This window comes from Bos mutus, chromosome 9 (assembly GCF_027580195.1).
Source record: "Bos mutus isolate GX-2022 chromosome 9, NWIPB_WYAK_1.1, whole genome shotgun sequence".
Classification (NCBI taxonomy): domain Eukaryota; kingdom Metazoa; phylum Chordata; class Mammalia; order Artiodactyla; family Bovidae; genus Bos; species Bos mutus.
Genome location: NC_091625.1, coordinates 47,339,405 through 47,411,493, shown reverse-complemented (window position 1 = coordinate 47,411,493; position 72,089 = coordinate 47,339,405). Strand labels below are relative to the sequence as shown.

At 37.2% G+C, this 72,089-nt stretch overlaps 1 pseudogene; it reads left to right on the top strand.

Annotated features, from left to right (window-relative positions):
• Nucleotides 1–25,941: 25,941 nt before the first annotated feature.
• On the top strand, nt 25,942–58,282 carry LOC102273009 (UDP-GalNAc:beta-1,3-N-acetylgalactosaminyltransferase 2 pseudogene; annotated as a pseudogene).
• The last annotated feature ends 13,807 nt before the right edge of the window (nt 58,283–72,089 follow it).

The following is a 72,089-nucleotide window of genomic DNA, read 5'->3' as shown; positions in this document are numbered from 1 at the left end:
GGAAGGCTTGTAATTTTTTATTTGATATCTTTTTCTTAAAATAGGGTCTCAATATTTATTGGCATATATATATATATATTTTTTTTTTTTTTTTTTCTGTTCAATTGTCATTGCACAGCCTAGCTGGAACAGCTGTCTCTGCATGGTGGTGTCCTGTGTTACACTGAGATCTTTCTCCAGCTTGGAGATCATGAAGTGTCCCACTCCTCATCCATTCCTACCTTCTTATTGTTGGTCACAAGTTATTTCATAATTGGAGGTTGTGTTCTGTGTAAGAAAATGGGGCTTTTGTTAAAGATTTAAAGCAAAGAAGAAAAATTATCTTAGTTTTAGAGATGACATGATATGTATCAAAAATCTTAATTAACATATAATTATTAGAACTAATATATAAACTTAGCTATATTTTAGGTTGAGGGATACATTTAAAACTATAAATTTATATGTACTCTCACAAATAATTGAAAGTAAAGTTACTATATTATGATACCATTTCACCCAGAAATAGAAATGAGTTTAACAGGATATTCACAGTTTTTACATTGAAAGTTGCAATATATTGCTGAGAAAAGCTGGGCAAAATCTAAATAACTAAATGGAAGGATATATCATAATCACAAATCAGAAGGCTCAATATTATTAAGATGTCAGTTTTCCTGAAATTGGTTCAGAGATTCATTGTATTCTGAATCAAAATTTCAGATGGGCTTTTATAAGGAACTGCTATACTAAGCCTAAAGTTTATGTGGAATGCAAAGGAAATGGAAGAGATAAACAGCGTTTTACAAGGAACAAAGTTGGATGCATTTACTGCCTGATTTCAAGATTTACCATAGAGCTATAGTCAACAAGACAATGTAGTATTGGCATGAGGGATTTCAAATAAATCAACAAGACAGATTAGAGATACCGTAAATAGACCAGTGTTTACATGGTTATTTGATTTTTATCAGAAGTGCTGAAGCAATGCACATATAAAATGACTAGGATCACATTTTTATTTGAATTTCTCCTATTTGGAAAAATATTTAAAATTTGATAGTATCAATTATTACAAGCATATGATGAAATAATTTCTGTAATACCCTGATGGCAGAGTGAATTAGTATAGGCAATTTGGAGAACAACTGGTATTATTGACAAAAAAAAAAAGTAGAACTCTCTGGCAAGATAGACTCTAAGCAGGGGACAGTGATTTCTTCTTAAGGTGAGGAAGTGAAAAGGTGCTTTTCATTTGTGAGGAAAATGTTCCACGGAGGCTTGCTTTATCTGTTCTATATAAGAGTAAAGGAGAAAGTATGCATATATTAGACTGTTTAAAACGTATGTATAGTATAGATAGGCTGGAAGTAAATGTTGAGTTATTTATTCTATTGAAATATGTGTATATATTGACTTTTGGTAGGTGTTTTTTTTTTTTTTTTTATTCTGTGTATTAATTATTACACCATCTGCAAGACCTGCAATTGATGCAGTCAGTCCTCAAAAAGAATGCATTCCATCAAGTTCCTGACTTCTTGTTCCCATCCCATTCCTCAGATGCAGGAGCTTTGCCCAAGCCTCGACTCTCAATACTTGGTTCTCAGGTCTCTCTCTCCATGTAAGCCTTCTCATCCTATTACCAAAATGGGCTTACCTTAATCCTCTTGCTATCAGACATTCAATAACCTAGAATATCCCTGCATGAGTTTCTCTCTGCAGAAGGCTTGCTCTAGAGCCAGCAGTTATTCAAACACATGCAGCTTCTCCTTTTTGTTTATTCTACACAGCAACACCTAAAGAGTGGGGTCCTTTTTATCTCTCCATCATGGCTAATGTTCTATCATTCTGTGTGTGGGTATAGTCCTGTGATAACTCTAGTATGTTTTATCCCAACTTCATAGAAGCTACAGACAGGATCACCGTGCTTTTGGTAACCGGTTCTCCTTTGGTTAAATACTGTGCTTTAGGCATCTGGTTGTCTCTTGGCTACACTGTTGCGGCTAGTTGCTTGTTGTAAGCATTTGGACAGGGCTTTCCTGTGGATGGGATCCAATTTGAGGTTTCATATTGACTAAAGTCTCTCTCCAGCTTTATCATCTCACACATGCACCTTTCTCCTTTTTTTACAATCAGTATTTTTTACTACACAAAGGGTTTGTTGAGACTTTCTTAAATGCCATAATCAAATATTATGCCATCCTCATAATTAGACATTTTACAGCCATGTTTAAGAAAAGTGGCTCTGTCCTCTAAGCCATGGTTCCGCATTGACACCTGTCTTTATGCCTATGCTGTCAATATCACACTCTACTCTTTGTGGCAGAATTGTCACTTTCCGTATACAGAGATTCTGTAATGACTGAAAAGGTGTCTCAGCTTCTGTAGCTGCAAATACTCAGTATTCACACTTCCATTATCTCTCCTTCAAGGTATTTTTATACATAAAACTATTTTTGCTAACTGAGACTGAACCCCTATGCAGTACATAAACTGAGTCATTATCTTTCTAATGGTTTTCAAAAATGCCTGCCCCTATTATTCCAGAAATAACTTTTCCCTCTATGTTCTCTTTGGCACTGCTCTGATTATTTTCTTTTGTCCTAAGTTCTGTTGTGGGTTGGAAAGGTTATCCAAGAACTCGTTATATTTTGGTTGGAAAACAAAAAAAAAATCCACTTTTAGAAATGTCAGAGTTGGCACTATAGAATGAAATGTTATTATATGCTAGTGGTATTTGATACAGAATTAAGCATCCTTTGCTTGGCTTAAGCAACCAATGGTTTTACAATTTAACATGATTTGTTAGTTTAATATATTTTGTTAAGCAAATCCCACCAATACTTTCTACTTAATGAAATTCTAACAGTCCTTTTATTTACAAGTTTGAGTTATAATCCTTGGAACTTTTCTTGATGCCCCTTTGGAATTAATTGATCTTTCCTCTGCATTCCCATGTTATTTTTATCTCAGTGAAACTACTTGCTTCTGTATAGGTGGAACTAATAGTTTATGTCCTTTTTTTTTTTTTTAATCTAATACCCCTTCCCAAATACGAGCTTCATTTTTAACAGGAACTTTCATGTCATCTTGCTGAGAATGTAGCACACTTAAAATAGTTGATATTAAAAATATGTTTTGAAAACTCAACTTTTACATGTTTAGAAGGATAAGTATAGACTAAACTTCAGACATTTAAGTGTATAACTAGATTAATTTTCAAAATTAAATTTGAGATAAGGAATGGTACCTGTAACACAGAAACCTACTTTGATCTTTCCTAGTCAATAACATCATTATGTATTAGATCTGTCCATTTTTTTAAACTTGGGTTAATGAGACAACAGAGTATTAATTTGCTTCTGGCTTCTTTCATTCAACATATCTGTCAAATTCATAACTATCTTTGCATATACTTGGGGTTCATTTAATTTACTGTATGAACATTCCACATTGTAGTTAGTTATTCCTTCTACTGTTAGTGAACCTTTGTTTCAAGTGTTTGGCTATTGTGTACATATATGTATTCAGGATAGCTGAATGCATGTCTAAGAATTGATATTATAAAGTGTGTGCTTAGTTGCTCAGTCATGTCTGACTCTTTGTGATCCCATGGACTGTAGCCCGCCAGGCTCCTGTGTCCGTGAGGATTCTCCAGGCAAGAATATTGGAGAGGGTTGCCATGCCCTCTTCCAGGAGATCTTCCAAACCCAGGGATCAAACCCAGGCCTCCCACTTTGCAGGCAGATTCTTTACAGTCTAAGCCACCAAGGAAGCCCAGAATAACGTATGTAAGTACATATGTTAAGTTTTGGAAGATTTTGAGTTTTCCAAAGGTTAATTAACCTTACTTACAGTATATGGGACTTTCCGATATCCACATTATCCTCAGCACTTGCCAGCACTAAGACAATTTTTTATCTTTCGTATTTTAAGCTATTCTCATAGTTGTGTGTCAGTATCTCATTTTAAATGGCATTTTTATTGTTGACTACTAATGTTGAACATATGAATATTGTGTTTTTGTATGTCATATTTGATTATTCCTGGAATAATGCTCACTTATCAGTTTTGTATATCATTTTTATGTATTGTTGGGATTAATCTCCTAATATCTAGTTTAGAATTGTTGCATCTATATGCATGAGAGAAATTGGATCTACCATTCTTTTTATGGGGCTTCCCAAGGGAGCTAGTGGTAAAGAACCCACCTGCCCATGCAGGAGACATAAGAGATGTGGGTTCTATCCCTGGGTTGGGAAGATCCCATGGAGAAGGGCATGGAAACCCACTCCAGTATTTCTGCCTGCAGAGTGCCATGGACAGAGAAGCCTGGCCGGCTACAGTTCATAGGGTCACACAGAGTCAGACACAGCTGAAGCAACTTAGCACAGCACTGTATCCTTCTTATAATGTCCCTATTGGTTTAAAATTTATTAGGGCCTTATAAAATAAATTGAGACACTTTTTTTTCTCCTTAATTATTTAATTAGGCACATTATTTTACTTATTTCCTTCTATAGTTTTTCATTCTTCATTAACTCTTTAGGATTATGTCAGAGAGTACTATATGCTGCCTTGATGTATTAGTGTCTATTTTAAATTAGTATTCTTATCACTTCCTGAACAATATGAGGCCTACAAAAATTTTAATTTCATTTTTTTCTTCCCCATCAGCCTTTCTGCTGTTATTTTCAAATCTTTTAATTCTATGTAAGTTTAAAAGCATACATAACCTTCTTATTATTTTCAACAGTATACATTTTTCACACATAGCTATCTTTTGCAATAGTTTAAATTTATTCCTGTATTTCCTTCCTTGCACATGGATTTTCTGTTTGTCTGAAGACCATCCATTAGCGTTTCTTTTGGTAAGTTTTTCTGGTGATAATTTATATTCTATCATTTTTTGTTTGATTGAAACACTGTATTTCTGTCCTATTTTTAAGATATTTTTCATTGGCTATAGAATTCCAAGTCAGCAGCCATTTCTTTCAAAGACCTAATTCAACTTTTATATCTCTAACACTGTTAAAAAGTCTGCCATCCGTCACAAGATTACTCTGTTAGAGATAGTTTGTGTTTGTGTGTGTTTAATCCTGCTTTTAAGTTTTCACTTCATTTTCTGGTTTCAGTAGTTTTATTGTAATGTGACTATTTGTAGTTCTTGCTGCTGCTGCTGCTAAGTCGCTTCAGTCGTGTCCGACTCTGTGCGACCCCATAGACGGAAGCCCACCAGGCTCCCCCGTCCCTGGGATTCTCCAGGCAAGAACACTGGAGTGGGTTGCCATTTCCTTCTCCAACGCATGAAAGTGGAAAGTGAAAGTGAAGTCGCTCAGTTGTGTCCGACTCTTAGCGACCCCATGGACTACGGCCCATCAGGCTCCTCCGTCCATGGGATTTTCCAGGCAAAAGTGCTGGAGTGGGGTGCCATAGCCTTTTCATAGTTCTTGGGGTCCATCAAACTTGAATCAGTGACCTGGGATCTCTCATCAGATACAGAAATATAAGTCACTATTTCTTCAAATATGACCTCTATGCCTTTTGCTGCTGAGATCACAACAGGCTGTAAAGATTATGTACAATATTTCCCTTTAGCTTTTCCTTAGTCCTTTTGATTTCTTTTTGTCCTTGAATTTGGATATTTTTAAACTGATGAATATGAGTTGCCTAAATGGAATCCCAATTGTTGGCATATCTGATGATTTTGTTCCTAAATTCTGGACATTGCATATGAAAAAACTTGTCAAACTCTATGTGGTATTTTCCTCCAGTGTAGGGTTTTTAAATTTTTTTTAATGATCTTATAAAAGATCATTTGATTCTGTCTTCTCCAATTTAGCAATTCAGGTGCCATGAGAACACTCCATTTGTTTTATGCTTAGTTTCTCTGTCTCTCTATCAGCTTAAAACCTGAAACATTATTGAGAGGAAATTGCAAACAGAAATTTTGGCTCACTTCTTTAAGGTTTCATTCCTTCTGAAATCCTGGTTTTTCAATTTCACCCTTTTTTGCCAATTCTGAAATCTAGCCTCTGTCTCCCCTACCTTGGGACACTCAGATGCCCCAAGATGCTGCTTTGTACTTGGTGTCTATCTGCAGACATGGATATTGGCAAATTCCTGCAGTTGCCACTTACTTTGAGTGGTCCTATACTAAAGAGGAGAGTTAAAAACAAACCACTGTTATAGGCCACTCCTGGTATCGATTTTTTTTTTTTTTTTTTAATGTACAAGGCAAGAATTTCAGAATACCAGAAGAGATACATCAGACATGCCTTTTAAGGTGAATTTCAAATGAAGACTCAGGTCTGAGAGAATGAGATCTCTTGAGTGGGTACTGCATGAGACATCCTTTTAGGGACTTTTCTCTCTTGTAATGGTTCCATGGACTCAGCAAGGAAGAAATCCTAGGTACAAGTAACACTCGACTTATGAAAACGCAAATGTGTGAATTCCAGGAGTTATTTATAATTGGTTTTACTATTCCAAGTCAAGATACAACTTACCAATCGGAAGTCATTTTTATCATAAGCAGTTTGCCTAGTAACACAGGTGATATTCCATCTTTATCAAATTTCTGGTAAAATATGAAAGTTTAACCCAAACTTAATCTCCCACAGAGAAAGAGATCTTGAAGTCTTTTATTCATGTAAACTGGTGAGTGAGTGAGTGAAGTTGCTCAGTCGTGTCAGACTCTTTGTGATCCCATGGACTGTAGCCTACCAGGCTCCTCCATCCATGGAATTTTCCAGGCAAGAGTACTGGGGTGGGTTGCCATTTCATTCTCCAGAAGATCTTCCCAATCCAGGGATTGAAGCCAGGTTTCCCACATTGCAGGCAGACGCTTTACCATCTGAACCACCAGGGAACCCATGTAAACTGGTAGAAAATTAGAAATTTATTTGGGCTTCACCTCAGTGTGCCACCCTTTTCTATGGACATCAAAGTTTTGATGTCATGATTGTTTTCAGTGTCTTTAAGCAGTTGGTTTATATATTTTATGCAACCGTTGATGTACTTACCTGGGGTGTTAGTGTGATAGAATTATTCTACTACCTCCAGAGATAGAAGTGAGTCAAAAAAGTTAAAGTTGTATATAGGTTAGCTTTTATTATTTCCTTTTTTTGGCTTCAAAGAGATTTATAAAGGTCATGACCCTGGGAGCTGTAAGCTATTTATATTTAGTGGAATCTTTGAACAGATTGTAAATTGTAAAATAGTCTTCTGTATACATCTGAGGATATTTCAGTGAGAGTTGCAGGGGAAATGATGATACTTGAGCTTCTAAAGAGAAGAAAATTGACAGTGTACATCATTACTCTCTAGAGACCACTTTATGTTAAAAAAAATATAGCCACCTATTATATATATGTTCTATTAAATTCAAATTATTACACTGTTCTCTATATCTATGAAAAGATCATATCAGAATATTAGAAAATCAGTTATTATAGCAAATTTGGTACAATTTTTCATATATTTTTATTTACCCCCAGGAAGAGACAGATAAGAAATAAAACTAAAGTAAGGAAGTAAAATATATAAATCATCTAAAAAGTCAATTGATAATATTTTAAGAACATCCAGAATAAAAGAGGTAGAAACATCTACTATAATTCTATGCTAAATCCATAAATTAGGAGTTGGTGGTAATTCAAGAACAGAAATTTGCCTTTCATAGTCATCAAAGTATTACTTAAGAATTCAGCAGTATTAACAGTTGCAGATTGTTCAGATTTTTCTTGGAAAAGATACTTATGAGACTTAAAATAGTTTATTTGAAAGTAACAGATTCTTACTAATTCCTTCTGTCATGAGAAATGATGCTCTGTTGTATAGAAATCTTTTAAAACTTTGGATGATGTGCATGATCCATACATAAGAAGTTTTAGTGTCAAAAATATAATAAAATGAACACATTACTTTTCACCTTAAATAGAGAGAGGATTAAGCAAACTATGTATGTTTTGATTTTTACATTAAAAATGACTTTTTTGCTGTGATTAAATGTTATTTTTCTATTGTGTAGTAATTAACATTGACTTATGACTATATTTGTTGACTTCAGTACACACTCACAGACACATATCTTTGTGTCTACCTATCTATCTATCATCTGTTATATGTCATTTAAAAAATTCTACAGATCTCATCCCTTTGTGAGAGGCTGTAACCAAGATTGGAAAATAAAAAGATTCTGAACATTGTAACTGTCTTTCTCTGGTGTTGTCACTTTTTCCTTTTTATTTATTTTGTTTTTCAAGATGCTTTCTCTCTATGACCTTATATATTCTAGTTTCATCTCATGACAGCACTACTCCTATTTACTCCAGAATGTAGGTGGCATCTGTACACACTGGTTACGATAGGTAATCTGGTATAATTATAATGTTTTAATGTATCAGCTAAATTTCAGTTTCTCTCATCTTTGTTCCTTAAGAGGCTGCTAAATTATCTTAATTCAGAGTTTTACTAATTCAAGTTCATTACCATAGTCATTTCCTTCTGGTTTTATTTATTTCTGTTATCTCATTTAAAAAGTCACTCTTTTTCTCTTTGACACAGCCTTATACACACATCTCAGTTACTCTGCAGATAAAAAAATCAAGTAAATGTAAAACACTATCAATAGTTACTAAGAGTGAATGATTGAGAATGCCCTAACTTTAGTGAACTCAAAATGGGATTTTATTTTTTTTTTTGTGTGTGTGTGTGTATATATATATATATATATATATATATATATATATATATATATAATTGAGGTATAGTTGAGTTACAATGTTTTAGATGCACAGCCAAGTGATTCAGTTATACATATACACAAGTATTGTTTTTCAGATTATTTTCTAAGTTATTCTAAGATACTGACTATAGTTCCCTGTGCTATACAGTAAACCTTTATTACTTGTTGCATATATATTCTTTAAATTAGAAATTTAGCATTCTATTTTTATGAAGTCAAACAAGTACAATCAAAATGTCAAATTTTTAGTTAGGCAAAAATTCATGTTTTCTAAAATATATATATTATGCATAATGTTTATATATATATATATGTATATATACACAAAAAAGCTTTTCTACTATGCTTGATAAAAGCTTGAGAAAGAACATCAAAACAGAGAAAGAGATGGAGAAATTGGAAAACATAAACTAAATGAAATGTGAGCACTAAATATGAAAGAGAAAGTGAAGCAAACTGCTACTGCTAAGTCACGTCAGTCGTGTCCAATTCTGTGCAACCCCAAAGATCACAGCCCACCAGGCTCCCCAGTCCCTGGGATTCTCCAGGCAAGAACACTGGAGTGGGTTGCCATTTCCTTCTCCAATGCATGAAAGTGAAAAGTGAAAGTGAAGTCGCTCAGTCATGTCCAACTCTTAGTGACCCCATGGACTGCAGCCTACCAGGCTCCTCCGTCCATGGGATTTTCCAGGCAAGAGTACTGGAGTGGGGTGCCACTGCCTTCTAGACAAAAGTAAAAGATCATCATATAGTTGTTTTTAAACATGGTTGCTCATTAGAAATATATCTGGAGATTTGAAGGAAAAAAAAGCAATACGTGGGCATTTGTATTTTTCAGAAAATTTTCCAAGGTACTTCTATATGCATCTGGATTTTAAGAAGTGATTACAGTTTTTTTCTATAAATGTTAGTTTTGGTGATATAGACATATTTTCCTGTTGACCAATCATGATACAGTGTTATTAAGTGAATAATAATTACAGAATCACGATAGTAAAATATGTTTATAAGTTTTCACAATCAATATCGAGACAAAAAGTAAAAGATAATTACAATTGCAAGCCATCATGGGAACATGATTGATCTAACAATATAAAATAATTATATACAATTTGGGGGGGTCAAGCAGAGTGATGTGGTAAGTGTACGTGCCACATGTTTTCATCTGTGCAGCCACTCTATGGCTTTTGGTCAGTGCATTTAATTTATTTACATTTAAGCTAATCATTGATATCTTACAGTTGGAGAAGACTCTCGAGAATCCCTTGTACTGCAAGGAGATCCAACCAGTCCATTCTGAAGATCATCCCTGGGATTTCTTTGGAAGGAATGATGCTAAAGCTGAAACTCCAGGACTTTGGCCACCTCATGCGAAGAGTTGACTCATTGGAAAAGACTCTGATGCTGGGAGGGATTGGGGGCAGGAGGAGAAGGGGACGACAGAGGATGAGATGGCTAGATGGCATCACTGACTCGATGGACGTGAGTCTGAGTGAACTCCGGGAGTTGGTGATGGACAGGGAGGCCTGGCGTGCTGCGATTCATGGGGTTGCAGAGTCGGACACGAATGAGCGACTGAACTGAACTAATCATCGATATGTATGATCCTATTATCATTTTCTTAATTTGGGGGAGTTTATTTCTAGTAGGTTTTCCCCTTCTCTTGTGTTTCCTGCCTAGAGAAGTTCTTTTACCATTTGTTGTAAAGCTGGATTAGTGGTGCTGAATTCTCTTACCTTTTGCTTCTTTGGAAAAACTTTTGATTTCTCCATCAAATGTGAATGAGTCTTGCTAGGTAGAGTATTCTTGGTTGTAGGTTCTTCCTTTTTATCACTTTAAATATATTGTGCTATTCCCTTCTGTCTTGTAGAGTTTCTATTGAGAAACGGACTGATATCATGATGGAAATTCCTTTGTATGTTACTTGTCATTTTTCCCTTGTTGTTTTTAATGTTTTATATTTGTCTTTAATTTTTGTCAGTTTGATTACTATGTCTCCCAGTATGTTCCTCATTGCGTTTATCCTGCCTGGGACTCTGTGCTTCCTGGTCTTAGTTGACTGTTCCCTTTTTCATATTAGGGAAGTTTTCAGCTATTATCTATTCAAATATTTTCTTAGGTCCTTTCTTTCTCTTTTCTTCTGGTACCCCTATAATGCAAAGGTTTTGAATTTAATGTTGTCCCAGAGGTCTCTTGGGTTGTCTTCATTTTTTTCATTCTTTTTTCTACATTCTGTTCTGTGGCAGTGATTTCCACCATTCTGTCCTCCATGTCACTTATCCATTTTTCTGCCTGTTAGTTTGCTATTGATTCCTTCTAGTGTATTGTTCATCTCTGTTTGTTTGTTCTTTAGTTCTTCTAGGTCTTTGTTAAACCTTTCTTGCATCCTTTCTGTTCTGTTTCTGAGATTCTGGATCATCTTCACTATCAATATTCTGAATTCTTTTTCTGAAACATTGCCTATCTCCACTTCATTTAGTATTTTTTCTGGAGTTTTATTTTGTCCCTTCATCTGGGATATAACTTTCTGCTTTTTCATGCTGATTAACTTTCTGTGATTTTTGTTTTGTTTTGTTTTGTTCTAGTTGCTGTGGGATTGTAGATCTTGCTGCTTCTGACTGTTCTCTAGTGTATGAGGCTATGAGGCTTCTATAAGTTTCCTGATGGGAAGGATGGAGTGGGGAAAACTGGGTCTTGCTTTGGTGGGCAGGGTCTTGCTCAGTAAAGCTTTAATCCAATTATCTACTGTTGGGTGGGGTTGCACCCCCTCCCTGTTAGTTATTTGGTCTCAGGCAAGCCAGCCTCAGGGTCTAGGGGCTTTATGGTAGGGTTAACTGAGACCTCCAAGAGGACTTATCTGAAGGGGGACCTTCCAGGACTGCTGCTGCCAGTGCCCCAATCCCTGTGGTGAGCCCCTGCTGACCCACTCCTCCACAGGAGAGCTTCCAACAATAGCAAGTATTTTTGGTTCAGTCTCCTATGGGGTCACTGCTCCTTTCCCCTGGATCTTAGTGCATGCAAGATTTTGTGCCCTCCAAGAGTAGTCTATTACCTCCAGTCCTGTATAAGTCTGATAATCAAATGCCGCTGATATTCAAGGTTGGATTCCCTGGCTGGGAAGCCTGATATGGGGTTCAGAACCTTCACAACAGGGAAGAACTACTTTGGTATTATTGTTGCCAGTTTGTGGGTCACCCACCCAGTGAGTATGTGATTTTATTTTATCGTGATTGTGCCCCTTCTACCATCCTGTTGTGGCTTCTTTGTGTTTGGATGCAGGGTATCTTTTTTTGGTGGGTTCTAGCGTCCTTCCATTGATAGTTGTTCAACAGCTAGCTGGGATTTGGTGCTCTAGCAGGGGGAGATGAGTGCATGTCCATCTTGAAATGGAAGTCCTCAAAAATAGGATTTTAAATTGCTTCAGAAATTATTGTCATAATGTCATGTGTGTCGTTTTAAAACTGAGTTAGTTATATCTATACAAAGTATAAATTGAATTAACAGATAATTCTTGATACATATTAATATTTGTGTATCATATTATAGCAGAGGGAAAAACCTGTTACCATAATTGTTTTAAATGTTTAATGTGAAGGACAAGCTCAGTTATAGTGACTTTATCATGATGTTTGTAAAAAAATTTAAGTTCCTCTGAGAAAGATAGTGTTAGAGAAATTTCAAAAATAGAATGTCTCATTATGATTTACCTATGAGAAAAGATTCCTCACATATGCAGTGAAGAGTAAGATATTTTTCCTTTAAACAATTAATATTCAGATTATTTCATTTCAGTGACCAAATGGATGACATATTTGGATTTTTTCTTGTATGCATGACACTTTTTACCTCAAATTTAGCTCCCACATTTATCATCATATTTTCACTTCCAAATAAGTGGGCATAGCAAATGCATAGGATATTCCCATTTTTCATTTTAGGAGACAAAAGCATTGAACTTAATTAACTTGTCTGAGGAGAAAAAGCAGGAGTGGTTACAATTTGCTTCTTTCCAGAATACAAAGGGACAAATTAATTTCTGTGTTATGTTCTGTTTAACCCTTCTTTCAGCATATATGTATAATTTGCTAATCAATAAACCTGCCAAGTAAATCAGAATATGCAATAAAAGGTTGTGTTCATATTTCAAGCATTATAGTTGAAGATTTTCGAGCTCTTGTAATATATTACCATCTATAAAGGTATTTTGCTTGGCCTATTTTAAATGGTAAACAAAAGCAGCCCAGTAGTCTTATTTTAAACCTGCAGTAGTTTTCTGCATTAGAGAACCACTTATAATTATGACAGACCATGAATGTAATAGCTATTAAAATAGAGTTCTTTAAGTTAGGGTTGAGGCTATCATTCCCAGGTTAAATGTATGATGTCCAATTACATGGAGAAGGCAATGGCACCCCACTCCAGCACTCTTACCTGGAAAATCTCATGGACGGAGGAGCCTGGTGGGCCACAGTCCATGGGGTCGCTAAGAGTCGGACAAGACTCAGTGACTTCACTTTCACTTTATACTTTCATGCATTGGAGAAGGAAATGGCAACCCACTCCAGTGTTCTTGCCTGGAGAATCCCAGGGATGGGGGAGCCTTGTGGGCTGCTGTCTATGGGGTCGCACAGAGTCGGACACGACTGAAGCGACTTCGCAGTAGCAGCAGCAATCCAATTACATGTCACTTTTAATTAAACAGTGATTATGTGTGTCTGTGTGTGTGTGTCCCATTTATGTATTTGAGGCATACCATACTATGAAAAATGGATATGATCCTTGAGTTGGGAAGATCCCATAGAGAAGGTAATAGCTGTCCACTCTATTATCCTTGTCTGGAGAATACCATGGACAGAGGAGCCTTGTCGGTTACAGTCCATAGAGTATCAAAGAGTTGGAGACAACTGAGTGACTAAGCACACACATGCAAATACTAAAAAATATTTATACTTCATATGAGATTAACATTTAGCTAGATATCCTATATTTTTATCTTCTAAATTCAGCAACCCTAATGACAGTGCATTGACACACTTTTGAAGATACTATTTGTTCGAAGTCCTCTGCCTATACAGAGAAAGTCCAGGTAGTTTCTTTTTTTCTTAATCACTAAAGCCTCCTAGAGTTAAGTTGAAAAAGAGATAGAGATATGCCTACCTAACTATGTAAGACTTAATTATATAATTCACATATTTCAATATATTGAATTAAAATATCAAATTACCCATTAAGCATTTTAGTATGGACTCCATTTAGTTCATTTTGGGAAACCTGAATTATTAACACAAATTTTTTTTCTTATATTTGTAAATTATTTATTATATATTCTTATATTTGTATATTATTTATTATATATTCTTATATTTGTAAGTTATTACTTTCTTATATATTGTAATTTGGATTTCTTTTTATTAAACACAAATTTAAATACTACCAAAATATCCACAGGTATAAAGAATATTCAATATTTTTTTCAATTCTTTTCAGTTGGCCTTGTAAAAGCAAAAATAATTAAAATGCATAATGATAGTGAGACAAACATGAAGGTGTAAATATTTTTTAAGACTATCAATGCCTTGTAGTTTGGGAATATTTCATAGATGACAGAAGAACATCCATTTTTTTCTTATTGTGGTAAAATATGCATAACAATATTTGCTGTATTAACCATTTTTAAGTATACAAAACAGTGGAATTAAAGAACTTTATATTGTGCAACCATCACTACCATTCATCTGCAGAACTTTCTTCATCTTGCAAACCCGAGGCTCTGTCTATGGAATGATAACTTCGCAAGACACTCTGTCCCTAAGCCCTGGCAACCATCATTTAACTTTTATTTTTGCTTTCATTTTTTAATCTTCCCCTGGCCTGGCTCCTGGTAACCACCATTTCTGTTACTATGAGTTCAGTGTTTTTTTGTTTTTTAGAATCCACTTGTATGTGAGATTATGTAGTATTTATCTTTGTGAGTCTGGTTTGTTTCACTTCAAGTTCATTTATGTTGTCACAAATGGCAGAATTTTCATGTTTAAAGGCTGAATAATATTCCACTGCAGCAAACAGCCTAAATATCCATTGACAGATGAATGGATAAAAATGTGACATATATATATATGTGCGTGTGTGTATGTTTATGTGTTTATACACAGGCATATATATGTATATCTATTAATATATATCCATTATTTAGAGAGGGGAAGAGAAAGTGGCTATAGAGAAACTCAGATTGCATTCTAAATACTAAAAAAAAAGCCACATTTTTTATGTATACAATACTAAAAGTATGCTTATTTCTATCACCCAAATACTCTGAATTTTTTTACATGGACTAATTTTCTGTATACTCATGAAGAAAAACATGTTCATAAATAAAAATCTTCTGATTTTATAAGCAAAATATAGTAATAATTGAAGAGGGAACAAAATATTCACATTTTTCATATTTCTGTCAAGGTATTTCTGAATGTCTTGCTTGCTTTTGTCCCAGAATAATTTTGGCATGAAATATATATTGGTAAGTTTCTTAACATAATAGATATAGAAAAATGCCATTAGGCACTTTATAATACTGAGTAAATTTGTTATAGCTACATACAATCTGTTCCTTTTTATATCCTGTGTTTATTTTGCTGAAACCAATATAAGATCTAGTATCCTATATATAAGGAATATCAATATGACCTTCTCCTATGATTTGCCTCCACAAAGCCAAGTACTTACTGCATTAATATTCAAGTCTGGTATGTTTTAGTGAATTTTTCAATTCATATCATTATTTTGTTCATACCTACATTCTTGAAATGGTCTTGACAGATAAGGCTAAGAAAGACAAAAGAATAGATTTGTTTATGGAGAGATTATTTTAAGCTTGCTGGAAGCAGCAGAGGAGTCTCAAGGGAGGAAATCAGAAGCGGAGAGGCAATCTCTGTGTCTCTCATCTTCTAGCTGTTCCTAGAGGTTATATATAAGAAGATTAGGAAGCAAAACAGAATTACAATTGAAAAGCTTTCTAATGAAAACAAATTTACCATGTTTGATTGCTTATACTTGTCATCACTTTTCGACAACAGCACAATATTGAGAGATGATTCAAAAGAAGAAAATTATTTCCTATGTAAACAATTTGTTTGGGACAGTTTGGGTTCTGAAACACAATTGATATTTCCCTCAGTTTTAAATGACAATTTTAGTGCCCAGACCTAATTTTTAAAAGAATGGGCAATAATGAAGACATTGTTCCTACTAAATGGAGACTGTTGTTAGATACTTATAGGTTTTATATGAATATTTGACATAAAATATGCATTGCTTAACCTTATATATGGTAAGCATTAAGGACTGTCTTTTTCTGTATATTTATATTATAGACTGCACAATAATATGTTTTCCTTAATATTGATTATTTCAACTTCATAATGCAAAGAAGTATGTGAGCAATTAGTAAGGGTATTTAACAGTGAATACAAATGCCTAATACTTTTAGGTGGAGGGTGGACTCAGAGGTATACTATTTAATTTATTGTGCTAAATTATAGTTGATGACTTCTCTGATTCCCTAACTCGGTGCCTTCTCCCCCTCGCTTCCAGCTCTTTTAGACCTTCACTTCCTAAGCTCTTCCTATATTTGGGTGAGGCCACTTCTCTGTAATGCTTTTCCCCACAACATTCAAGTATTTATAGTTCCCTGACTAAAAACAGTTGATACATTAGTATTTGGTGGTTTAGTTCTGTTGCAGTGTGAAGACTGGCATAATTAGTGACTTAAAGCAACATGTGATTGAGAGTAAAATTTAATGATCTTTTATAAAATATAATATTAGAAATAGTCAGTGACATTTTGAATAGTCAAGGAAGGCCAAAAGAAGAAAGTGATATTTTAGGTGGGTCTCACTCATGTTCAATTGTGTCTGTTTTTTTTTTTTTTTTTTTTGTGACCTCATGGACTGCAGCCCACCAAGCTCTGTCCCTGGGATTTTCCCAGCAAGAATGCTAGAGTCGGTTGCCATTTCTTCCTCCAGGGTTCAGACCCATATCTCCTGCATGTCCTGCCTTGCAGGCAGATTCTTTAATACTGGGCCACCAGGGAAATGCAGTTTGGTATTTAATGATAAATAGAGGGTAGAGGGAGAGAGTCCAAATAGGGCATTGTTACATATATTAAATTATATACAGAGTCAGGGAATTAGGAAACTTGGCATGCCATGAACGTGGCACATAGCAATTGGAGGAGTAGAAACATGAGTAAATAAGTGTCTGGCTTTAAAGGAAATTTTCTTTAAGAATGTGGTCACTGCAGTTGCGTCTAAGGAAAGTTTCAACACTTTGTCACGTCAGGAAAGTTACTTAAATCTTCCAAAAGAATTTCTGCTCTGTAACATGAAAGAAGCATGATGTTTTCTTCATCTGATTTTTGAAAGATTAAATAACATGGTAATTTCAAAGAGTTTAGCACAGTATCCAGGCAGCAGCTAGTAGTTGTTGTAAATATCAATTTTATGCATTATGCATTCTGTTCGTCATAGGAGTCAATTCGAGACAGTAAGAAATCCTTAATTCAAGTATCAGTTTGAGATAGTAAGAAATCCTGAATTTGTGTATCTGATTTTGGATTATGTTCACACATTGACACTAATTTTTAAAATTCTAAATTCAGTTGTTTAGTCACTCAGTTGTGTCAGACTTTTTGTGGCCCCATGGGCCTCAGCATGTCAGGCTTCCCTGTTCTTCACTAACTCCCTGAGTTTGCTCAGACTCATGTCCATTGAGTCGGTGATGTCATCCAACCATCTCATCTTCTGTCGTCCCCTTCTCTCTTTGCCCTCAATCTTTCCCAGGATTAAGGTCTTTTCCAGTGAGTTGGATCTTCGCATCAGATGGTCAAAGTTTTGAAGCTTCAGATTCAGCATCAGCCCTTCCAATTAATATTCAGGATTGACTGGTTTGACCTCCTTGCTGTTCAAGGAACTCTTAAAAGAGTCCTCCAGCACTACAGTTTGAAAGCATCAATTCAGTAAACAATTTATTAAACACTGAATACCATCCAAATAACAAATAACATTTGCCTGAGTTGAATTTCTTTTTAATAGAGTGTGTATACTCAGCTACATTTTAACAAAACCACTGTTTTAAAGTGAAGCTTTAAAGTGAAGTCTCACAAACTTTTAAAATTTATATGTTTTATTTTTAGAAAATGACAAACCCATATGATGCATGGAAATAGAGCCACATGGGTATTTATTTTCCTGGTCTCCTGTATTTTTCACTCATTTTCCCCCTTTTTGACATCAACTTCTCAGCAAGATGGTTGCAGTAGCTATGAGGTCTGTATAAACTCAGTACAATGCAACAATCTCCATATACAGATTCATATCCATGGGCAGAATTTGAAGGTAACTACTGTGTCACAGCATGTGAAACATTCTTTTACAGCACAGTGATACACATCAATCTCTTTTTAAATAGCCAACAATAATCACTAAAAGCAGCATGCAGTCATTCTCTGAAATTCTCTTTGGACACAGAAGTACCTTGGTTTCTACTAACCTACACATCCTCATTACATTCTAGTGTTGTAGGTTATGCATCAACACGCTTAATTTCTTTTTTGATTTTTAAAACAGGTAACCAAGGTGTAATTTACTAATGATTCCTGAATGCCTTCTTTATTTATGGTTTGGGGCTATTTGCATGGCAGTCATTTAGCAAATTAATGTAGATGAAAAGCAATAATTTTACAGATGTTTGTTGCAATCATGCTGTCATCCCCTACTTAATATGCTAATCTATTGACATCTACTCATTAGAGACGAGCTCCACTTACTTTGTGACATTAGTATTTTATAACCTGGGGTGTGTTGAAGTAGGATGAAAGTCAAATTTTTAACCATCCCATTCAGAATGTATTTTTAAGGGGTAAATGCATTTTATCCTTTATATCTTTAACTCTATTTCTTCCCAAACCAGGATTACAGTCTTCAAGTAACCCTTTGCATACTGCCCTCTACAGATTAGATTTTTATATTAATTCTATGTCTCAAGTGGCAGAAAGTTGACTAGCATCAGAAAATGGTCTCTCTGTTGATTGAAAAATCCTCAAAGTTTTCAACAATTAAACCAGGTAAACGTCAACTATGTAAAGGGACCCAGAATGGATTATGATAAAGAATATCACCAGGAGCTCTCTATCCTTTGTTGGAATTTCTCTAAGTCAGATTTATTTCCCCTGGGGTTTTGATATTGATATACCTGTGGTCAACGGACTGAACATTTTTGGGATGTGACTCATTCAGTTCAGTTCAATTTAGTCGCTCAGTCGTGTATGACTCTTTGCAACCCCATGAATCGCAGCATGCCAGGCCTCTGTGTCCATCACCAACTCCCGGAGTTCACTCAGACTCATGTCCATCGAGTCGTTGATGACATCTAGCCATCTCACCCTCTGTCGTCTCCTTCGCCTCCTGACCTCAATCCCTCCCAGCATCAGGGTCTTTTCCAATGAGTCAACTCTTCACAGGTGGCCAAAGTATTGGAGTTTCAGCTTTAGTTCAGTCCTTCAAATGAACACCCAGGACTGATCTCCTGCAGAATGGACTGGTTGGATCTCCTTGCAGTCCAAGGGACTCTCAAGAGTCTTCTCCAACACCACAGTTCAAAAGCATCAATTCTTCAGCGCTCAGCTTTCTTCACAGTCCAACTCTCATATCCATACATGACCACTGGAAAAACCATAGCCTTAACTAGACAGACCTTTGTTGGCATAGTAACGTTTCTGCTTTTGAATATGCTATCTAGGTTGGTAAAACTTTCCTTCCAAGGAGTAAGCGTCTTTTAATTTCATGGCTGCAGTCACCATCTGCAGTGATGTTGGAGCCCCAAAAATAAAGTCTGACATGGTTTCCACTGTTTCCCCATCTATTTCCCATGAAGTGATGGGACCCGATGCCATGATCTTCGTTTTTTGAATGTTGAGCTTTAAGCCAACTTTTTCACTCTCCTCTTTCACTTTCATTAAGAGGCTTTTTAGTTTCTCTTCACTTTCTGCCATAAGGGTGTTGTCATCTGCATATCTGAGGTTATTGGCAATCTTGATTCCAGCTTGTGCTTCTTCCAGCCCAGTGTGTCTCATGATGTACTCTTCATAGAAGCTAAATAAGCAGGGTGACAATATACAGCCTTGACTACTTTTCCTATTTGGAACCAGTTTGTTGTTCCATGTCCAGTTCTAACTGTTGCTTCCTCACCTGCATACAGATTTCTCAAGAGGCAGGTCAGGTGGTCTGGTATTCCCATCTCTCTCAGAATTTTCCACAGTTTATTGTGATACACACAGTCAAAGGCTTTGGCATAGTCAATAAAGCAGAAATAGATGTTTTTCTGGAACTCTTTTGCTTTTTTGATGACCCAGCAGATGTTGGCAATTTGATCTCTGGTTCCTCTGCCTTTTCTAAAACCAGCTTGAACATCTGGAAGTTCACGGTTCACATATTGCTGAAGCCTGGCTTTGAGCATTACTTTACTAGCGTGTGACATGAGTGTAACTGTGCGGTAGTTTGAGCATTCTTTGGGATTGCCTTTCTTTGGGATTGGAATGAAAACAACCTTTTCCAGTCCTGTGGTCACTGCTGAGTTTTCCAGGTTCAGTTCAGTTCAGTCGCTCAGTCATGTCCGACTCTTTGCGATCCCATGAATCGCAGCATGCCAGGCCTCCCTGTCCATCACCAACTCCCAGAGTTCACTCAGACTCACATCCATCGAGTCAGTGATGCCATCCAGCCATCTCATCCTCTGTTCTCCCCTTCTCCTCCCACCCCCAATCCCTCCCAGCATCAGAGTCTTTTCCAATGAGTCAACTCTTCGCATGAGGTAGTCAAAGTCCTGGAGTTTCAGCTTTAGCATCATTCCTTCCAAAGAAATCCCAGGTCTGATCTCCTTTAGAATGGACTGGTTGGATCTCTTTGCAGTCCAAGGGACTCTCAAGAGTCTTCTCCAACACCACAGTTCAAAAGCATCAATACTTCAGCGCTCAGCTTTCTTCACTGTCCAACTCTCACATCCATACATGATGACAGGAAAAACCATAGCCTTGACTAGATGGACCTTTGTTGGCAAAGTAATGTCTCTGCTTTTGAATATGCTATCTAGGTTGGACATAATTTTCCTTCCAAGAAGTAAGCGTCTTTTAATTTCATGGCTGCAGTCACCATCTGCAGTGATTTCGGAGCCCCAAAAAATAAAGTCTGACACTGTTTCCACTGTTTCCCCACCTATTTCCCATGAAGTGATGGGACCAGATGCCATGATCTTCGTTTTTTGAATGTTGAGCTTTAAGCCAACTTTTTCACTCTCCCCTTCACTTTCATCAAGAGGCTTTTTAGTTTTCCAAACCCCAAGCTAAATCTAATGCAAACCGTTGGAACAATCAAATGGAACAAGGGAACAAGATGATATAAAATCTGGAACTCACACTGGAGCACTGAGAATTTGGTGTTAATGTAGGTGAGTCACACTTCCGTGTAAGGTTCTGCTGCCAAAAATGCATGGAACTCAGTAAATATGGGAAACTATTAGTACTTGAATGGAGACGATTTCATTTTCATGTTTGATGTTTGAGATATAAATATCTCAGAATGTTGCAGCATTTTATTTTCAAAATTAACTTTCTGATTTTAAAACTATAGCATGATAAATATTATTAAATGTGTTGTCTCTGTATTTTCTTTCAGGCATTAGCATATATATTCCAAATTCATTTGTATTCCAAATACACACATATGCCTTCATTTACTAATATAATTTCATTAATGAATAGTTGTATTCAAAACAATACCCCTTCAGTGCTTTAAATAGGCACATAAATTAATAGATTTGCTTAAAGTATGATCCCACTCACCATTCCCAAATTCAAAAGGTACATAAGGTCTTGAATACCCCTCATTTTTTTTCTGCATCTACGAACTCTTATAATTTACTGTGTCTTCTTCTCATCAACATAGGAGATTGTCCTACATTATCCTGTTTAATAAAAGTGAAAAACATTAATTACCATAAATAACTCTTATGTATTCTAATATCCCTGTATTTATATTTAATTAATTTAATTTACCTTTACATTCTTAAATTCACTCACATTGAGTCTTGCTCACTTGGGATTATGTAAGTCAATATAGGGGAAGATGATGAATTTAGGAATCAGTCAAATTGATATGAATAAAATTTTTAAGTTAGGTGAAAATAAATCCCTACATTGATCCTCTTGAAAACTTGAATATCGTCTTTTGCTTAACATTTGTTTATTTCTTTCTTTTCCAACAGCTACTGTGGACAAATTCCTATAGTAATACAAATATATGGTAATCCATCTCTCCACTCTTTTTTTTTCTTTTTTCTAACTGAATTTCCTGAAACTGCTGTTTGCATGTTACTTTATCTCAACCCTGGAGACTTTAGTTCTAGACTTTAGTTCTAAATCCAGTTTAAGTTAAAACTCAGAACTCAATTAGCTTGACTTTATAGCTAGCTAAGCCTGACTTTGCAAACTTACATATCTTCCATATCCTCTATTACTATTTAACTACAATTTCAGGCCCCCAAACCTTGTTTTTCTCCAAATGCGCTATGCACAGTATTGATTTTATAGATGTGGCCGTGCCCATTGGTTAAAATTTGGGGTCTTGTGCTAGACAGTTCAAAGTTCAAGTCAGGCTTGGGGACGTCTGTGAAAATGTCACCAATATATTTGATATCTCTGTACATTTTTCTTCTTTATCTGTGATAAAAATGTAAATAGAAAAAGCATCTGCTTAATAAAGTTGGACAGATTAAATAGAAAAACCAGGAAAAATGCTGGCCACAGCACTGAGTACTCTTCCTCCTCCATTTCCCCTTCTGCTTTTTCTTTCTGTTCACAATTACTTGTCTGCTGAGCTCTGCTGGAAACTGCTGTAGAATGAATTCGAACCTCTCTGAATTTATGATACTAAACCTCAGTTCGGTGCTCCACATTCCATTATCTTTCCCTGCTATTTTTGGTACATTCACTACACTTTCCCTGAAATAGCAATTACACATTCCCTCCTCTATTCTCAAAAATATATGCGCTCCTTCTGACTCTCTCACTCGTAGTAATTCACCTTGTTTTCATAATGCACTGAAGAAACAGAACTTTCTAAATATCATGTCCCCAAATCTGGATGAATAAGCAAGCAGGCAAAAGCCACATCTACATATGTAATCTTTACTTGTAGGGGAGAAAATTTATTTCAGTAAATACCTCACCTATTCTCTGGATCATGCTCACCATCCCCAAACTCAAAGGGAACAGAAGGTGTTGAATGTCCCTCCTTTTTCTGTATATCTGCATTAGAAATGCGTTGTCTTCTCATCAGCATAGGAGGTCATCCTACTTTTTTCTGATTTAATAAAAGAGAAAAACATTAATTCTGATAAATAAATATTATGTATTCTAAGTTCCCTAGTAATATCGGCTTAAATATCCCTTTCAGAACAATTTGGAGAAAGAAATATTTCTCCACAATTCTTGCACGAATTAATACTTTTTAAGCTTCTCAAACATTCTGATCTGGCCTCTGCCTATACTGTCTACTGAAATGGTTATTAGGTTGATTAATAATGACAACATTTCTGCTTGTATAGGCAGTTATTGTCCTTATCTTAGTGTCAATAGCAATTAATATAGAAGAGGACTTCGCCCTGAAATCACTGCTTTCTGTAATATTGTAGTTTCCTAGGTTTCACCTTCTCTTTCATCCCAACTCAGTCTTCTTTTTAGATTTTCTATAGCATTTCATAGATTTCACCCTTTTGAGATATAACCTACTTTGTTCGTTAGCAGCTAGTTATGGCTGTAAGAATCATAAAATAATGATAGTTTTATGCCAAAGGTATTTCCACACCCTTACACATAACTGCTAATTAACATACTTTAATAATAATGGGTATTTGTAGAAAGAAAAAATACTAAAGGCTGAAATTACTAAAACATATAGGAATAGGTTAAATATATTTTAAGGACGTATATTACATATGTTGGAAGTTATTTTATTCATGGAAAAGTTACATTTAAAATACATAATATCAATCCTTCCTGATTCTTTAAAAAATGTAATTACTTTGTATTAAAATTAAATTGCATCTAATCATTCAGAGCAGTATATTTTAATGCATATCCATTTAAATTTCAGTTCAGTTCAGTTCAGTCACTCAGTCATGTCCGACTCTTTGTAATCCCATGGACTGCAGCATGCCTGGCTTCCCTGTCCATCACCAACTCCTAGAGCTTGCTCAAATCCATGTCCATCGAGTTGGTGATGCCATCCAACCATCTCATGTATAAGAAATGAGAAGAATTTACAGGGATACACATAGTGGCCATTAGATTCCATATCTCTCAGTATTTAATGTAATTTTATGTCTGGTAACAAAAGCAACCCATTTGCAGTGAAACCCTAACAAACTGTATGTGTGCTCAACAGTGTCTGACTCTTTGTGATCCCATGGGCTGTAGCCCACCAGCTCCTCTGTTTTGGGATTCTCCAAGGCAAGAATACTAGAGTGGATTTCTATTTCCTCTTCCAGGGAATCTTCCTGAATCTTTATCTTTAATAGCTTCAAATTCTTCAAATTATACCTTGTATTCAGGTAGAGATTGGTTAGTCAGAGGGTTTTTCTCAGTTCCTGATCCACTTTCTGATGAAGTTCTCCCTTGTGTGTAGCTCTGAACTCTTGATGCAGTATTTCACTGTTACTTTACTTTTAGCCTGGTTGAGAGTGAGGTTGTAGGGGAGTTCTCTGTCTTCTGCTTAAGCCTCAGTCTTAGGTTAGTACTGTATCCTTTGGTCTTGGAAATGTGTCTCTCTCCTTGATCCTACTCTTAATGCACTGTAGTTTTGGGTCCAGCACATATTTCTACCTTTTATTTTTTTCCCCCTTTTTCATTTTCTTTAACTACCATTGTTTATTGCTGCACTAGGGTGACCATTAATGTAGCCCTACCACTCTCTTCTGAATTGTAAGCCTTTTACTCAATAGGAAAGGTATGGGAGAAGGATCCTAGTGGGGCTTTATGCCTTTCTCACAGTCTCACCCCCAGGACTACACCAAAATGATGCTTGCTTAGAATTTTCAAAAAGCAGTTTTTGTGAATTTAAGAGATCCTTATAGAAACATCTTCAGATGAGTCCTGCTTCCAACATCACCAATATTTGAACCCACCAAGGAGTTCCAAACTATCAGCAGCCGACACCCAACTTACACTAATTTATTAATAATTCTAGCTCAGTTTTTCTTACCAATGTTTGAGACATCTAGAAAGCAAGTTTGTTCTTCCTGTTTTTCTTTACTGAACTTCTTAAACAGTATTATTAGAGGTAGCAGTGATATTTTTGTCAGTAACTGTGTTTGACGATGGCTAATTAAAAGACCCTTATTCCTTGGAAGAAAAGTTATGACCAACCTAGATAGCATATTGAAAAGCAGAGACATTACTTTGCCAACAAAGGTCCATCTAGTCAAGGCTATGGTTTTTCCTGTGGTCATGTATGGATGTGAGAGTTGGACAGTGAAGAAAGCTGAGCGCTGAAGAACTGATGCTTTTGAACTGTGGTGTTGGAGAAGACTCTTGAGAGTCCGTTGGACTGCAAGGAGATCCAACCAGTCCATTCTGCAGGAGATCAGTCCTGGGTGTTCTTTGGAAGGTGTTCATTAAAGCTGAAACTCCAGTACATTGGCCACCTCAAGTGAAGAGTTGACTCATTAGAAAAGACTGATGCTGGGAGGGATTGAAGGCAGGAGGAGACGGGGGCGACAGAGGATGAGATGGCTGGATGGCATCACTGACTCGATGGATGTGAGTTTGAGTGAACTCCGGGAGTTGGTGATGGACAGGGAGGCCTGGCGTGCTGCGATTCATGGGGTCACAAAGAGTTGGACACGACTGAGCAACTGAACTAACTAACTAACAGATTTTTAGGGAAATATTAGCTATAGTAAAATTCCTGATAGTAACTTTGTAAATAGTGACAAAGTTGTAAAAAATGTATGTATTTTTATCTGATGCTTGCTGCTGCTGCTAAGTCACTTCAGTTGTGTCCGACTCTGTGCGACCCCATGGACGTCAGCCCACCAGGCTCTCCTGCCCCTGGGATTCTCCAGGCAAGAACACTGGAGTGGAGTCTTTTTTCCTCTGTATCGCCATGGCTCGTACTAAGCAGACAGCCCGCAAGTCCACCGGTGGTAAAGCACCGGAAAAAAAAAAAAAAAAACTGGAGTGGGTTGCCATTTCCTTCTCCAATTTGATACCTAATCAACATATAAATTATATCAGTTTCAGGTGTATAATATGATGATTCAATATGTATATATATATATTGTAAAATGATCATCAGGGTATGTCTAATTAACATCCATCACCACATAGTTACAAATTTTTTTCTTAGGATGATAACTTTCAGGATTTAGTCTTTTAACTTTCAGATATACAGTACAGCATTATTAGCTATAGTCTTCATGGTGTATATACATTACATCCATAAGATTACTTATTTTATAACTGGAGGCTTTTACCTTTTTACAACCTACACCATTTGACCCTTTCACCACTCTTGTTGTTTTTTTCCTTCTTCTTTTTTTGAGAGAAAAAAAGTGCTTGATTATTTCCCAAAGTCAACTGAAAGAACTATGTCCAAAGAGGGTCATTGGTAGACACTGTAGATGGTGCCATAAATAGCTGACTGGCGGTCTTTCTCCAATTCTCAGGTTGCTTTTCTGCTTAGTCCTTGGAGTAGCTTGCTGTTCTCTAATCTTGTCTAACTAAATAAGAAAAATATAATTAGAAGGAAATTTCAGACAACTGGGAGTGGCAGAAATGGAGGAGTTGGAGCAGACAGCATTCATTTTATTTGGAAGGCAAAAATGCCTGAGTGTCTTCTGGGTCATGAAAGTAACTAAGGGAGCTGATTGCATGGCAGAATAACCCCACAGAAAGTGTTTATACAGCACACTGTCTCAGCCTCATTTCCAGATTAGCAGTATAGTGTGAACAGGACTTCTCAGTTTTTGCAAGAATGAACGCTTCCCAGATTGTGTGACTTACAGTGCTAAAACCAAAAAAGCCCCCAGCAAAGCAAGCTGATTGGTCTGGTGGTAGCACCCAATCAGTTATTCGCTGGAGAAGTTCTGATCAACACAGGGAAAACAAGTCAGTAGAAAGAAACCTGTAGGGAGAAAACAATGGGTCATAATTTATTTCTACTTCAGGTCCACTGAACTGAACTAAGGGATAAAAAACCTTGGAATCAGGTAGAAGATGAAGTATTTAAACTAATCTGAAATGTTGAATATACCTAAGTAACAGGGAAATTGTAGAATGTGCCCAAACAATAAGAAAGCAGAAAAGAGTGATTTGAGAGACCATGTTTAAAGACAATTACTGAAATTTGCAACTCATCATTACATTGTTGTTCAGTCGCTCAGTCGGGTCCAACTCTGTGACGTCATGGATTGCAGCATGCCAGGCTTCCCTATCCTTCACTATCTCCCAGAGTTTGCTCAAAATCATGTCCAATGATTTGGTGATGCCATGCAACCAACCATCCTCTGTTGTCTCTTTCTCCTCCTGCCCTCAATCTTTCCAAGCCTTAGGGTCCTTTACAATGAGTCAGCTCTTTGCATCAAGTGGCCAAAGTATTGGAACTTCAGCATCTTTCCTTCCAATGATTATTCAGGATTTATTTCCTTTAGAAATGGCTGGTTTGATCTCCTTGTTTTCCATAGGACTCTCAGGAGTCTTCTTCAGCACCACCAGTCAAAAGCATCAATTCTTTGGCACTCAGCCTTCTTTATGGTCCAACTCTCACATGAATACATGGCTACTGGAAAAACCATAGCTTTGACTATGCAGACCTTTGTTGGCAAAGTGATGTCTGTGCTGCTTTCTAGGTTTGTCATAGCTATTTTTCCAAGAGCAGGTATCTTTTAATTTCATGACTTCTATCACCATCCACAGTGATTTTGGAGCCGAAGAAAATAGTCTGTCACTGTTGCGTTTTTTCCCCATCTATTTGCCATGAACTGTTGGGACTTTATGCCATGATCTTAGCTTTTTGAATATTAAGTGTTAAGCCAGATTTTTCACTCTCCTCTTTCATCTTCATTAAGGGGCTCTTTAGTTCCTCTTCACTTTCTGCCATTAGGGAGGTGTCATCTGCATATCTAAGGTTATTGATATTTCTCCCTGCTATCTTGATACCAGTTTGAGCTTCATCCAGCCGGGCATTTCGCATGATGTACTCTGTGTATGTTAAATAAGCAGGGTGACAGTATACAGCCTTGATGTACTCTTTTCCCAATTTTAAACTGGTTTGTTGTTCCATGTCAAGTTCTAACTGTTGCTTCTTGACCTGCTTATAGGTTTTCCAGGAGGCAAGTAAGATGGTTTGGTATTCCCATCTCTTTAAGAATTTTCCAGAGTTTTTTGTGATCCACACATTTAAAATCCATTAATTTTTATTAAAAAAATTTTTAAGATGAATCTGCTGTGGGCACAGAAACTTAAGTTTAAAATTAATAATTATTGGTTTATTTAATGAATTAAGCCAACTTATAAATTAGAAAGTTTTTTTTTTTTTTGGTAGGAAATTGTCTTAATTCAATTTCTAGTTCCCGGGAACAAATGATTTTACATCTATGATAACCTTCAGACAAATATCCCTTAGCGGGACAACAGTTTTCCTCTTAAGACAACAAAGAAGCATCAATCAAGCACCGAAGTGATCATGGGGAAAAAAAGTCAAGTTTTCAATAGAAATTTGGACTAGTAATATGCCCAGGCAATACAGAAGAAGAATGAGAGTGACTTATTTGTAAATACAAGTATTACTCCTGAAAGTTTTAGAAATATTGTTCAGCATCACTGAAAGAAGATGAATGTCCTGAATATGTATGTGGAAGAAATGAGCTTTTTAAAAAGATCATTTTATTGTCACTGATTCATCAGTATAAATGTACATATTATATTTGTGACAACAAAATAATCAGAAGGAACTGTAATCTAAGCCAGAGGAAAGGGAGCCAATTCAGAATAGATTGCTGGGAACAGTGATCCAGACTTGATTTACTTCTGCTTTCATATCAGTTTACTCTTAAACCAGCACTCAGTGTAGAAGAGATACAAAATAAGAATGTAGATTTGCAGATGCACAGTCTCATTGATGATGCCCCATTTCCTCATAATGGTACACGAGTATTCTGACACTCAGGGCATAGTTTGCAGGACATGAGAAACACTCTAGGTTGGAGAGGCTAAGGAACCAGAAGCTCCAGATGTTACAGCATTTTATAACAGAAGGAGAGTCATGTTGGTGCCTAAGAATGTAACTGCTAATAAGAAAGGGAGATACTCAGAGCCTCACAGTCACACATTTCTATATTTCTATAATCTGTTTCACACCAAACTATTGGATTTCCTGTCCAGGCATGCTAATAATGATCACTGTCAAAAATAAAGTTCAGGAATATATGGTATTCTAGAAGTCAAGAAAAATATTCTCAGGAAAAAGGCATGATTGAATCTCCCAAGGAATACGGGGATATACATCTGACCATTTGTGCTGGTAAAGTGGAAGAACCTTCTGAATTCACAGTATTTTTATCACCTGATAGAAAAATATCTTTCATTAAGAAACTAGCATTAAACCCATATCACAGACTTGCATGCATGCATTTGCACACAAAGTTTAAAGCTATTGAGATGAATTTACTTTTGAAAGGAATTAGGTAGTAGAAGCCAAAGATGAAATAATTTGGATAAAATTATAATTTCTAAAAGTTTTTAAAATAGTTGATTTGTTAAATGTAACTTTTAGCTATCAATTGTTAAATGTAAAACCAACATAAAGATATGGAACATAAAATAGTAAAATTAAAAAAACCCTTCATTTTGGGAATAAAATACAAATTTTCAGCTAAAAAGTATAAACTATAAATATAATATTGGATATTTAGTTGGAACTAATACAGAAAGAGCAAATTTCTCTGTAGTACAGGCCCTAAGAACAGATCGATCAATGCATAACTGAGCCACTAATTATGATACATTTGTGACAGAATAAAATGAACATTTTAATTGCATATCTGTAATTTGTTTTAATGATTCAAAAATATTTTAATTAAACAAACTTAAGTAACATGATGAAACTGAATGCAATAAGTTAATTACAAAAATAAATGTGATAAAATTAAAGTGCTTGTATTAAATTAGAAAATGTCCAAAGGAAATATATGGTTTTGTAGTTACAAAGTAAAATTGGTGTTTTAATGCCATTATGGCCCTTTTAGCAACCATGAGACTTTAAAGAAAAACAAATAAAGTCTTATAAAAGCCAAATGAACAACAGCTATCTAAGATGCTCTTTAAATTCTACAAAGTAGTTATAGCATCTCTTATACAGTGTAAGACATTTATACAAATTTATGAACAAATTTTCAAAGAAGGTAAGCATTTCCATCATTTTTTTCACTGATGGATCCCAGATGTCTATAACAGGTACTGTACCTGGCACATAATAGTGATGCTTAATAAATATGAGTAAATTTTTAAAAGTATGTTTCAGATAATAAAAATGAAATAAATGTCTACATTTCTTGTAATGCTTAGTTTGTTGGTCTGCATGTTCAGAATATTAGAGTAGATTATACTAAATAAAAGTATTTTTAGGAATAATGCTCCAAAAATTAAATATATTCAATTTATTGCCTCAAAATCTTTGAAGGTTTATAATTAAGTCAAGTTTTAGCAATTGAATAAACTGCCCCTAAAAGGAAGAATGAAATTTTCAGGAAAGCCATCTTCAGTAATCTTCATTAGTGCTGTATCACTATAAATATATTATACATATATTTTTCTTTGAGTTCATGTTGAAAAAAAAGAGTCAATATTCTATTTATCTGCTTCCAATATATCAATTTAAAATATTTACTCAATCAAGCCATTTTGGGGGTAGGGAAATGGCAATTCTAAGGAAAACAGTTTAACATCCTGAGCTGAAATTGAACCATGAATAATATTTAAATCAAATACATTAATATTTAGCTATTTTCATCTCACTTATGTGTCATCACATGTGCACTGAAATATAATCTAGAGCTCAAATGAATACTCTAGGGAAAAAAAAACAACAACAAGTAATACTACTTTTCTGTCTAAGGGAACAGTTTATATCCAGATAAAAATTTTTTTGTCCCATTCAACATTACTGTTAAACATTGAAAATAGTTACTCCTAAACAGTCCCTCCAGCTTTAGCTGAGAATTGTTGCATGAATTTGAAACTACATAGCTCTATCCTGGAAAACTTTCCCCAGGTTTCTCTATTTGTCAGACTATAAAAGTAAACATTTAATGTTTATTGAGCAGGATTTATGAAGCTGTCAGAGAATTGACACATGGCAATAAAACGTATTGAGGCTGGAGTCTAGATAATCTGCAGCTGAATGAATTACACTAATTCTGGTGCTTGCATATTCATGCTATGGAAATAATTCTTGTAACGGATTTCTTCATTGTCCACAGGTGCCACAGCATGACTAGAAGTAGAGTTAATTGCACTCCAGGACATGTGGGAATTCACACATACATAGAGCTGGCTTGTTTTCTGAAAGACTATTCTAGATTTGTGTAAGGAAGCCAAAACACCCATAATTAAATTATCAGAACTGCAAAGACTTAACTTTTGAGAAGATATTAAAAAAAAAGCAGAAATTTATTACTATTATGTTGATATCAAGATTGTATCTGAATCTACATTCCAGTTAATATGTACACTTATGTTCTGAATTAAATTGATACATTGAAAGCAGATATAAATGGATATCTGTCCAAAACTACCTCAAAATCAAATATAATCTAGTCTTCTCCATTAATTCCTTCCAACATCAGTGAATCTAGCCACTGCTAGATCCAGCTGTGAGAGAGCCACACAAACGCTGGCTTTCTCATGGATTTATGGTCATTAGTTTCTTTCAGGGCTCAGTCTGAAGGTATGGGAACATTTATTGAGGGTTTTTCTCATTGTCTTCTTTCAGATCTTGGTTGGTGTTTTGCACAATGTTTCTTGGATTTCATTTAGCTACCACATAACCTTTTGTGAGCATATGCAGGATAATTTAAGATTTGCTCATTCGACTCGGGGAGTGGGGGAAACAGAACTATAAACTATACATTATAAAACTGAATGGGGACAGAGACATATAGTCTTCCACTGGTCTCTTGGTGCTCCATAGTTAACTACACTGTGTCTCACTGTGTTCTTTTTCCAAAGCAAAGATTTAGTCTCACAAGCCCACTGATTATCCCACTTTTAGACAAGGATATTTATCAGTCCCTAACTTGGTAGAAAATATAGTGAGAAGGGGGTTGTAAAGGAGGGACATGAATGCATCTGTACTCCTTCATGCTCGGAGAAGATTCCCCTTCTTTCCCCTTGTATACTACCTAGGGCTATGAAGGTTAAAAGGAAAGTTTTGAGTTATAGAAGTGAGGATTTTGCACTAGTTCTGCTAAAATGGACTGTTACCTGAAAGCCCCATGAGAAAGTGATTAAACTCACATACTTAAAGTTTCTGAACTCATCAGTTTAGTTCAATTCTGTCACTCAGTCGTATCCGACTCTTTGTGACCCCATGAATTGCAGCACGCCAGGCCTCCCTGTCCATCACCAACTCCCGGAGATCACTCAGACTCATGTCCATCAAGTTGGTGATGCCATCCAGCCATCTCATCCTCTATCGTCCCCTTCTCCTCCTGTCCCCAATCCCTCCCAGCATCAGAGTCTTTTCCAATGAGTCAACTCTTTGCATGAGGTGGACAGAGTACTGGAGTTTCAGCTTTAGCATCATTCCTTCCAAAGAAATCCCAGGGCTGGTCTCCTTCAGAATGGACTGGTTGGATCTCCTTGCAGTCCAAGAGATTCTCAAGAGTCTTCTCCAACACTACAGTTCAAAAGCATCAATTCTGGAATGACCCAGAGGGATGGTATGGGGAGGGAGGAGAAAGGAGGGTTCAGGATGGGGAACATGTGTATACTTGTGGTGGATTCATGTTGATATATGGCAAAACCAATACAATATTGTAAAGTTAAATAATAAAATAAAAAAATAAATTAAAAAAAAGCATCAATTCTTTGGCGCTTAGCCTTCTTCACAGGCCAACTCTCACATCCATGCATGACCACAGGAAAAACCATAGCCTTGACTAGATGGACCTTTGTTGGCAAAGTAATGTCTCTGCTTTTGAATATGCTATCTAGGTTGGACATAATTTTTCTTCCAAGGAGTAAGTGTCTTTTAATTTCATGGCTGCAATCTCCATCTACAGTGATTTTGGAGCCCAAAAAATAAAGTCTGACACTGTTTCCACTGTTTCCCCATCTGTTTCCCATAAACTGATGGGACCGGATGCCATGATCTTCGTCTTCTCAATGTTGAGATTTAAGCCAACTTTTTCACTCTCCACCTTCACTTTCATCAAGAGGCTTTTTAGTTCCTCTTCACTTTCTTCCATAAGGGTGGTGTCTTCTACATATCTGAGGTTATTGATATTTCTCCAGGCAATCTTGATTCCAGCTTGTGTTTCTTCCAGTCCAGAGTTTCTCATGATGTACTCTGCATGTAAGTTAAATAAGCAGGGTGACAATATACAGCCTTGATGTACTCCTTTTTCCTATTGGGAAGCAGTCTGATGTACAGTTCTAACTGTTGCTTACTGACCTGCATACAAATTTCTCAAGAGGCAGGTCAGGTGGTCTGGTATTCCCATCTCTTTCAGAATTTCCCACGATTTATTGTGATCCACACAGTCAAAGGCTTTGGCATAGTCAATAAAGCAGAAATAGGTGTTTTTCTGGAACTCTCTTGCTTTTTCCATGATCCAGCAGATGTTGGCAATTTGATCTCTGGTTCCTCTGCCTTTTCTAAAACCAGCTGAAACATCAGGAAGTTCACAGTTCACATATAAGGCAATTAGCACAACTAAACTTAAATAGTCTGCCTGTTGGACTCTGGTGGTCATTTCTAGGGAAAGGGAAAAAAAAAAAAAATTTCTACTCTAGTCATTGTGGTGTTTTAGTTGCTAAGTTGTGTCCGATTCCTCCAACCCCATGGGCTGTAGCTGGCCCAGGCTCCTCTGTCCATAGAATTTCCCAGACAAGAGTACTGGAGTGGGTTGCCATTTCCTTCTCCAAGGGATTTTCCTGACCCAGTAATTGAACCCAGGTCTCCTGAACTGGAGGCAGATTATTTACTGACTGAGCTACAAGGGAATAACTCTAGTCATCTACTCATGTTAAAACAGTGAAAACAGTGGGCCCAGGGAATGCTTTCATAGGTAGGAAGATGCCAACTAACTTCTAGCATAAGACTTGATAGGAATATTTTAACAGCAGTTGGTTTTGAAAAAACAAAAAACAAAAAAACCTCAAGAGATAACCAGAACTTCATTCACAATGAAAATGTGTATAAGGAAGAAACAGCAGGCCAACAAAAGAAATTTGAAGTACAATAATCATGTTGAATTTAAATTTTAGATTAAAAGATTTGCTTCATAAGAAACAAGAAAATTTCATAAAAACTCTTCCTTGAAAAATACTGTTCCAATGAACTCTGAAGCACTAAAGCATAACTAGATTAAAAATAAAAGAGCACCAATATCATTTGGGGAGATCTTTGTAACGATTCTACCATTTAGAACACCACAGTCAATTGAGAGAATAAAAGTATGAAGATAAGCACACAATATATTTAAATCCTGATGGAATTCATATATAACATAAACAAAGCCTTGTATTAGTATGAAAGAACCCAGATGATTAAAATAATTTTCAAAATACTTCTTAAATGACACAAAAAAGTGTTTAGGAAGAAAGGCTGAAAATATCACAACAAAATGTTAAAATTCTACATGGCAAATAAAACACAAAATATACTTGAAAATATTTATAACAAATGTATTGCACAAAAAATAATTATTAAATATAAAAATAAATCTAAATATGTGTCTAATCTACATCTAAACAGGTTTCTCCTCATTGCCAAATTCAGACTGAAATTGAAGAAAGTAGGGAAAACCACTAGATCATTCAGGTATGACCTAAATCAAATCCCTTATGATTATACAGTGGAAATGACAAATAGATTCAAAGGATTAGATCTGATAGACAGACTGCATGAAGAACTATTGACAGAGGTTCGTGACATTGTACAAGAGGCAGTGATCAAGACCATCCCCAAGAAAAAGAAATGCAAAAAGGCAAAATGGTTGTCTGAGGAGGCCTTACAAACACTGAGAAAAGAAGAGAAGCTAGAGGCAAAGGAGAAAAAGAAAGATATACCCATTTGAATGCAGAGTCCCAACGAATATCAAGGAGAGATAAGAAAGCCTTCCTCAGTGCAATGCAAAGACTTCCTCAGATCAATGCAAAAAAATAGAGGAAAACAATAGATGGGAAAGACTAGAGATCTCTTCAAGAAAATCAGAGATACCAAGGGAATATTTCATGCAAAGATGGGCACAATATAGGACAGAAATAATATGGACTTAACAGAAGCAGAAGATATTAAGAAGAGGTGGCACAAGTACACAGAAGAAGTATATAAAAAGATCTTCACAACCCAGATAATCATGATGCTGTGATCGCTCACCTAGAGCCAGATACTCTGGAATGCAAAGTCAAGTGGGCCTTAGGAAGCATCACTATGAACAAAGCTAGTGGAGGTTATGAAATTCCAGTTGAGCTATTTCAAATCCTAAAAGATGACACTGTGAAAGTGCTGCACTCAACATGCCAGCAAATGTGGAAAACTCAGCAGTATCCACAGGACTGGAAAATGTCAGTTTTCATTCTAATCCCAAAGAAAGGCAATGCCAAAGAATGCTTAAACAACTGCACAACTGCACACATCTCTCCTGCTAGTAAAGTAACGCTCAAAATACTCCAAACCAAGCTTCAACAGTATGTGAACTGTGAAATTCCAGATGTTCCAGCTGGATTTAGAAAAGGCAGAGGAAGCAGAGATCAAATTGCCAACATCCACTGGATAATCAAAAAGCAAGAGAATTCCAGAAAGCATCTATTTCTGCTTTATTGCCTATGCCAAAGTCTTTGACTGTGTGGATCACAAAAAACTATGGAAAATTCTTCAAGAGATGGGAATACCAGGCCATGTGACCTGCCTCCAGAGAAACTTGTATGCAGGTCAAGAAGCAACAGTTAGAACCAGAAATGGAACAGCAGACTGAGTCCAAATCAGGAAAGGAATATATCAAGGCTGTATACTGTCACCCTGCTTATTTAACTTATATACAGAGTACATCATGTGAAGTGCCAGCCTGGATGAAGCACCAGATGGAATTAAAATTGCTGTGAGAAATATCAGTAACCTCAGATATGCAGATGACACCACCATTATGGCAGAAAGCAAAGAAGAACTAAAGAGCCTCTTGATGAGAGTAAAAAAGTTGGCTTAAAACTCAACATTCAGGAAACTAATATCATGGCATCTAGTCCCATCACTTCATGGCAAATAGATGGGCAACAGTGAAAACAGTGACAGACTTTATTTTTGGGCTCCAAAATCACTTCTGATGGTGATTGCAGCCATAAAATTAAAAGATGCTTGCTCCTTGGAAGAAAAGTTATGAGCAACCTAGACAGTGTATTAAAAAGCAGAGACATTACTTTGCCAACAAAGGTCTGTCTAGTCAAGGCTATGGTTTCTCCTGTAGTCATGTATGTATGTGAGAGTTGGACTATAAAGAAAACTGAGTGCTGAAAAATAGATGCTTTTGAGCTGTGGTGTTGGAGAAGACTCTTGAGAGTTCCTTGGACTGCAAGGAGATCTAACCAGTCCATTCTATAGGAGATCAGTCCTGGGTGTTCATTAGAAGGAATGATGCTAAAGCTGAAACTCCAATAGTTTGGCCACCTGATGCAAAGAACTGACTTACTTGAAAAGATCTTGATGCTGGGAAAGATTGAAGGCAGGACAAGAAGGGGATAACAAAGGATGAGATGGTTGGATGGCATCACCAACTTGACGGACATGAGTTTGAGTAAGTTCTGGGAGCTGGTGTTGCACAACGAGGCCTGGTTTGCTGCAGTCCATGGGGCTAGAAAGAGTCAGACATGACTGAGCGACTGAAAAGAACTGAAATATGTGTCATAAAAATAAACAATTCAGAGACCCATTCCAAGACACATTATAATTAAAATGTCAAAAGTTAAAGAATAGGAGGAATGCATTAGAAGTAATTGTGCAAGACAGAAGCGAGTAGCATGATATACTCAAAGTGCAAAAAAGGAAAACAAAAAGCCTACCAGCCCAGAATACTCTACCTAGGATAGTTATCATTCATAATTGAAGAAGAAATGAAGCGTTTTCCAGATAAGCAAAAGTTTAAGGAATTCATCACCATTAAACTGGTCTTAGAAGAAATGTCATTTGCTTGCATTTGTCAGTTCCAAATAAGAAAGAAAAAAAGTCTTCATATATACATATATATCTGTAGATTGTGTAAGTGTATGTAAAGTTCTTATTTCTGGAAAATAAAATGAGAAAAGAAACACTATTTGTTGCAAGATAGAATATAATGGCATATTACTTTCATAATATTTTTTAAAATATTTATACTTTTTAAATATACCTGTTAAAAATTAATTAAAATAATGCATATTGCATAACCTTATCTAATGACTCAATATTGAATTTCTCTAATACTATATACAAGTTTTTGATTTGTTATATGATCTTCAAACAACTACTATGTACATATTAAGACTGCCAATTTTAAAGTCATTTTCCTGAAAACCTTTTAGTAGCTTTAAAAAGGGAAAGGACAAATACTTCTATTTCCAGTCTAGTATGTCCTTTTATCACACAACATAACCCGAAGCATAAAGCATAAATAAGTGTGGATACATTTCAAATGTATAGTTTAAGAATAAAGTAACAGGAAAATAGATATGGATATCACAGAAATGGAGATACGTTGCAGTTTTTCTCTACTTCAAGATTTGGATTTATTAACAGAAAATCCATTAGTAAAGTCTAAGGCCTGATCCTCCTTTCTTCATTTGACAAATGAAGAAAGTGCTTATCAAGAGTACACAGACATTCGATGTTTCATTCCCAGTGCTTTCGTATGCAGTACCTATTCCGTAATTAAACCAGGTATCTTTCTTAGCAAACCTTATTCTAAATAAACTTCATAGGATTTCAAAACATCAATCAGTAAAATACATTTACACTTGCCTCTGAGTCTTTGAAGAGGCCTGCGAAACAAAAAGGATTTCAAAATTTGCTGTTTGCCAGGGAGGTGAGGATTTTTATGAAATTACCTATGAAATTATAAGTGACATACAAAATGACATTCAACAGTGAGTAAAAGTTCTGATTTATTTTTGTAGGATATATCATCACATTGTATGCTTTCTACTATATCAATGTATAAATCCTATTGTTTCATATTTTATGCACCTACTTTTCAGAATACTTATTTATAGTCATAAATTATATAGATAGTGGCTCCTAACTGATTATATTTCAAGTCATAGTTAGTGCACTGTAAGGATTGTACACTTTCTAGCTGTGAACACTGATTTTCTCTGATCTATATCTAGAAATAGATAATGTATGTAACATCAATGAACCAAAATTATTTAATAACTGAATTTACAATCCCCAAAAGAATAATAATAAGAATAATAAGGATAAGAATATTATAGTGGTTGCTGTTGTACCTTGATGGGATTCCCCTTCAGGACATGGGCTTTTACTCCCTCAACTGATTGCTCACAAAGTGGTCCTTCCTCAGCAATTTCCAGAGAAATGACTAGTTGATTTTGAGGTAAAGAGAATAGTCCCCATTTCACATTTTAGGGCACCTCTAAATGTAACCAGTGGAATTGATTATCTGATACACACATACATATATCTGATTTCTGTACTGGTTACACACCTGACAGTATATTAATACAGTTTTTACTTTAAACAGCCATATTTGTTTTATTTTTAATTTTTAGAAATTTAATCATGTATTTACCATTTCTGCTACTGTTTGTTTCTTTTATTTTTCTTTTCAATTTTTTATTGGAGGATAATTGTTGACAATTCTCTGATGGTTTCTGTCATATATCAACATGAATCAGCTACAGGTATACATATGTCCCCTCCCTCTTGAACCTCCCTCCCATCTCCCACCCCATCTCACCCCTCTAGGTTGTCACAGAGCACTGGGTTGAGCTCCCTGTGTCTATCTGGTGTGTCCTTTTCATTTTGTGGAAGAACTTTCAATAATATTTCTTTCAACGCAGACTTAATGATAGTCCATTTTTTTCAACATTTTTTGGAGAAAAATGTTTATTTTTGGCTTCATTTTATTGTAACTTTATTAAATTTAATTAACATGTAATAAACTGCACATGTTTAAGTTGTATGATTTGACCAATTTTGACATTCATATAGAGACATGAAGCCATCATCACAATCAATATAGTGAACACATGTATCACCTCGCCCAAAGTTTCCTTGTGCTTTTTTCAATTCCTGTGTGGTTTTCAAAAAATCTCTTAATTATTTATTACCACATTTTAGCTTATATTTTCTAGAATTTTACATAGATAGAACTATATACATGGGTCCTATTGTTTGCTTGGTTTATTTTACTCAGTGTGATTTTTAGATTTATTTGTACTGTTATCAGTAGCCTGTTCCTTTATATTGCTAACTAGCATTTCATTCAGAGAAGGCAATGGCACCCCACCCCAGTACTGTTGCCTGGAAAATCCCATGGATGGAGGAGCCTGGTGGGCTACAGTCCAAGGGGTCGCTAAGAGTAGGATACAACTGAGCGACTTCACTTTCACTTTTCACTTTCATGCACTGGAGAAGGAAATGGCAATCCACTCCAGTGTTCTTGCCTGGAGAATCCCGGGGACAGAGGAGCCTGGTAGGCTGCCGTCTATGGGGTTGCACAGAGTCGGACACGACTGAAGTGACTTAGCAGCAGCAGCAGCAGTATTTCGTTATATAGATATTCCACAGTTTGTATCTCTTTCAGCTGTTAATGATTGAGTTGCTTCAGTTTTGAGTACACATAAAAATCTATGTTTGTGTGTGTGTGTGATGTGTATGTGAGTGTGCATGTGTATATTTAGAGTTCTAAGTTGACAGGTCTCCTAGAGTACTTTTAAAAGATGACAAGCCAATTCCTCATGGCTTTTATCATGATAAGAATTCAGTCTTTCTTATTTTGTTCTCTTGAATTTAATGACGTTCAAATACCTTAGTACCTGGATATGCATCTTAGATTTGATCAGAGACTCATGAGAACTCCTGTGTAGATACCTGAAAATCTTCCTTTGGGTAACTCCCTCTTTGATTTTCTGCTGCACAAGTCTAGATATCCCAGTCTCTGTGAATTCTGGGTTGTCCTGTAAGCTCAGTAAGCCTACTGTACCTTATATGGAGCCACCTCCTGTGTTTGGGGCCTGTGGGTATAAAGCAGGAAGATCTTAGACCATCTTAAGGAAAAGCTTTAGAGATGTCTTTTGTTGCATTTCTCTTAGAGGTTACAGCCCTGACTGTCTGTTATCCAATGTCTCGAAAACATTTAATGTACATCCCTCTGATTACTAATGTGGTTGAATATACAGTTTGCACTCCAACAATGTGGGTTAGGGGTGCCATTCCCCATGAAGTCCAAAATTTGAGTATAATTTTACAGTGAATCCTCCATGTCCATAGTTCTATATCCACAGACTCAGCTGACCTCAGACCATGTAGTACTTAATTTTTGAAAAAAATATGCATATAAATTGACCCACATAGTTCAAACCCATATTGTTCAAAGGTCGATTGTATTTTTATATAAAGAATTTCACATAAATATTTGATAAGATGGGAGATACAGTGTACGGCATGGTAACATAATACTGTATCCTATTTTTGAAATTGCTAAGAGAGTAGATCTTAAACATTCTAATTAAAAAGCACTTTTTTGGTTGTTCTATTTTGTATAATATCTATTATTTATCTTTGATTGTGCTTTGTCACTAAATTTATTTAAGGCTCTTCTTAACATTTGGATAAAAACCCTTTGCTTTTTACATGTGTAACAGATACTTCTCATACTTTGAATGTCTTTATTTTTTTTTCAAAAACAAATGTTATTTTTAATTCTATTGACTGTATCTTCAAAATATATTTAGTAACTGACTACTTCTCACCAGTATCATTGCTAGGACCTGGTACAAGCCATCTGTATTATGTTGGTACTACTCTGTTTTCCTGGCTTCCACATTTAAACCTATAGAAAGCCCATCCCTTTTGATTTTCTGGGGTCTGTTTTGGTTGTTTTTTGCTAATTTTCAAGTATTTCCATTTTGCTATTATAATTTCCCCTGTTTGGATAATAATTCACAAGGTCATTCTACCAGTGGTAGATTCTCTAGCGAGCAGCCAGAATCATATTCTAATCGTTCCTAATATGTAAAATTAAAACTCATTTTTAGACATTAAGCTTAGATTGTATAACTTTGCTGTACTGTGTTATTGACTTTAATCATTTGTTGATCCTTTGAGGTTTTCTACATAGGCAATCAGAACATTTGTAAACAGTGAAAACTAAATACCTCTAATCTCAATCCCTACCACCTTTATCTTCTTCTTGTACCAAATAAAACCTTATTTAAGAAAATTGGTTCTGGAGTGAAACTGGATAGACTAAAACTTCAGTGAAATTAAACCATTCAATTACAGTATAAGTTATCTTGAAGGTCTTCCTAGGTGGGTGCAGTATATGGTTGGAGGGAAGTCTTGGATAAGTGTGTGATTGTTGGTGATACAGCAAAGAGAGTGCTCCAGGAGTAGTAAATGGCTGTTACATTTGATTTTAGGATTGAAGGGCCTGATTCCTCAAGGATTAGGTCTGCTGAGTCAGGTTTATTAAGTGAGTGGCCAGAGCCAAATTTTTGCTGACAGCTGAGTAACTGAACTGTCACCAGGCTCCTCTTTGCTCTCTCTGTCCCCACACAGCCTACAGGCTCTTTTCCCTTATGAAGGAATATCACAGTCTGCTCTGTTGAGTTGTTACCTTGATAAGACACCACACTTTCTAGAATATACACTCCATGGAGTGTATAAAAGAATTTATAATTACCTCTGGTTCTATATCAAGTTATTATTATTTGTTTCATATTTGTGAGTGTTTCACTTGCTGAAAAGTAACTCTCTGAAGGATACATATTCATGCTTATGTTTTTCCTTTACCCTAAATGCATTTCTCAACACTAAATCATTCTGTTTTGCTTAAATTAACTTTGAAACCTTCCTCAGAAGTTTTTTTCTTTTTCCTTCAGGAGGAAAATTATGCTATTTTTTGCTTAGTTTTTTTTTTTTTTTTTTTAATAATTCAGAGCTTCCCTAGAATATGTTTTAACTGCAGATTAGCCATCATGGTCAACAAAAGAGTCCAAAATGCAGTACTTGGATGAAATCTCAAAAACGACAGAACGATCTCTGTTCATTTCCAAGGCAAACCATTCAATATCACAGTAATCCAAATCTATGCCCCAACCAGTAATGCTGAAGAAGCTGAAAATGAACGGTTCTATGAAGACCTACAAGACCTTTTAGAACAAACACCCAAAAAAATGTCCTTTTCATTATAGGGGAGTGGAATGCAAAAGTAGGAAATCAAGAAACACCTGGACTAACAGGCAAATTTGGCCTTGGAATACAGAATGAAGCAGGGCAAAGACTAATGAGTTTTGCCAAGAAAATGCACTGGTCATAACAAACACCCTCTTCCAACAACACAAGAGAAGACTATACATGGACATCACCAGATGGTCAGCAACAAAATCAGATTGATTATATTCTTTGCAGCCAAAAATGGAGAAGCTCTATACAGTCAGCAAAAACAAGACCAGGAGCTGACTGTGGCTCAGATCATGAAATCCTTATTGCCAAATTCAGACTGAAATTGAAGAAAGTAGGGAAAACCACTAGACCATTCAGGTATGACCTAAATCAAATCCCTTATGATTATACAGTGGAAGTGAGAAATAGATTTAAGGGCCTAGATCTGATAGATAGAGTGCCTGATGAACTACAGACTGAGGTTCGTGACATTGTACAGAAGACAGGGATCGAGACCATCCCCATGGAAAAGAAACGCAAAAAAGCAAAATGGATGTCTGGAGAGGCCTTAAAAATAGCTGTGAAAAGAAGAGAAGCAAAAAGCAAAGGAGAAAAGGAAAGATATAGGCATCTGAATGCAGAGTTCCAAAGAATAGCAAGAAGAGATAAGAAAGCCTTCCTCAGCGATCAATGCAAAGAAATAGAGGAAAACAACAGAATGGGAAAGACTAGAGATCTCGTCAAGAAAATCAGAGATACCAAAGGAACATTTCATGCAAAGATGGGTTCAATAAAAGACAGAAATGGTATGGACCTAATAGAAGCAGAAGGTATTAAGAAGAGATGGCAAGAATACACAGAAGAACTGCATAAAAAAAGATCTTCATGACCCAGATAATCACGATGGTGTGATCACTGACCTAGAGCCAGACATTCTGGAATGTAAAGTCAAGTGGGCCTTAGAAAGCATCACTACGAACAAAACTAGTGGAGGTGATGGAATTCCAGTTGAGCTATTTCAAGTCCTGAAAGATGATGCTGTGAAAGTGCTGCACTCAATATGCCAGCAAATTTGGAAAACTCAGCAGTGGCCACAGTACTGGAAAAAGTCAGTTTTCATTCCAATCCCAAAGAAAGGCAATGCCAAAGAATGCTCAAACTACCACACAAATGCACTCATCTCACACGCTAGTAAAGTAATGCTCAAAATTCTCCAAGCCAGGATTCAGCAATATGTGAACCATGAACTTCCTGATGTTCACGCTGGTTTTAGAAAAGGCAGAGGAACCAGAGATCAAATTGCCAACATCCTCTGGATCATGGAAAAAGCAAGAGAGTTCCAGAAAAACATCTATTTCTGCTTTATTGACTATGCCAAAGCCTTTGACTGTGTGGATCACAATAAACTGGGGAAAATTCTGAAAGAGATGGGCATACCAGACCACCTGATATGCCTCTTGAGAAATTTGTATACAGGTCAGGAAGCAACAGTTAGAACTGGACATGGAACAAGAGACTGGTTCCAAATAGGAAAAGGAGTATGTCAAGACTGTATCTTGTCACCTTGCTTATTTAACTTATATGCAAAGTACATCATGAGAAACACTGGGCTGGAAGAAACACAAGCTGGAATCAAGATTGCCGGGAGAAATATCAATAACCTCAGATATGCAGATGACACCACCCTTATGGCAGAAAGTGAAGAGGAACTAAAAAGCCTCTTGCTGAAAGTGAAAGAGGAGAGTGAAAAAGTTGGCTTAAAGCTCAACATTCAGAAAACGAAGATCATGGCATCCAGTCCCATCACTTCATGGGAAATAGATGGGGAAACAGTGGAAAGAGTGTCATACTATATTTTTGGGCTCCAAAATCACTGTAGATAGTGACTGCAGCCATGAAATTAAAAGATGCTTACTCCTTGGAAGGAAAGTTATGACCAACCTAGATAGCATATTCAAAAGCAGAGACATTACTTTGCCAACAAAGGTCCATCTAGTCAAGGCTATGGTTTTTCCTGTGGTCATGTATGGATGTGAGAGTTGGACTGTGATGAAGGCTGAGTGCTGAAGAATTGATGCTTTTGAACTGTAGTGTTGGAGAAGACTCTTGAGAGTCCCTTGGACTGCAAGGAGATCCACCCTGTCCATTCTGAAAGAGATCAGCCCTGGGATTTCTTTGGAAGGAATGATGCTAAAGCTGAAAATCCAGGACTTTGGCCACCTCATGCGAAGAGTTGACTCATTGGAAAAGTCTCTGATGCTGGGAGGGATTGGGGGCAGGAGGAGAAGGGGATGACAGAGGATGAGATGGCTGGATGGCATCACTGAGTTGATGGACGTGAGTCTGGGTGAACTCCGGAAGTTGGTGATGGACAGGGAGGCCTGGTGTGCTGCAATTCATGGGGTCGCAAAGAGTGGGACACGACTGAGCGACTGAACTGAACTGAACTAATCACATGCAAGGATAATGTTAAATGAACAGATGATTGATGTAGTTTGTGTATATTGAGTCTGAATTATGTGAACTTTGAAAATCCACTTTCTAATTCATTATTAGAATATGTTGATTAAAATTAATGCATTTCTTAGTTGATCACAAAAATGTAACTTTCCATTATATACAAAGTTCTAAACGTTGGACAGTGATCTTAGCCTCACACTCTACTTCCATTTATTCTATTTTTCTAGGTACCTTTTTATCTATCTTCCTTTTGTGTGTGTGTGTGACACAGAGGACAGAAACCCACTGAAATGATACTAAGCAAATAGAGCAACCCTTGCTTCATTCTTTGGTTTAGCTGTTAACACTGAAGGAGAGAAAGAGACAAACAGGCAATTCTGGGGTGTCTTGGGCAGTAATGTTCAACAGCACTAAGCCCCTTTCTCAATCTCTCTATGTGTCTCTGTCTCCCCCTCTCCTCTGTCTCCTGTTAATCCTTTTCTCTGCTTAGCTTTTTCTCATCTACTAAATATGTGTTTTTGTCACATGGCTGTTAACATTGTTAAATTAAGGTTCTCTTAAATTTGACATCCAAAATAGAAAGCCAAGAAAAGGGACACAAATGACATACCTTGGATTAAACTTTTGAACTCTTTAGCTAAGTGGCTAACATTTTGTTACATTCTTATCAGACTCACGTAATTGGAATAGAAAATAAATATACCCCCAAGCTAGTTCAAGTGCTTTTCAGACCTAGAGAACATGTATTTACTACCCATAAATTTCCCTGTTTTCATCACATGTATATGTGGATTTTTGCATATTAACATATCATGAAAATTTGGGGTTTGGATATTCAAAACATATATGTATAATATATGTATAGTATATACACACATATATACTATATACACACATATACACATATGTGTATATATGTATACTATACTTTTAGTGTATATAGATCCACCAAAGTGGATATAGTGCACAGTTGTTGATACACCTGGTGATGAAAGTAAAACCCAAAATACTGCAAATAACAGTCCTGGAATGTTAGGTTCATGAATCAAGGAAAACTGGACAAGATCAACATGAGACGGTAAGAATAAACGTCGACATCCTTGGAATCAGCAAACTAAAATGGATGGGAATGGGAAAATTTAATTTAGATGACTGTTATAATCTACTACTTGGGGCAAGAATCCCATAGAAGAAATGGAGTAGCCCTCATAATCAACAAGAGTCCAAAATACAGTACTTGGGTGCAGCCTCAAAAATGACAGCCCGATTTTGGTTCATTTCCGAGGAAAGCCATTCAACATCAGAGTAATCCTAGTCTATGCCCCTACCACTGATGCCGCAGAAGCTGAAGTCGATCAGTTCTGTGAAGGTCTAGAAGACCTCCTAGAACTAACACCTAAAAAAGATGTTTTGTTCATCATCAGGAATTGGAATGCAAAAGTAGAAAGTCAAAATATACCTGGAGTAACAGGCAAGTTTGGCCTTGGAGAACAAAATGAAGCAGGGCAAAGGCTGATTGAATTCTGCTGAGAGTGTGTATCAGTCATAGGAAATACTCTTTTCCAACAACACAAGAGACCGCTTTACTCATAGACATCACCAAATGGTAAATACCAAAATTAAATTGATTACATTCTTTGCAGCCGAAGATGGAGAATCTGTATACAGTCAGCAAAAACAAGACCTGGGGCTGACTGTGGCTCAGATCATCAGCTTCTTATTAGCACAATTCAGGCTTAAAGTTAAGAAAACCAGGAAAACCATTAGGCCAGCCAGCTATGACTTAAATCAAATCCCATATGAATTTGCAGTAGAAATAAAAAATAGATTCAAGGGACTAGATCTAGATAACAGTGTGCCTGAAGAACTATGGACAGAGGTCCATAATCTTGTACAGAAGGCAGGGAACAAAAACATCCCAAAGAAAAAAGAGAGAAGAGAGTAGAAAGGGAGAGAGGGAAAGGCATATCCAATTATATGCAGAGTTTCAAAGAATAGCTAGAAGGGACAAGAAGGCCTTCTTCAATGAATAGTGTTTAATAATAGAAGAAAACAACAAAGACTAGAGATCTCTTCAAGAAAACTGGAAACATCAAGAGAGTATTCTGCTGTAAGACGGGCACAATAAAGGATAAAAATGATAGAGACCTAGTAGATGCTGAAGAGATCAAAAAGAGACGGAAAGAATACATGGAAGTACTGTATTAAAAAGATCTTAATGAACCGGATTACTATGATACTGTGGTTAGTCACCCAGAGCCAGACATTCTGGAGTGCAAAGTCAAGTGGGCCTTGAGACACGCTGCTGTTAATAAAGCTAGTGGATGCAATGAAATTCCAACAGAACTATTCAAATCCCTGAAGGAGGATGCCATCAAGGTTTTGCATTCATTATGTCAGCTAATCTAGAAGACCCAGCAGTGGCCACAGGACTGAAAAAGTTCAATCCTAATCCCAATAACCAAGAAGGGTAGTACCAAAGAATGTGTTAACCATTGGATAGTTGCACTCATCTCCCATGCTAGTAAGGTCATACTTAAAATCTTGGATGGTAGGCTTCAGTATTATGAGAACCAAGGACTTCCAGATACCCAAGCTGGATTTAGAAAAGGAAGAGGAACTAGAGATCAAATTACCAACATTCCCTGGATTGTAGAGAACAAGGAAATTTCAGAAAAAAACATCTATCCCTGTTCCATTGACACACTAAAGCCTTTGACTCTGTACATCATGACAAACTTTAGAAAGCTCTTAGAGAGATGCAAATACCAGACCATTGTACCTGTCTCCTGAGAATCCTGTGCAGGTCAGGAAGCAACAGCTAGAACCCTGTACAGAACAACCGATTGGTTCAAGATCAAGAAAGGAGTATGACAGTGCTGTCTGCTATCATTGTGTAACCTTTAGGCTGAGCATATCAATGCCAGGCTGGATGAGTTACAAGCCAGAATCAAGATAGCCAAGAGAAATATCAACAGCCTCAGATATGCAAATTATACCACCCTAATGACAGAAAGTGAAGAGGAACTAAAGAGACTATTGATGAGGGTGAAGGAGAAGAGTAAAAGAGCTGGCTTCAGATAAAATATTAGAAAAACTAAGATCATGGCATCCAGCCCCATTCAGGTCAGTTCAGTTCAGTTGCTCAGTCATGTCCGACTCTTTGCGACCCCATGAATCGCAGCACGCCAGGCCTCTCTGTCCATCACCAACTCCCGGAATTGACCCAGACTCACATCCATAGAGTCAGTGATGCCCTCCAGCCATCTCATCCTCTGTTCTCCCCTTCTCCTCCTGACCCCAATCCCTCCCAGCATCAGAGTTTTTTCCAATGAGTCAACTCTTCGCATGAGGTGGCCAAAGTACTGGAGTTTCAGCTTTAGCATCATTCTTCCAAAGAAATCCCAGGACTGATCTCATTCAGAATGGACAGGGTGGATCTCCTTGCAGTCCAAGGGACTCTCAAGAGTCTTCTCTAACACCACAATTCAAAAGCATCAATTCTTCGGCGCTCAGCCTTCTTCACAGTCCAACTCTCACATCCATACATGACCACTGGAAAAACCATAGCCTTGACTAGACAGACCTTTAATTGGCAAAGTAACATCTCTGCTTTTGAATATGCTATCTAGGTTGGTCATAACTTTCCTTCCAAGGAGTAAGCGTCTGTTAATTTCACGGCAGCAGTCACCATCTACAGTGATTTTGCAGCCCCCCAAAATAAAGTCTGACACTGTTTCCACTGTTTCCCCATCTATTTGCCATGAAGTGATGGGACTAGATGCCATGATCTTAGTTTTCTGAATGTTGAGCTTTAAGCCAACTTTTTCACTCTCCACTTTCACTTTCATCAAGAGGCTTTTTAGTTCCTCTACACTTTCTGCCATAAGAGTGGTGTCATCTATATATCTGAGTTATTGATATTTCTCCTGGCAATCTTGATTTCAGCTTGTGTTTCTTCCAGTTCAGCGTTTCTCATGATGTACTCTGCATATAAGTTAAATAAGCAAGGTGACAAGATACAGCCTTGACGTACTCCTTTTCCTATTTGGAACCAGTCTCTTGTTCCATGTCCAGTTCTAACTGTTGCTTCCTGACCTGCGTGCAAGTTTCTCAAGAGGCAGGTCAGATGGTCTGGTATTCCCATCTCTTTCAGAATTTTCCACAGTTTATTGTGATCCACACAGTCAAAGGCTTTGTCATAGTCAATACATGTATACCTGTGATGGACTCATTTTGATATTTGGCAAAACTAATACGATTATGTAAAGTTTAAAAATAAAATAAAATTAAAAAAATAAATAAAATTAAAAAAAAAATAGCAGAAATAGATGTTTTTATGGAACTCTCTTGCTTTTTCCATGATCCAGAGGATGTTGGCAATTTGATCTCTGGTTCCTCTGCCTTTTCTAAAACCAGCGTGAACATCAGGAAGTTCATGGTTCACATATTGCTGAAGCCTGGCTTGGAGAATTTTGAGCATTACTTTGCTAGCGTGTGAGATGAGTGCAATTGTGCAGTAGTTTGAGCATTCTTTGGCATTGCCTTTCTTTGGGATTGGCATGAAAACTGACCTCTTCCAGTACTGTGGCCACTGCTGAGTTTTCCAAATTTGCTGGCATATTGAGTGCAGCACTTTCACAGCATCATCTTTCAGGACTTGAAATAGCTCCACTGGAATTCCATCACCTCCACTAGCTTTGTTCGTAGTGATGCTTTCTAAGGCCCACTTGACTTCACATTCCAGGATGTCAGGCTCCAGGTGAGTGATCACACCATCGTGATTATCTGGGTCGTGAAGATCTTTTGTGTACAGTTCTTCTGTGTATGCTTGCCACCTCATCTTAATATCATCTGCTTCTGTTAGGTCCATACCATTTCTGTCCTTTCTCAAGCCCATCTCTGCATGAAATGTTCCCTTGGTTTCTCTAATTTTCTTGAAGAGATCTCTAGTCTTTCCCATTCTGTTGTTTTCCTCTATTTCTTTGCATTGATTGCTGAGGAAGGCTTTCTTATCTCTTCTTGCTGTTCTTTGGAACTCTGCATTCCGATGCTTATATCTTTCCTTTTCTCTTTGCTTTTTGCTTCTCTTCTTTTCACAGCTATTTGTAGCCATTTTTCTTTTTTGCATTTCTTTTCCATGGGGATGGTCTCGATCCCTGTCTCCTGTACAATGTCACGAACCTCAGTCCATAGTTCATCAGGCACTCTATCTATCAGATCTAGGCCCTTAAATCTATTTCTCACTTCCACTGTATAATCATAAGGGATTTGATTTAGGTCATACCTGAATGGTCTAGTGGTTTTCCCTACTTTCTTCAATTTCAGTCTGAATTTGATAATAAGGAGTTCATGATCTGAGACACAGTCAGCTCCTCGTCTTTTTGTTGTTGTTGTTGTTGACTTTATAGAGCTTCTCCATCTTTGACTGCAAAGAACATAATCAATCTGATTTTGGTGTTGACCATCTGGTGATGTCCATGTGTAGAGTCTTCTCTTGTGTTGTTGGAAGAGGGTGTTTGCTATGACCAGTGCGTTCTCTTGACAAAACTCTATTAGTCTTTGCCTTGCTTCATTCCATATTCCAAGGCCAAATTTGCCTTTTACTCCAGGTGTTTCTTAACTTCCTACTTTTGCATTCCAGTCCCCTATAATGAAAAGGACATCTTTTTTGGGTGTTAGTTCTAAAAGGTCTTGTAGGTCTTCATAGAATCGTTCAACTTCAGCTTTTTCAGCATTACTGATTGGAGCATAGACTTGGATTACTGTGATATTGAATGATTTGCTTTGGAAACGAACAGAAATCATTCTGTCGTTTTTGAGATTTCATCCAAGTACTGCATTTTGGACTCTTTTGTTGACCATGATGGCTACTCCATTTCTTCTGAGGGATTCCTGCCTGCAGTAGTAGATATATTGGTCATCTGAGTTAAATTCACCCATTCCAGTCCATTTTAGTTTGCTGATTCCTAGAATGTCAACATTAACTCTTCCCATCTCTTGTTTGACCACTTCCAATTTGCCTTGATTCATGGACCTGACATTCCAGGTTCCTATGCAATATTGCTCTTTACAGCATCGGACCTTGCTTCTATCACCAGTCACATCCACAGCTGGGTATTCTTTTTGCTTTGGCTCCATCCCTTCATTCTTTCTGGAGTTATTTCTCCACTAATCTCCAGTAGCATATTGGACACCTACTGACCTGGGGAGTTCCTCTTTCAGTATCCTATCATTTTGCCTTTTCATACTGTTCATGGGGTTCTCAAGGCAAGAATACTGAAGTGGTTTGCCATTCCCTTCTCCAGTGGACCACATCCTGTCAGATCTCTCCACCATGACCCACCCGTCTTGGGTGGCCCCACAGGCATGGCTTTGTTTCATTGAGTTAGACAAGGCTGTGGTCCTAGTGTGATTAGATTGACTAGTTTTCTGTGAGTATGGTTTCAGTGTATCTGCCTTCTGATGCCCTCTTGCAACACCTACCATCTTACTTGGGTTTCTTTTACCTTGGGCGTGGGTTATCTCTTCACGGCTGCTCCAGCAAAGCACAGCTGCTGTTCCTTACCTTGGATGAGGGGTATCTCCTCACCACCGCCCTTCCTGACCTTCAAGGTGGGAAATTGCAGCCCCATTACTGCATGGCAAATAGAAGGGGAAAATGTGGAAATAGTGACAGATTTCCTTTCTTGAGCCCCAAAATAACTGTGGATGGTGACTGCAAACATGAAATCAGGAGACAGTTGCTTCTTGCCAGGAAAGTAATGACAAACCTAGACAGTATGTTGAAAAGCAGAGACATTACTCTGATGGCAAAGGTTCGTATAGTCAAGGCTATGGTCTTTCTAGTGGTTACGTTTGGTTGTGAGAGGTGGACCATACAGAAGGCAGAATGCCAAAGAATTGCTGTCTTCAAGGTGTGGCGCTGGAGAAGACTCCTGAAACTCCACTGGACAGCAAGATCAAACCAGTCAATCTTAAGGGAGATCAACCCTGAACGTTCACTGGAAGGACTGGTGCTGAAGCTGAAGTTCCAATATTTTGGTCATCTGATGCAAACAGACAACTCATAGGAAAAGTCCCTGATGCTGGGAAAGATTGAGAGCAGAAGGAGAAGAGGGTCTCAGAAGATGAGATGGCTGGATGGCATCACTGATGCAATGAACATGAACTTGGGCAAACTCCTGGAGATAGTGAAGGACAGGGAGGCCTGGGGCGCTGCAATCCATGGGGTTGCAAAGAGTCAGACACATTTGGGAGACTGAGCAACAACAACAATATCTATCTATCTATCTATCTATCTATCTATCTAGTTGATTTTCCACCCCTCACCACATACTCCAGCCTTGTGTTGAAACTGAGCTATAAACCTCCCTGATATTTATTGCCAGCATTTTGTTCTTGAAAGAGAAAAATATATAGCTTCTTGTTGAGAAATCTTACCATATTTGAGGAGAAATTAAGTAAGAACATTTATTTTTAGGTCTAGAATAAATCACAAACTCTGAATCCTGTTTATAATATAAGTTGGTTTGAAACATTTAACTTTTCTCATATAAGTGAAATGTTTCTTTGGGTAACCCAAAGCAAAATCTAATTTTATGGTCCAATTCACTTAATTCAAAACAGCAAATATTTTTAACTACCTACTTGTTGAACATATAGTATAGATTGTATAAAAATGTGTAAAAGAGTTCATTGTTTCTAATTTTCCAAATGAATGAAATTGCCCTTAAAAGAAATGCTACAATATTCACTACAGTTTACCACAAAACAAGTTTGGTGTGAAAAGCAAGTTTGTATCATGCCTGGCTTACTTTGTTCTGTAGACACATCTTTAGCTTCCTTCTTCAAAATAAACACTAAAGAGCCATAAATAATGACTGGAAGTTAACCCATGAGGTCAAAATTTTCTTGATATTCTTAGTAAATAGTATTTCTTCTTACTTATAATCCATGGCCATAGGTTTTTAAATTTTGTGTAGTATTTAGCCTAAATGATATTAACATCGTCACCATTGTGTATAGAATAAACATGCACAGCTTTTTTTTTTTTTTTATGTTTACTACCTATTTAGATTTTAATACCCGTGTGATCAACATTAAGAACTTGAGAAAGAGATTATGGAGGGAGTAAATATAATTACATTAATAAAACTCTTGAGAAAAGAAAAGCACTGGATAATGAACAAGTTGAGACAAGGGCTAAAAATAAATAACCATTATCTGACAAAATGGACAACTCAGTCATCAGGAAGGAACTATTACTGATGGAATACTTACAGGAACATCTAATCTTTTTCTCACCACAATTCTATGTAATTATAATCATATCACTGAATAAAAACTGGTGAGTCAAATGGTTGAGTTATTTTCCATACTTAACACAGATAACAAATTATTAAAGAAAGGAAAACAAACAAACAACTAACTTGGTTTTAAAGTCTATATTTTCTCCTCTCAATCATGCCACATTCTTCAAATATGAAAGTTAAGGAAACCACAAATATAAGAACGTTGTCACAAACTCACTCTGGTTAGAGTTTGTATGATTTGAGAGAGGCAAACAGTGTATGTGGGTCATGTCCTGTGATGCTCTAGTCATTGTAAGAGATGAATAATTACAACAATATGTTAAAATAAATTATGTTTAATTTCTTTTAAAACAATATGCTTAATTGAAATAATGTTCTTTTAAAAGAGACAGAATTCAACTGATGAAATTAATGAATGAAATAAAAGATGCCTTGATATTTCAAGTTTCAGTTTTAGAATAAAGCTCATATTATTATAAGAAAGAACTTTCAGTTAATTTATTGTTATTTACACTTGGTTTCTTCAGTATTCTCTTCTAGGTACAGATGAAGGAAAATGACAAAAGTGGGAAGAAAAGGATTGTTTAGGGAACTATTGGGAGTAAATATGTTTGTTCCTCATTTCCCTTGGTATCCTTCAAGAGTATGGCATATGCCAATTGACAGTGACTTCAGTATTAAAATGTTTATTTCTTCACCATTAAGTAGAATACTTAAGTAGAATACAATAAAAAGAGATAATCATCCTGATCCATGCAACAGCATCAATGCATCTCAAAAATGTTGTGCTAAACAAAAGAAATCAGAGGTAGTCAGGAGGCTATTTTTTGTCCTTATATAAACCAAAGACATTTGCTTCAAAGTTCATTTGTTAATTAAAAACTTTCATAGATATAATTTATTTTTGAGACTTAGATCATATGCAGTTTTATATAAATATTTATTGAGGTACTGTGCTTTGTGTTGGGAACCAGTTTGAATAATGGAAAGTTCCTTGATATCAAGGAGCTCATAGTTTATTTATAGAGATAGGTAAAGCTAGAAATTTCAATGGAATAAAAAAAGAAGACAGTTTAAGACCTTAATAAATGTTGTTATTTTTAAAGTTAAAGATACAATACAGTCTACCTCCATACCCACACATTCTGCATCTGTGGATGTGGATTTAACCAATCATGGACTAAAAATATTTGGGGAAAAACAGCATTCCAGAAAGTTCTAAAGAGATAATCTTGAATTTGCCTTGTACTGGCAATTATTTACATTTGTATTCTATTCACAGCTGTTTATATAGTGTTTCCGTTGTGTTATATGTTATAAATATCTGTAATAACTAATCAAGAGTTGGAGAAGCTCTACGCAGTCAGCAAAAAAAAGACCGGGAGCTAACTGTGGCTCAGATCATGAACTCCTTATTGCCAAATTCAGACTTAAATTTAAAAAAGTAGGGAAAACCACTAGACCATTCAGGTATGACCTAAATCAAATCCCTTACGATTATACAGTGGGAGTGAGAAATAGATTCAAGGGACTAGATCTGATAGAGTGCCTGAAGAACTATGGACGGAGGTTCATGATATTGCACAGGAGGCAGGGATCAAGACCATCCCCAAGAAAAAGAAATGTGAAAAGTCCAAATGGCCGTCTGAGACCTTACAAATAGTTGTGAAAAGAAGAGAAAGGAAAAGCAAAGGAGAAAAGGAAAGATATATCCATTTGAATGCAGAGTTCCAAAGAATAGCAAGGAGACTTAAGAAAGTTTTCTTCAGTGATCAGTGCAAAGAAATAGAGGAAAACAATAGGATGGGAAAGACTAGGGATCTCTTCAAGAAAATTAGAGATACCAAGGGAACATTTCATGTAAAGATGGGCACTATAAAGGACAGAAATGGTGTGGATCTAACAGAAACAGAAGATTTTAAGAAGAGGTGGCAAGAATACATAGAAGAACTATACAACAAAGATCTTCATGACCCAGATAATCACAATGGTGTGAAAACTCACCTAGAGCCAGACATCCTGGAATGCTAAGTCAAGTGGGCCTTTGGAAACATTACTATGAATAAAGCTAGTGGAGGTGATGAAACTCCAGTTGAGCTATTTCAAATCTTAAAAGATGATGCTGTGAAAGTGCTGCACTCAATATACCAGCAAATGTGGAAAACTCAGCAGTGTCCACAGGACTGGAAAAAGTCAGTTTTCATTCCAATCCCAAAGAAAGACAGTGTCAAAGAATGCTCAAACTACTGCACAATTGTACTCATCTCACCTGCTAGTAAAGTGATGCTCAAAGTGATGCTCTCCAAGTCAAGCTTCAACAGTACGTGAACTGTGAAATTCCAGATGTTCAAGCTGAATTTAGAAAAGTCAGAGGAATCAGAGATCAAATTGCCAACATCTGTTGGATCATCAAAAAGCAAGATTGTTCCAGAAAAAAAAAAAATTTATTTCTGCTTTATTGACTATGCCAAAGCCTTTGACTGTGTGGATCACAATAAACTGTGGAAAATTCTGAAAGAGATGGGTATACCAGACCACATGACTTGCCTCCTGAGAAATCTGTATGCAGGTCAGGAAGTAACAGTTAGAACTGGACATGGAACAATAGACTGGTTCCAAATCTGGAAAGGAGTACGTCAAGACTGTATATTGTCACCCTACTTATTTAACTTATATGCAGAGTACATCATGATAAATGCCAGGCTGGATGAAGCACAAGCTGGAATCAAGATTGCCAGAAGAAATATCAATAACCTCAGATATGCAGATAACACCACCCTTATTGCAGAAAGTGTGGAAGAACTAAAAAGCCTCTTGATGAAAGTGAAAGAGGAGAGTGAAAAAGTTAGCTTAAGACTCAACATTCAGAAAACTGTGATCGTGGCATCTGGTCCCATTACTTCATGGAAAATAGATGGGGAAACAGTGGAAACAGTGTCAGACTTTATTTTTGGGGCTCCAAAATCACTGCAGATGCTGACTGTAGCCATGAAATTAAAAGACGCTTACTCCTTTGAAGAAAAGTCATGATTAAACTAAACAGCATATTAAAAATCAAAGAGTTTATTTTGCCAACAAAAGTCCATCTAGTGAAAGCTATGGATTTTCCAGTAGTCATGTGTAGATGTGAGAGTTGTACTATAAAGAAAGCTGAGTGAGCAAAAGAATTGATGCTTTTGAACTGTGGTCTTGGAAAATTCTTGAGAGTCCCTTGGACTGCAAGGAGTTCCAACCAGTCCATCCTAAAGGAAATCAATCCTGAATATTCATTGGAAAGACTGATGCCAAAGCTGAAACTTCAATACGTTGGCCACCTGATGTGAAGAGCTGACTCATTTGAAAAGACCCTGATGCTGGGAAAGGTTGAAGGCGGGAGGAGAAGGGGACTCAGAGGATGAGATGGTAGGATGGCTACACCAACTCAGTCGACATGAGTTTGAGTCAACTCCAGGAGCTGGTGATGGAAAGCGAGGTCTGGCATGCTGCAGTCCATGAGGTCTCAAAGAGTCAGACATGACTGAGTGACTGAACTGAACTCTAGTAATCTAGAGATAGTTTCAAGTATGTTCATGGGTTTTATGTAAATACCACACCATGTTTTATAAAGGACTTGAGTACCTATAGATTTTGGTATTTACAGGGGTCCTAGAACCTATCCCCTCTGGATATAAAGAGACTTACTGTGTTTCACTGAAGAAGAATATCTAATATAGACATAAGTGAAGGATTGTAAGTGCTTCTGAGTACAAATGAGAAAGCTAAACATCATGATTTTGAAGGTTGTTTATCAAAATAACTGGTGGTGCATATAAAAATGTTGAATGAACTTAATTTCCAATAATAAACTATATAGAAGAAAAGTATTATCATCTTAACAATTTTAGACAAAAATAACTTTTTTTTTACAATCTGTTCACTAGTAAATGATGAGATCAGTTTTCAGAATTCATGTAGAAAACGTAATACTGCTACAGGAGATACTCTGCTTTTGAATCACTTCTTAGAGTAGTTTATGTAATGATATAATTGTGTCACCACTGTGTGCATTTACATTTGACCCTGCTTATGCCAACTATCTCAGGGACTGCTTTCCATTTTGTACAACCACTATGAACAGCAGAAAATGTCAGAGTGAATCAGTGGGTACCCTTTTTTTTTTTTTTTTATAAGAAAACAATTAAGTAACTGATGTGGAAGACCCATCAAATTTACTATAGTTCCATACTTGGCCTGTTCCACACTGTAAGTCTTCTTTGGCATTTAGACACTTTTTTTTTTTTTTTTACATTTGATTCTTACTAAGCAAGTATTGTTACTTGCTACTCAACATCATGAATCCAGTTCTGAATCAGGAGATTAAAGCATTCAGTCTTTTGGAAGACACTTCATCAGGGCTCTCTGAGGACCGAGTTGTCAGCGTGAGCTTCCGGGTTCTCTATCCAATCGTTATTATGAGTCTTGGGGTGTTTTATGATGCCGGTGATGTGGGTTTCCAGAGGAACATCACTGTCAAGCTTTATCACGCAGAACAGGAGGAGGCCCTCTTCAATGCTCGCTTCAGTCCTCTGAGCTGTGGTGTGCAGGTGAACAAGCTGTGGTACAAGCCTGTGGAGCAATTCATCTTACTTGAGAGCTTTGAAGGTACAATCCTGTGGGAGAGCCAAGACCTCCAAGGCCTGGTGTCAAGGAATCTCCACAAAGTGACAGTTAATGATGGAGGAGGAGTTCTCAGAGTCGTTACAACTGGGGAGGGTGCCTTGCCTCATGAATTCATGGAAGGTGTGGAGGGAGTTGCAGGTGGTTTTATTTATACTATTCAGGAAGGTGATGCTCTTTTAAAAACCCTTAATTCTCGCCCTCAAAGACTTCTCAATCATATACATAATCTCCAAGAGGAGGATGACTTACTAAAGGAAGAAAGCAGCCTCTATGATGACATTGTGTTTGTGGATGTTGTTGACACTTACTGAAATGTTCCTGCAAAATTATTGAACTTCTATAGATGGGGCTCCATCAGTGACCTCAGTGTCCTTTATCAAGGAAGTTTATGCAGTCCATGGGGTTACTAAGAGTTGGGCACGACTGAGCGACTTCACTTTCACTTTTCACTTTCATGCATTGGAAAAAGAAATGGCAACCCACTCCAGTATTCTTGCCTGGAGAATCCCAGGGATGGAGGAGCCTAGGGGACTGCCATCTATGGGGTCGCACAGAGTTGGACACGATTGAAGCGACTTAGCAGCAGCAAGCAAGTATTGTAAAATCCGAACTGTAAACATACATTATGTGTGTTGTGTGCTAAGTCACTTCAGTCATGTCCTACTCTTTGTGACCCCATGGACTGTAGCCTTCCCAGCTCCTTTCCTTGGGATTCTCCAGGAAAGAATACTGGAGTGGGTTACCATGCCCTCCTCCAAGATACCTTCCTGACTTAGGAATCAAACCCATGTCTCTTTTGTCTCCTGGATTGACAGGAGTGTTCTGTACCACTAGTGCCACTTGGGGAAGCCCTGACATACATTATAGGCACACCAAAATAAGATGAAATATTCCTTTCCTTTATTTCAGATACTACTAAGAAAGGATGATCTTAATAATTTTTAACTGTGTTTTCCCAAACCTATCTGTCCCCAAACCTATCTAATCCCATGTTCTAAATGTCAGCAAATCCTGTTGGCTTCATCCTCAAAATCTATTACAAATATGACTGCAGCTCACCATCTACACCTCTGCTATGCTTATTCAAGCCCTCATTACCTCTCATCTGGACTGTTGTAATGAGGCTTTTACTGAGTTTCTCATTTTCTGTCTTTCCCTCCTACAGTCTGTTCTCCACAGAGTAGACACTGTGGTTCTTTCAAATTGTAAATCAAAGACTTATTCCTCTGCTTAAAATTATCTAATAGCTTTTCATCTCTTCCAGAAAATAATTCAGAGGTCCTAAGTGACCTCTGACCTTTGCTACCTCACTGGTTATTCGTAACCACTGTCCCATTTAGTTCCTTCTGACAGCTCTGTGGCACTCTGACCTTTTGCTCCATGACCTTGCCAAGATAATGCTATCCAGGCCCTTCCTGTGCCTGCTATGTCTCTTCATGGGAAGCTTTCCAACTGGTATCCAGACAGTGCACTACCTACCCATACTCAAATCTTTGCTCTAATTTCATTTTCCAGATTATTTCTCTACTATATTTTATTTGATCACTACTATTACAGCCTAAAATGCTGTATATATATATTTTTTCTTTTTCCATCCTCTTTCTTTAACTGTAAGAAAAAAAAAAAAACCTCTGTGACAATTAAGACTTTTTAATTTTTGTCTATAGTTGCTTCTCCAACACCAAGAAGAAATCCTAGCATATACTAGGCATTCAGTAATCACTTCATGAATGATTGAATGGATTATATAGTTAGTGTATGGCTGTATTTGTTCAGAACGAAGAACTATTTATTAGTATATATTAACTATCCATTCAGTTCAGTTTAGTCGCTATATCTTGTCCAACTCTTTGCGACCCCATGAATCGCAGCACGCCAGGCCTCCCTGTCCATCACCAACTCCCAGAGTTCACTCAAACTCATGTCCATCGAGTCGGTGATGCCATCCAGCCATCTCATCCTCTGTCGTCCCCTTCTCCTCCTGTCCCTAATCCCTCCCAGCATCAGAGTCTTTTCCAATGAGTCAACTCTTTGCATGAGGTGGCCAAAGTACTGGAGTTTCAGCTTCAGCATCAGTCCTTCCAATGAACACCCAAGACTGGTCTCCTTTAGGTTGGACTGGTTGTATCTCCTTGCAGTCCAAGGGACTCTCAAGAGTCTTCTCCAACACCACAGTTCAAAAACATCAATTCTTTGGCACTCAACCCTCTTCACAGTTCAACTCTTACAAACATACATGACCACTGGAAAAGCCATAGCCTTGAAGATGGACCTTTGTTGGCAAAGTAACATCTCTGCTTTTCAATATGCTATCTAGGTTGGTCATAACTTTCCTTCCAAGGAGTAAGGTCTTTTAATTTCATGGCTGCAGTCACCACCTGCAGTGATTTTGGAGCCCCCCAAACTAAAGTCTGCCACTATTTCCCCATCTATTTCCCATGAAGTGATGGGACCAGATGCCATGATCTTAGTTTTCTGAATGTTGAGCTTTAAGCCAACTTTTTCACTCTCCTCTTTCACTTTCATCAACAGCTTTTTAGTTCCTCTTCACTTTCTGCCATAAGGGTGGTGTCATCTGCATATCTGAGGTTATTGATATTTCTCCCGGCAATCCTGATTCCAGCTTGTGCTTCTTCCAACTATCCATTAACATGTATTTAATGTATGCAGTACATGCTTATAGTTTTTGCAAGCTGATCAGTAAGTGACGAAAGTTTATCTGTTAGTAGGAAAGGGCCCACATTGTGAAAGAATTAACAGCCAGAGAAGAAAGAATCATATTACCCCTAGGTTGCATGTTTTTGAGACGGTTCCATAAACCAAGCCTAAGCAGGATAATTATATCTATTACTAAGGAAAAGTTAAAATAAAGCTTGAAAATTTAAGTTAAATAGAAATATCTTTTGATATTAATCAGTCATCTGTAGAAAATAGCTAAATATTTTGTCGGACATTTGTGAGTTAAAAATAATATAGACAATAAAAAGGTATGCATGAGTATTCTGAGAAAATAATAATTAATATCAGATTCTGAGTCATGTTTCAAGTTTTCCTTTATGCCAGTGTGTTCTTGGTAAGGTATCTTAAATCTTTGAACCTCAGTTGAATCACATTAAATCAAGTAAGATATGATTTCATTACTATCTATTTCTTACTATTATAGTAAATAAGATACAGTATATGGTCTTGTTAATCATAATGGATTGTTATATAAATCTTAGTTATTATTATTAGTGACATAAATTATCTTGATAAACACCCTGTTATTACTCATTCACATTTTGCTATTAGTCAGAGAACCCAGGGTCCACTCAGATAACAATGCAGAATTTATTATTATTTATTCTTATATAACCCTGAAGATTTTTGTATTAACAATTGTGTCTCAAGATCCCTTTTTTCAAGGATCTTGCAGAACTCATTAAAATTCAGTAACAGACACAAGTGACATTTTAACTTACTTATATTTTTTTTAAAGGAGCCAGATTTATGTAAGTATAAGTATTTTCTTTGTTATTAAGAAAGCACTTTGAAAAAGCAGTGGATTGCTTATCATAGATGTCTAATTACTTTGTCCTAATTGTCTAAAATTTCCTACACTTATATAAATTTGCCCATTGCTAAAGTTAATATATCCCAGTAGTTTGTCACTGTTCACAGAGCCAGCAGTAGTATTATGAGGCACATTAACACATCAACTTCTAAGTTTCAGTAGGTCACCCAGCATTCAGTCAGTTCAGTTCAGTTCAGTCTCTCAGTCATGTCTGATTCTTTGTGACCCCATGAATCACAGCACACCAGGACTCCATGTCCATCACCAACTCCCGGAGTTCACTCAGACTCACGTCCATCGAAGCAGTGATGCCATCCAGCCATCTCATCCTCTGCCGTCCCCTTCTCCACCTGCCCCCAATCCTTACCAGCATCAGAGTCTTTTCCAATGAGTCAACTCTTTGCATGAGGTAGACAAAGTACTGGAGTTTCAGCTTTAGCATCATTCCTTCCAAAGAAATCCCAGGGCTGATCTCCTTCATAATGGACTGGCTGGATCTCCTTGCCGTCCAAGGGACTCTCAAGAGTCTTCTCCAATACCACAGTTCAAAAGCATCAATTCTTCGGCGCTCAGCTTTCTTCACAGTCCAACTCTCACATCCATACATGACCACAGGAAAAACCATAGCCTTGACTAGATGGACCTTTATTGACAAAGCAATGTCTCTGCTTTTGAATATGCTGTCTAGGTTGGTCATAACTTTCCTTCCAAGGAGTAAGTGTCTTTTAATGTCATGGCTGCAGTCACCATCTGCAGTGATTTTGGAGTCCCCCAAAATGAAGTCTGATACTGTTTCCATGATTTCCTCATCTATTTCTCATGAAGTGATGGGACCAGATGCCATGATTTTCGTTTTCTGAATGTTGAGCTTCAGGCCAACTTTTTCACTCTCCACTTTCACTTTCTTCAGGAGGATTTTTAGTTCCTCTTCACTTTCTGCCATAAGGGTGATGTCATCTCCATATCGGAGGTTATTAATATTCCTCCCAGCAATCTTAATTCCAGCTTGTGTTTCTTCCAGCCCAGTGTTTCTCATGATGTACTCTGCATAGAAGTTAAATAAGCAGGGTGACAATATACAGCCTTGACGTACTCCTTTTCCTATTTGGAACCAGTCTCTTGTTCCATGTCCAGTTCTAACTGTTGCTTCCTGACCTGCATGCAGGTTTCTCAAGAGGCAGGTCAGGTGGTCTGGTATTCCCATCTCTTTCAGAATTTTCCACAGTTTATTGTGATCCACACCGTCAAAGGCTTTGGCATAGTCAATAAAGCAGAAATAGGTGTTTTTATGGAACTCTCTTGCTTTTTTGATGATCCAGTGGATGTTCGCAATTTGATCTCTGGCTTTCTGCCTTTTCTAAAACCAGCTTGAACATCTGGAAGTTCACAGTTCACGTACTGCTGAAGCCTGGCTTGGAGAATTTTGAGCACTACTTTACTAACGTGTGCTGCTGCTGCTGCTAAGTCGCTTCAGTCGTGTCTGACTCAGTGCGACCCCATGGACAGCAGCCGACCAGGCTCCCCATCCCTGGGATTCTCCAGCCAAGAACACTGTAATGGGTTGCCATTTCCTTCTCCAATGAGTGAAAGTGAAGACTCTCAATAGTGTCCGACTCTTTGTGATCCCATGGACTGCAGCCTACCAGGCTCCTCCATCCATGGTATTTTCCAGGCAAGAGTAATGGAGTGGGGTGCCATGAGATGAGTGCAATTGTGCAGTAGTTTGAGCATTCTTTGGCATTGCCTTTCTTTGGGATTGGAATGAAAACTGACCTTTTCCAGTCCTGTGGCCACTGCTAAGTTTTCCAAATTTGCTGGTATATTGAGTGCAGCACTTTCACAGCATCATCTTTCAGGATTTGAAATAGCTCAACTGGAATTTCATCACCTCCACTAGCTTTGTTTGTAGTAATGCTTTCTAAGGCCCACTTGACTTCACATTCCAGGATGTCTGGCTCTAGGTGAGTGATCACACCATCGTGATTATCTTGGTCATGAAGATCTTTTTTGTACAGTTCTTCTGTATATTCCTGCCACCTCTTCCTAATATGTTCTGTTAGGTCCATACCATTTCTGTTCTTTCTCGAGCCCATCTTTACATGAAATGTTCCCTTGGTATCTCTGATTTTCTTGAAGAGATCTCTAGTCTTTCCCATTCTGTTGTTTTCCTCTATTTCTTTGCATTGATCGCTGAGGAAGGCTTTCTTATCTCTTCTTGATATTCTTTGGAACTCTGCATTCAGATGCCTATATCTTTCCTTTTCTCTTTGCTTTTTGCTTCTCTTCTTTTCACAGCTATTTGTAAGGCCTCCTCCGACAGCCATTTTGCTTTTTTGCATTTCTTTTCCATGGGGATGGTCTTTATCCCTGTCTCCTGTACAATGTCACAAACCTCCGTCCATATTTCATCAGGCACTCTATCTATCAGATCTAGTCCCTTAAATCTATTTCTCACTTCCACTGTATAATTATAAGGGATATGATTTAGGTCATACCTGGATGGTCTAGTGGTTTTCCCTACTTTCTTCAGTTTAAGTCTGAATTTGGCAATAAGGAGTTCATGATCTGAGCCACAGTCAGCTCCCCGTCTTGTTTTTCTTGACTGTATAGAGCTTCTCCATCTTTGGCTACAAAGCATATAATCAGTCTGATTTTGGTGTTGACCATCTGGTGATGTCCATGTGTAGAGTCTTCTCTCGTGTTGTTTGAAGAGGGTGTTTGCTATGACCAGTGCATTTTCTTTGCAAAACTCTATTAGTCTTTGCCTTGCTTCATTCCATATTCCAAGGCTCATTTTCCAATTAATGTCCCTTAATTTTCACTTGAGCAACTCCATTCAGGATTTCTTGTAAGGCAGGTCCAGTGGCAGTAAACCCACTTGGTTTTTGTTTGTCTGAGAAAATCTTTATCTCATCTTCATTTCTGAAGGACAACTTTACTGGATTAAGTATTCTTGATTGACTGTTTTGTTTTTTGTTTTTTTCTGCACCTTGAATGTAGCATTCCAATCTCTCTGGGTCTTTAAAGTTTCTGCTGAGAAATCGGATACAATTATGATGGTTTGGTGGTGGCTCAGTGGTAAAGACTCTGGCTGCGAATGCAGGAGATACAGGAGATGGTTTCGATCCCCTGGTGGAGGAAATGGCAACTCACTCCAATATTCTTGACTTGAAAGTCTCAATGACAGAGGAATCTGGCGGGCTACAGTCCATGGAATTGCAAGGAATCAGACCCAACTGAGCATGCACACAAACATGTTAGTAACAGCCTTGTTTTGCTGTTTTCAAGATTCTCTCTTTGCCTTTGATTTTTGAAGATTTTAACATAATATGTCTTGGAGAATATTTCCTTGAGTTGAATTTGTATGGAGACCTGTGAACTTCATGAACTTTAGTGTCCAAATCTCCCCCATATATTTAGAAAGTTATCAGTTATTGTTTCTTTAAAAAAAAAAATCTTTCTTCCTGTTTCTTCTCTTCTCCCTCTGGGATTCTGGTAACTTGTAGATTATTTTTCTTAGTTATGTCTTAGTTATTCCTGTAGCTTTGTTCATTCCTTTCACTTGTATTTATTTTAGCTGTTATTACTGGATAATTGCAAATGGTACATCTCTGTGTACACAAATTCTTCTGATTAATCTAGTCTGCTATTAAACCATCTATTGAATTCTGTAGTGCCTACATCTTATTATACAACTCTAATTTTTTGTTTGGTTCTATTTTCCACCATTTCCATTTATGTTGAACTTCTTGTATTTTCTAGTAGTATTTTCCTGATTTTGTTAGATTATTTATATCTGTATAGCTCTCTTAATTATTTAAAACAACTGTTTTGAATTCTTTGTCAGACTATTTATATATATATTTTTCTTTGGAAACAGTGTTCCTGTGGTGGTGCCATGCTTCCCTGATCCCTGTTATGTTGCATGTGTGTCTGCACACATGAAGAAGCAGTCACCTCTCTTAGACATTATGAATTGACTTTGGTAAGAAAGACCTCAGTCTGTGGGTGAAATCGCACTGGCATCTTCTGTGATGCTATTTATAGTGGTGCAGAGTGCTAATACAGGGATTTTTGGTGGCTCTGGTTCTGGAGAAAAGTGGTGTCCCACTATCTTAGGCTGAATCCATAGCATTGACAGCTGTGTGGTCCTGGAAAATACTTCAGGTATCCTGTAGCCACTGGGGTCCATGCCAATAGTCAAAGTCTCTGCAGGTTCCAGGGTGCCCAGGGTTGGCCCTGGTCATTTCTTCTAGGTGGCACCTATAACTCTTACCACCAAGTGTGTGCACATCACTGACTCTAGCCACCGTTTCTGCCTGCTCTGATCTCTAGCTTAGCTTCTGGACCTGAATGCCCAGCTGACAACTCAATAACACTCACAGTTACTCCAGACATACTGTGCCACTCACAAGAGACCATACAGTTGTTGATGTTATGGACCACAGTGACCTGAGACAGTGAGACCTCATGCAATCCCAAATCTCCCCTGCTGTGATCCCACCACATGGGATCAGAGCAAGGAAGGCCAGTGATGGGATTTGGCCCAGGAGAGTGCAGGTACACAGCTACAAGGGCTAGCAGTAAGTAAGCTCAGAAGTGCAAGCCCATGACATGGGTCAGGGCTGGAGATAGACTAACCAGCAGGTTTGGGGGCCTTGGCTGGTGGCATGCACTCCCATGGCTATAGGGTCTTGCCACTGGAATGCACACGGTAGTAGAGGTCAGTGACAGGAGCCAGGCAAGTGGCAGGAAATGCATAGCTGTAGAGGCTATTCCCCAGTGCATGTGCAGCAGCGTGTGTCAGCCGCTGGGTCTAGAAAGCAGTCACAGAGGCTGCGGCTGCCTGCCAGTGTAGATCCTGGCCTTCAGAATGAAGTGAGAGGAGAAGTTGAGGAGGAACTGAGGTGGTTAGTGTCTGCAGACACAAAATTTTAATGAGCAAAATCTTGGTGTAGACTGTATTGGCGGTTTCTTAGGCAATGAGAGCAGGCCATTGGGAACTGCAGTTGCTCCTGCAGGTCACTGACACTAGTTGACCCTACCCTTCTTTTCTTCCTTCTTATGTCCTGTTTATTATGTCTCATCTTTGTCTTTCTGGGTAAAGTAAAATTGAAACAGTCTCTTTCTGCACTTCCCCCAAAAGCTACAAATGCTAGTTGCTCACCCTATACTCCTTTGGCTTGCTTAGAAACTCTTCAGGGCCATGGAGTTTCCTTTTGATTAGGGCCATGGCCTTTCCTCTTGGCATTGAACAGTGCCTGCCTGGGGAATGATGCAGACAAAATGAAACTGTTCTTCTTTCCATTTTAGTGCAATTATTCTCAACTTTTATTGTTGCACTGTGTTACTAAAGGAGAAGGCAATGGCACCCCACTCCAGCACTCTTCCCTGGAAAATCCCATGGACGGAGGAGCCTGGTGGGCTGCAGTCCATGGGGTCGCAAAGAGTCGGACACGACTGAGCGACTTCACTTTCACTTTTCACTTTCATGCATTGGAGAAGGAAATGGCAACCCACTCCAGTGTTCTTGCCAGGAGAATCCCAGGGACAGGGGAGCCTGGTAGGCTGCTGTCTCTGGGATCGCACAGAGTTGGACACGACTGAATCGACTTAGCAACAGCAGCAGCAGTGTTACTAAAGTTTCTTAAGGGGATTCCTGAACTCTCCTACAGCTATTTTTGCTCATACGTAGCTGTCTAATTGTTGATCTTTCTGCAGGGGTGCAGAAGGGGATCTTCTACCTTTGGAGATATTCTCAAAAAATGATGAAAATTAATGCAAATATGGCTGGGGATTCCAATTATTTACATTTAATTTATTATTTAATACAAAATAGTTCTCATTTAGAATACTACATTTTAAAATATTTTATAAACACTCTTACTCAAACTTCAAAAGCACATAAGGAGGAACAAAACTTAGCATAAGAAAAAGCATAATTCTGTACTTTAGAGCCTCTAAAATCTACATTAAACTAGATAAAGAATTTAAAGTTTTCCTACTTCACAATCATTATGAAATCTCATCACTGTTTGAATCCTAAGTAGATAGCAGCCAGCCATTTTGTAGCATATGGGATTGCTTTGGAAGTCCATATGCTTTGTAACAGTTGGTGTTCAAATGAAAATGTGTGAAGTCAAATAAAATGTGGCCCAGACAACAAAACCTAATTACCAGTACCATCAAACTGCAGGCTTTCTTTCAAACTACCTATATCACTATTTTTGGTGCTTTATAAATAATTCTTTGGTAAAAATAATTTTTGAAAAACCCATAGATAATATTAATACAGCCTTTTTTGAAAAAAAATGAGGTTAAATATTATAAAGATAACTTTTATTCTAATTTTAACTGATAAATAAAGATAATGGTTTCCTTATTCTCTGAAAACTACATAAAATCCAAAAGCAAGAAGATAAATTGAAAAAAATAAAAGAGTCATCATTTATAAGTCTAGGAGTAACTGTATTATAGATGCATGTATGTATTTACGTGTATATTTATGTATCTTTGCAATTATGTGTGTAGTTCAGGACTGCAGGAAGACATTTAGAGGGAATATTCCTGGCTACATATGTAAAATAAGGCAAACAAAAAATGTTATTTTTGAAATTAAGTAGCAGAATCTGAAATTAAAACCTAATATTACCTTTTGGAAACATGAAAACATATATGCAGTCTTTGTTGCTGTTTAGTTGCCAAGTTGTGTCCAACTCTTTGTGAACCCATGGAGTATAGAAACCAGGCTCCTTTGTCCATGGAATTTCTCAGGTAAGAATACGAGAGTAGGTTGTCATTTCCTTCTCCTCAGGATCTTCCTGACCAAGGAATCAAAATCATGTCTGCTACATTGGCTGGCAGACTCTTTACAGCTGAGCCACCAGGGAAGCCCCCAGATGTGGTCTAGATGGCTATATTCCTGAACTGGATTTTGGTATTAATTCTTGAGAAGCAGGAAAGGCAGGGTTGTAAATGAACTACGATAAACAAACAAAACAAAAATGTTTGGAAGAAGCTTGCAGCTGCCTAGAAGAGAAAATAAAGAGGCAGTCTACATTGTGACTTATCTTTGTAAGCAATATTTGCTGACCATAAAGACATAAAACTTAAAAGAGCTCATACTGAAGAAGGATAAATCCTTTCATTCTGAAAATTATCTTTATTCCTGTTCAGACATGAATATCCAGAAAATAATTTGTTCAGGAAGCATTAATAACCTTGCAATAAAATAAGAGTTAGCTGAGGATCAATATACATGTATTATAAGATAAAATAAGAGAAAGATTTATGGCAGTTGAAGTGGCAGTGGCACAGAAGACATGAAAATTGTGATTTCGTAAATAGCCATCAACTAAACAATTGTTGAAATAATCTCATGTATAAAATAAGATTGTAGAGATTAAAAAATGAAATGAGTGTGTGTATGTGTGTGTGTGTGTGTGTGTGTGTGATAGGGAGACAGTTATGTGATGGCAGAAATGGAAAAAAAAAAAAAGATGCCTACAAAGAATGAAAGCAAAGTTGAAAGCATCACAAAGAGATTGTTGAAAACACAGTAATGTCCTTACAGGTCAATGTTGAAGGAGAAAGCAAAAGAAAGTAAACAAAGAATTGCTGCTGTTAAAAAGTATAAGAAGTAAATTTTGGTGTGTGTTCTTCAGTTATTTGGAAAACATTTTTTTGTATAAATATTTGGTGTTTCTGTGGGAAGATTGCAAATAAATACTTCCCTGTACCCAGCCTGTAAAAGAAATATTAATACAATTCTGTTGCTCTGCATTGCTAGTCATTCATTACTTCTCCATGAATTGTGATTACCACTGTTTTATTTAAAGATATAGTGAATGATGGTTTATGAAGCCACAAAGCACATATATATTTATTCTGACCTACATTTGTACAGTTTCATGGTGTTGTTTCTAATTATTGATGAAAATTAATTTCCTTTGAAATTGTGTATTAGTCTCTCAGTCATGTCTGACTGTTGTAACTCCGTGGACTGAAGCCTACTAGGCTCCCTGTCCATAGAGTTCTTTTGGAAAAATCTAATGAAATTGATATTTACTTAGAAAGTAGCTAAAAGCTTTAAACAGAATTTTGATAATTTAAAGTTGGTTTATTTCCCTGGGTTCTTTTCTTGTTATAACAAAGATTTGGAAGGACAGACTAATTACAGCTCAAATAGTCAGGATTTCTTGGCTCTTTCCTCATCATAACAGAGATTCGAAACAGCAGACTAGGTATAGCTCAAGGAGGCAAAACTTTCATTAAACACCTAGTGGATAGTACACTCCCGATAAATGGGAGTAGGCCGACCCTAAAGAAGTGACCATGATCAGGCTTAGCTTCCATTTTTTATACTTCCTGTCTTTTCCTCTTGGTTCTGTCCTATGCAAAATAGGGCTTGTATGTGCCACCAATTAGAAAAGGAACTGTAAATGGGTGTATGATCAAGACCAGTCAGGGAAGCAGGTGTGTCTGGGGACATGCAGAATAGGGCTTTTACGTATTCATCTAGGTGGGCCTGGACTGAGATTTTTGATTAACAGTTGAAAGTTCTATAACAACAGGCACTATTGTGTATGTCTTTCCCATAATTCAGTTCAGTTCAGTTCAGTTGCTTAGTCGTGTCCGACTCTTTGCGACCCCATGAATGGCAGCACGCCAGGCCTCCCTGTCCATCACCAACTCCTGGAGTTCACTCAGACTCATGTCCATCGAGTCAGTGATGCCATCCAGCCATCTCATCCTCTGTCGTCCCCTTCTCCTCCTGCCCCCAATCCCTCCCAGCATCAGAGTCTTTTCCAATGAGTCAACTCTTCGCATGAGATGGCCAAAGTATTGGAGTTTCAGCTTTAGCATCATTCCTTCCAAGGAATCCCAAGGCTGATCTTCAGAATGGACTGGTTGGATTTCCTTGCAGTCCAAGGGACTCTCAAGAGTCTTCTCCAACACCTATTACAATCAGATGTATGTATGTATAGCATATTTATGAATCCTTAATGGGTTCTTGGGCTTCCCTGGTGACTCAGACAGTAAAGGACCTGCCTGCAATGCAGGAGACCTGGGTTTGATCCCTGGGTTGGGAAGATCCCATGGAGGAGGACATGGCAACCCACTCCAGTATTCTTGCCTGGAGAATCCCCATGAACAGAGAAGCCTGGTGGGCTACAATCCATGGGGTCACAAAGGGTAGGACGTGACTGAGCGGCTAAGCACACAATGGGTTCTTGGCTGCCTAAGGTTACGTGATGAAACAGCTGTGCGTCAAGGGCCCATGTGCCAAATTTGGAAAAGTCCTTGTGGTTTATTTCTATCCACCGTGTGCCTCAGTCGCATGCTCAGAAATTGGAAAAGTCTCTGTGGTTATTTTTGTAACATATTTGTGAGCTCTCTTGGGCCACACTGGGGCATGTCTGGGGTAGAGTTTAGACATCATCTTGAATCTTTTTCAGTCAGGCCACCCCTTGTTCATGCCTAACTTTCTACCTAACAATATGAAAAGCAAAAAATAAATTAAAAGGGATATTGAAACTGCACCTAAAAATAAGTACCCTGAAACAGAATCAAATCATGGAAAAATAAGAGAAAAAATTATCAAAATTTAATGAGTATTATGACTTTTTTGGCTTCCTTGGTGGCTCAGATGGTAAAAAATCTGCCTGCAATGTGGGCTACATTCAATCCCTGGGTTGGGAAGATCCCCTGGAGGAGAAAGGCTACCCACTCCAGTATTCCAGCCTGGAGAATTCCATGGACTGTACAATCCTTGGGGTCACAAAATGTTGGACACGAGTAAGTATTCTTGTCTGGAGATTAGCGGGCTATAACCCCTGGTGGGCTATAGTCGTGGGGTTGCAAAGACTCAGACATGACTGAGCAACTAACACAGGACTTTCTCGGTGGCCCAGTGGTTAATATTCCACACTTCCACTGCAGGAGGCATGATTCTGATCCCTAGTCACAAAACTAAGATCCGATATGCTGCATGAGAAGATCAAAAAAACTAAAAACTGAATATTAAATCTTGAGTTTTAAGTTTTCCGTGTATCGCAGGAAAGATTTGTATCAAACCTTCAAAACATATGCATCTCATTTTAACATACACACAAACAAAAAAATTTTTAAATCTATCAGGTATATAAATTCTCCATATTAATATATATTGCTTTCAAGGAAATAAAGTGCAATGAATATTAGATACAATTTAAATATCAAACTTTCTATAATTTCATAATGGAAGATACACATTTTCATGTACCCATGAAACATGATATAACATTGATCATTATTTAGACTACAAAGGAAGTCTTCATAAATTACAGAGAATGATTGAAAATTACAGATAATACTTTTAGGTCGTAATGATATATGAAATTAATCTAGGAAGAAAAAGAAACTAGAAGTTGAAAAGCCTGACACCTAGAAATTAAATATGTTAATACACAGAAAAGTATACATTCTAAATTATAAGATAAACTCAAAACTTAGATCACATAATATATAAGAAAAAAAGGTAAACTCTATAACCAGAATCTAATAGTCACACTAAAGGAAAATTCATAGCTTGAATAAATAGTGTTAAACAAGACAGACTTAGAAAAGATATGTTAATTTATTTCCTAAAGAAATAAAAAAAAAAGAATATAAAATCTCTGGAA